This window comes from Melopsittacus undulatus, chromosome 4 (genome assembly GCF_012275295.1).
Source record: "Melopsittacus undulatus isolate bMelUnd1 chromosome 4, bMelUnd1.mat.Z, whole genome shotgun sequence".
Lineage (NCBI taxonomy): Eukaryota > Metazoa > Chordata > Aves > Psittaciformes > Psittaculidae > Melopsittacus > Melopsittacus undulatus.
The window spans coordinates 28959540-29023100 of record NC_047530.1 but is presented as its reverse complement, the minus strand read 5'-3'; the positions used below and the strand labels follow the sequence as shown (position 1 = coordinate 29023100).

At 41.3% G+C, this 63561-nt stretch overlaps 1 protein-coding gene across 1 annotated transcript; it reads right to left on the bottom strand.

The window, feature by feature from the left end:
* Positions 1 to 14748: 14748 nt before the first annotated feature.
* Positions 14749 to 62427, bottom strand: FBLN5 (fibulin 5). The gene is made up of 11 exons (XM_031049325.2): positions 61981 to 62427; positions 59782 to 59836; positions 58280 to 58331; positions 56894 to 57136; positions 30611 to 30733; positions 27786 to 27902; positions 26288 to 26407; positions 23394 to 23516; positions 22730 to 22856; positions 20070 to 20265; positions 14749 to 18053 (listed from the first exon to the last, which is right to left on the bottom strand). Exons 1-11 carry the CDS (start codon positions 61995 to 61997, stop codon positions 17892 to 17894), a joined length of 1335 nt encoding a protein of 444 aa, XP_030905185.2. The 5' UTR covers positions 61998 to 62427; the 3' UTR covers positions 14749 to 17891.
* Between the last annotated feature and the right edge of the window lie 1134 nt (positions 62428 to 63561).

The following is a 63561-nucleotide window of genomic DNA, read 5'->3' as shown; positions in this document are numbered from 1 at the left end:
CAGGGAGTTAAAGGAAAAAGCAGTTTGTAAGGCCAACTTCCTTCTTTCTCAAGGCAAGACTGCCCTCTGTAATCTGAGGGGGACTTTTCTCACATCACTGAGGCTCCTTTAATGTTTTGGGACACACCTTTCATTCTGCTTTCAGCCATTTGAAAAGTGGGGAGTTCGTTTCAGTAAGTGCAAAATGTAGCTGTGTATGGTAAGGGATATGACTAACTTGATCTAGTATGGAGGGGGAGAACATTAAATACCAAACTTAAACAGAAGTTCAGGTTAGACATAAGGGAGAAATACTTCACTGTGATGGCGGTGAGGCACTGGAACAGGTTACCCAAGGAAGTTGTGAATGCTCCATCCCCGGAAGTGTGCAAGGTCGGGTTGGACAGGGCCTGGTTGAGCAACTTGGTCTAGTGGGAGGAGTCCCTGCCTAAAGCAGGGGAGTTGGAACTAAATGATCTTACGGTTATGATTTGTTACTGTGCTGCAATTTTTTTAGCTGGGATGAGAAACAAACCTCCACCATCCCACAGATTTTTGTCCCAAGCAAATCTAGTCTGAATGGAATTGATTTACCACTGTTCTTTGCTTCCTAGACCTCTCTGTCAGCTGCAAATACTATCTTACTTCCCTGCCAGCCTTCCGGCAGCATAGAGTGCCCCAGGTTGTGCTCTAGCATTTGTAATCTTTCTGCAGCTAAACCTCGTTTGAGAAACCTGGTGATGTTCCCATACCTCACTGATGCCTGCTCTTGGCCCCTCTCCTCTGTGTCCACACCAGACTGTCACTACAGCCACTCATCCTCATTAGTTCTGGTGCTTTGCAGCTGCTCTTATCTCCTCATGCTGCCTCCACCCAGGGCACCCTCAGTACTAAGACCAGGCTAATAAGCTGGCCTGGTTTTGGGTGGCTATGCCAAACCACAGCACTGAGCTCCAGAAATGCAGGGCTGAGACACTTGAGTAGGCTCATGCAGAGCCAACAGAGAATGTATTAGTCTGGGCTATGCTTTACCACTCATATCCCCCAGCAAGGTCTTGTCTCATCTGTTTTGAGCCTCTGCACAGCACACTTTTTCACTTGCTGATGAGGTTGTTTATGCTATTGGATTACAACTTCCCAGTGTTTTTCTCAGTGAAAGAAGAGTAGCCAGAAGAGGAGACTGTAGAAAGTAGCTACAAGCAGGAGTGCATGTTATTGTCGTTGGGTCTCAAACCTTTAGGAAGTAAAATAATGACACAATAACCCCCCCATGTATAAATATAGATACAAATGTTCTTGAGTAATCCTTGTTATCTACAAAAGCTTTCAAACAGACTAAGACCTTTTTCTTCACTTTGTGCAAATACTCCAGTGAACAAAGTTTTAAGCAGGAATGCTGACAGAGGCTTAAGCTTTGCATTAAGCAAGTCCAAATTCTCCCTCACAATCATTTGCATCAGAACCCTGATCTCAGCACTTGTGCACATGTATTGAGTCATGCCAACCCCCAAGTTAAAAGATTAGCAGCTTAGAGAGGTTGAATAATGTTTGCTGAAGTCTTTCAAGCAAAAAAGTGGAAAACATCATTGCTTAGTAGTTCTTGCCTAGTTTGTAAAAGATCACATGCAATTAAGCCGTCACTTGCAAATAGCTTCCCTAGCTCTGGAATCCTTCAGAGCAAACAAGCATCTAACATTACTGCTTGTGAAATACTTTTGTTTTCAGGAACTAACATGAAGTGATGTACTTACCATCAGAACTAGAATCTAGTCTACACTGCAATAGCCAAGTGATGAGCTCAGCTGTTAGGACCTAAAAGCAGGGCGTTATCAGGACAAGTCCAGCACACAGCATACATCTTACAGCCAAATTCCATGTGTAGCTACTAAAGTAAGTTTTCTGATATAGGGGTTTTTTTTGCAAGAGAAAAAAAGGAGTTTGTAACTTAGATGTAAGTGAAACAGCAGAGTCCTTTTCAGCTGAAGTCTCTAAGTGGTTAATACACCTTCGTTATAAACAACTTCTGCAGCCAGAGGCTTTTACAACCATTAAAGTTTTTGCAGCAGTAATCTTTATCCCCTGAGGTTTTACTGGGAGAAACATGAAACTGTTTCCTCATCCTTCCTGTGCTACTCTCAGCTGGAGCCTGGCTTTTTCCATTCCCATCATAACCTTTGAGTTAAGCAGACACCTTCCCTCTTCTGCCACAGATGCTGGGTGGGGTCCACACACTTCATTATAGAAAGCTGCTGTAATTCAATCTGTGACTGTTATTTTTTGTTTTCTCCTTTTTTTGAATGCATATTTAACGTCACACTCCCCTGACATAACCACTGTAATTCTGTCCTCCATCTGGGGCTGCAGCCAGTTACCTCCTCCCAAAACACTGAGAACAACTTTGTTGCACAACATCTTTTGAAAACGTTGCTACAATGCCTAGAGGAGCAATTGTATGGAGACACTTTGTTGTCCAAATTAGACCCTCTCTTTACCTCATCTAGGTTTGATGTACTGTATTTGGAAAGATATCTGCTCTCTTGTTGCCTCGCCTTATGCTATAAGGCAGATTTTCTTTGTACAGACACACGTCATTAATACATTCTGATAATAAATCGAAGGAAGGCTCAGCCTTCATGCACTAGAACACTTTGGTTCTGTCTCTCCACAGCCAGTCCCATACCTGTGTGGGCTGCAGCAATTGCTTCTGAACTACACAGCAGTCTTCAGCCTTCAACCTGGTTAGTTTGCCAGCCCCAGACTAGCCCAAGGCAAGTTGAGGTTCCTGGGTAGACAACCACTGAGGCACAGGGGTGCTCTGCTGGACCTGGAGTGGACTTTTCAGGCCATCAGCTTCAGCCTGGGCTGACAAACAGAAGTGACTGTGGGTGCATATTTATGCAGGAGCAAACGGTTCAGCTACGTCCTCAGGCTGCATTTCTTGCTGCTGCTACTGTCTAGGAATCCAAGATGATGAATCCAGTAAACTCAAGAGACATTATAAACTTTCACGTACAGTTTACAAAGGATGAAATAGAGCCAAGACGTGCTCCTTGAAGTGTTTTCCAGTTGCATGCTTTTCTTGCCTGGCTTCATTAAGAGCCAGCTGCTCTTAATGACCAGCAAAGGTTTGTGAGGACATTGTCACACCTTCTGAAAAAAGATAATAAGATTAAATGTTATCAGCATCCTGACACCTTCAGAGATTTTCTAGAGCTTTCACACTTGCAAAATTGTGGGTAGATGTGCTATCCCTGCTTTAAAATGAGCACACCCTGGGCAAAAATCACTTGGCATATTGAATCTGTCATTTGGATCCAAACAATTCCAGTATTTTCCTGTTTGATTTGGTGCTTCAAGACAATATATTTAGTGTTTGTCTGGATACAGTTTGTGGTTTGAAAACTGCATTTTCTGGGTAAAGGATTAAAAAGAAAGGAAGAACATTACTGTCGTGGTTTAAACCAAGTCCACACACAGCTCGTTCACTCACTCCCCCCCTTTGCTCCCCCGATTCCCAGAGAGTTAGGAAGGAAAATCCAAAGAATGTAGCCCCCACGGGTTGAGATAAGCACAGTTTAATAGCCAAGGCATAACACAAATCACTACTGCCATTACTACTACAAATAATAATGATAAAGGAAATAACAAGTGAAGAGAATACAACATCTCACCAGCCACCGACCCATAACTCACCCCACCCTGCCCGACCGAGCACCGACTGATACCTCCTCCATCCCCCCAGAGCTCCAGCCCTTCCAGGTCTCTCGGTTACATCCTGGGTATGACGTGCTATGGTATGGAATACCTCTTTGGCTAGCCTGGGTCAGGTGTCCTGTCTCTCCTTCCTCCCGACCTCCCCTCCTCCCTGGCAGAGCATGAGCTCAGAAAAGGCCTTGGACAAAACCAAACATTTGAGCAGTAACTCAAAACGTATGCGCCACCAGCAACTGTTCCCAGCCCGAAAGTCAAAACAGAGCACTGCAACAGCTACCAAGAAGGAGCAAAATGACTGCTACTGCTGAACCCATGACAGTTACCTGTTGTTGATTTCAGGAAAGATTTGAAATCTGAGATATCTTTGAGGTTCTGTCTACCCCTCAGTGCTGTAGTTGAACTCAGTTCAATAACTGGATTTCAGATTGTTCCCAAACCTTCATTGCTGGGGTGGGAAGCCAAAACCCACACCCAATACCCCTCCCCCCCCCAAAAAAAAGAGCAAACACACAACCCCACCCCCAAAACCCCCAAAGAAAACAGGAAAGACCTGTTTCAGGAAAGGCTGTTGTATCACTGAAAAAGTCCCCATGGAGCACCTCTGAAGTAATACTTATTTATTATAAATAATTTCCATGGTGTCACATTAACAAACATAAAAGGTCATGAACTCCTGTATTTGAAGCAAATGTATTTGGCTGCTGGGATCTGGCAGAATTTCCTCCTGTGGGATAGATTGTTTGCACAGACCTTTATTGAAGAATAATGTTAAGAATGAATTATGAAATATTAGTGTAACCTAGTAAGAAATTATTGTATTTTACAAGTCAGAGACATAATAAATCTCACAGAATTATTTTAGTTCATCTGATTAAAAAACACATGAAAGAATGATAGTTGTGATCAGCTAGCAGTGGAAATCTGTGTGGTTTAGGCACTGCAGTTCGAAATGGGCTCAAAACACAAGTCCAAATGTAGGCACTTAAATGCACATGTGTAGTTTTGCTATGCCCCTGCCGTTTGAAGGGATTGAGGAGGGAACTGATAGGGAGCCTCAGTAGGTGGGGAAGCCAAAGGCTGAGGGGGAAGCCAGGCCACCCCTATGCACCCTCATTCACCCCCAGCCAGGAAACAGGGCAGCAGAGCAGCCCCAGCCTCAGGCATAAGACACCTCTGTGAGGATGGGGATGGGATAGGGATGGGCAGGACATCAGAGCTGTGGGGAGATGGAGACCATCACTCCTACAGTTTGTGTTTCTCTCCCCTCTCTTGCTCAGGCCAGTGAAAATCCCATAGGAGAAGCCCTTTCCCATTACCTGGGGGATGGTCCCTGGGCTGTTTGTGAAGCCCAGTCACCTCAGAAGTTGCTCTCCCACTGTGCTGGGATGGTGCCATCTCCTGGGATGCCTCTGTCTCCCCAGACATTGTTCCGATCTCATTTGCTTGTGACACTGCCCAGAAATGCGTCTTTCAATGTGGAATTGATGATGAGGGGCAGCTGTCCATATCCTCCCAGTCTCCCCAGGGCCTGGGTGCCTGCCTGCCCAAGCAACAGGCAGAGTAGGCAGCTGACCCAGGGACAAGACATGTCCAAATTCCTGCCTGGCCCCTTTCTTACCCCTACTTTGGTGGGACCACAGGACCTGGTGCTGTTGCCCTGCCCTGTGTTTTCACACCATTGTCTCTCTGGGGTCTGCTTATGGCCTCAGCTGGACTCTCTTCCAACAAAAGACACAGGCCTGCCCAAAGATGAGCAGATGTTCCTCTCCCTGGGACACAGAGGCCAGCCAGGTGTCACTGCACACAGAGCAAGGGCAAGATGCAAAAAGTCCTTCCTGAAAGGGACCAAGTCAAGAAACAGGCCCAACTTGTGAAGCACAAAAAATAGTTTCTTGCTTCCCATTGTAAACCTCTCTTTTTTCTTCCCCTGTTTTCAGATGAAAGCAAACTTCATTTACCTTGGTTAAAGGGGGTGAGAGCAGAAAGCCATCCCAGAAATCACAACACTTTAAGGCCTGCCACCCCTGTGAAAATGAGGGAGCCAGGAAGAACAGATATGCAGCCCAGTGACCTGTTGCCCATAGAAGCTGGAATGCTATTTTTCCATCTGAAATGTCTCAGTTCAAAACAAGAGAACATGCTGACCCTCTAGCTGGATCTTTGGGCATGTCCCTTGGGGAAAGGCAAGGAGGCAAAACCAGGCCAGTCTGGCATGGTGTTTAAAGCCATTTAAAAAATAGCAAAACTAGAAACAGAGGTTACTAGTCTAAATTTAACTCTTTAACCCAGCTGCAGGTTGTTTGACTCTGTTCCCTGGCAAACACACAATATACAGCACTCTCAAGGTACATGAAATAAGGCAATGCCAACCTGCTGCCTTCCCTCCCAGCCTTCTCTTTGCAGGGCTGCCAGCAGCATTGGCTGCTCCACACCAGTGCACCCAGGGTCACTGACAAGTGAATGTGCTGTGGTCACAGCCCTTGGCAATAACACTAGGGACTTTAGAGCAGGAATAAGGATGTACTCTCACGCCAAAGCAGAGCATTATGCATATTTAACTCATGTTTGGTTTTACACATAATTATCCAGAGAGGAGAGGACATGCAATGCTTCGGAGGCTGCTCTACTGAGCAGACTGAAGTGGATTACTGTTTTGGTATAACCTGATGGTACAGCTTGATTCACTTGAGCTGAATGGGTGTAGGTGTCACAAACCTGTATGTTAACAGCAAGTTTAAAAGCTGCCCACTGCAGGGTATTTATTCTCAATGGTATTTTCTTGGCAGATTATTTTCAAGAATCCTGAGTCAGTAGTAATAACTGTAGGTACAAATATTTGTTTGCAGGACACAGTAGCTTTGCCATGTTATGTACCTGTACTCCCCAAGCCAAAAAGTTTGTATATGTATGACTAGAGCTGGCCTTCCATGGTGAGCAAATATCCACTCGCCTCAAGTGTTTTCAGCTGTCATTATTGCTTTAACTCTTAGGTCCATAAGAACTAGATCATGTGGTAGCAAGGAATTCAAGGGTGAAAGGTTAATCATTGCACTGCAGCTTGGGAATTAACTTCATGTTAAAACCACATGCGTGTGTATCCAAGTGACATAATGAAAAATGTGATGGGAGATGGAAGGTGCACTCATTCAAGCAAGCAATGGTTTATTGAACTAGTTCTTCAAGATCTTAGAAAAATTAACTGAACATTTCTCAGTTAGTGCTGTGGCTGCTCCCTCACTGATGTGGCTATCCCATAATTAACAAGGATTTTCATTAGCAGGCAGACAGAGACTGTTTTTCTGTACTGGATTTTAGGGGGCCTTGGTGATCATTCTGTACTGGTATGGTGTCTGAACTGTGCAAAAGCCCAGGAAGGGAGAAATAAAACTGTTTAGAAAGAGAAAAAATGGAAATGCAAAGTGCCATTGAAGATCAGCAATAACCCACCATTCCTTATGATCAGTGCCACAGACTATGAAGCCTTGCATCAGTGTGAAAGAGCCAAGTTCATGCATGCCGTCGTAATAAGTTACTGGTATGAGAAAATATTTCCCACTTCTTGGAAAAAAACATGAAGTGTTCATTTTTTCCATCACTTACGTGGCTATGTGCAGGCTGACACTGAGGACAGTTTAACAGCATTCAGCAGCACCTGCAGGCCCAGTGAGTAACTGGTGCCACCAAAAACAGAGGGGAGAGAGGGAGGCAGGAGTTCTGATACACAGAATACAGCCCATGGGACTTCTCAAGGAAACACGATTCATAGCTCACCCTTAAGGAAGTGCAGTAGGAGGTTAAATCCCTGCAGGATGTCAGTTTTACAGCCCAGCCAAACCCCACCTCTCCAGCAGCAGTGACCTTAACCAGCTGGCTGGACAGCACTGGTAGAAGAAGTACAACCTCCACGCTTGTGGAGTTAGCTCTGGAGATACTGTTGCCTTATCCTCAGAGCTCTTGCTGAACAAGGACCCTTGGCTGGGAAGATACTGTCAGAGCAGATTGGTCTTACATTGTGAAAAGAGCCACAAAAGGGAAGGAGGGTCACACTCTCCAGTCCCATGTGCAACGCCATCTAGGACAAACATGACAGCGTATATAATAAGAACAACCTGAAAAGTGGACTGCTACCAGCTAGAGAAAGAAGAATGCAGTGGCTCAGGTCTGGAAACCTCAGATGAGGCTACTTGAGCTGTATGCCAACAGCTAAATCTGAGCAATTTCGTTTCCTAAAGTGTTTATTCTCCACCAAATTGAGTGGAAAGCCCAGACATTCGGTGGCTTCAGGCCACTTGTACCAAAGCATCCCGATGGAGACTGAAGAACCCAAAGTCCTTGATCATGGACCACAGACCTGTTTTCTCTTTTTTTTTTAGTAGTTCTAGACAGTTGCTTGCTTCTCCTGAAACTTTGCAGCCCAGTGCTCCTGCACATGGCCTCTCCTCTTCTGGTTTGCATGTGTGCTCGTTTCAGTGTCATTTTTCTGGAGTGTGTGATTCAGGAATAATACATTTGCAGTGTAGTGGAAGGAACTGACGTGTCCTCATGATACTGTAAATGAGCAGCAGTAGTTCCTTTGAGTCCAAAGCAGCTATAAAGATCTTTATCGGTTTTCTGAGTAGCTTGTAAATCATCACAAGCCCAGTGAATGGCGTATTACCTACCTCACTTCTGCAGTGAGTTATTTGAGTGATGAAATGTGAGAGAGCAACGGTGTGACTTAAGTTCATTCACTTCCCATAAAGCAAACCAGCACCAGGCTTGGCAGCCCTTGTAATTCACTGAAATAAGAACATTCCACCTTCAGCCACAGAACCAACCAACAACAGCCAAATGTCATTAGGTATGGGTCATTTAGTATGGTGCAAGTGGAAAAGCCTTTCTTGTACTAAAATCACAAACTATGTAGTGCAGGTGGGAGTGAGAACTAGCTGCTAGTTAATGATTTGTGCATGAGGAAACCAGTTCAGTCTATTTTGCATTAACACTGCAAGTTTTTTTTGCAGAGCTAAGCCAAATTCTGCCCATAGCCTCATGTTCTGTGTACAAACCCCTGCCTTCACTGATTCATGTTGTAGCTCTAAGATCCAGGGCAACTGGGAGAGTGGCACTACAATAGGCTGGGAGGAGAGCTCATAGAATCATAGAACAGTTAGGGTTGGAAAGGACCTTAAGATCATCTAGTTCCTACCCCCGTGCCATGGGCAGAGACACCTCACACTAAACCATGTCACCAAAGGCTATGTCCAACCTGGCCTTGAACACCGCCAGGGATGGAGCATTCACAGCTTCCTTGGACAACCCATTCCAGTGCCTCACCACCCTAACTTCTCTGTCTTTGCTTCCACCTTTTATAAGCCTCTCTTTTCCTTTGAATTTCCCTCAGCAGCTCCTTATCCATCCAAGGAGGTCTCCTGGCCCTCCTGCTGCACTTCCTTCTAGTTAGAATGCAGCACTCCTGAGCTTGCAGTAGGTGATCCTTGAATACCAACCAACAATCTTGGGCCCCTCTGCCCTCTAGGGCTATATCCCATGGAACCTGACTAAGCAGGTTCCTGAAGAGGCCAAAGTCTGCTCTCTTGAAGTGCAGGGCAGTGAGCTTGCTGCACGCTCTTCTCACTGTCCTGAGGATCTCAAATTCAACCATCTCATGATCGCTGCAACCAAGGCTGCCCTGAAGCATCACATTTCCAACCAGCCCTTCCCTGATGGTGAGCACGAGGGCAAGCACGGCACCTCTCCTTGTCAGCTCCTCTATTACTTGCAGAAGGAAGTTGTCTTCCACACATTTGAGGAACCTCCTGGACTGCTTGTGCCAAGTAAGAAACTGTACCGTCCCTCCAACAGATATCAGGGTGGTTGAAGTCCCCCATGAGAACAAGGGCCTGCTAGCATGAGGCTAGGATCCTCCTAGGATCCTCCAGGAATGCCTCCAAGGCTGCAGCATGCAGCTTATAAACCCACCCTACCCCAAACACATGCTTGGCAAAGCATGGCTGGTGCTTGGAGGAATGAGGCATGGGAGCCATCACCACCATTAAAAGCTCCTGGTACGGGTAAAGTAGTATTACACAAAATGTTAATGTATAAAAGCAGAAGGAAATGAAGGTAAAATATACACACACACCTCAGAGTATGGGCAAGTTTACAACAAAAACTTTCAAAAAAAATCGGCTTCCTGAGAATTCATCATATTTTGCTTGTAAGTTTTCTCTGCCACTGTATATATGTTACTAGTGTTCATGACCAATAGATGTACCAGTATCACCGATTTCCTTCAGCTTGTTTTGCAAAGAGGTTATATGATTCTGGCATGAATGTTTGTAGTGATTCTGTATGATCACCGTTAAATGAGATAACAATCAAAAGAAATGAGAATTCAATTATGATTTTGTTAGCAATGTATTTTTTATTTAAAAAAAGCTTTAAAATAGTCCCTACTGGCATATTCAATGTAAATTGCTCACAAGTTGTAAAACAATACTAGAATTAAAAGCTCTTTTTCTGCTACAAATTGGTTAAGGGAGCAGGATGAGGGACATTGAAACCATCCATTTTAAATTACAGTATTCCTCTTCCAAAAAGAATGAAGATAAATACAAAATATAACATGTTTATTAATCTGTATAGCCTGCAAGTAAGACTTAAGGAAATTACTGCTTAAGCAAAAGCAGAAGTTCTGTGGAGCATCTGTTGGGCTGGGCAGCAAGTTCTTCTCCCTGCACCTATACCGGGTGCAGAAAAAACTGTTGGTATAAGGTGGTTCTATATGTCCTGTACCTTAAATTGTACTTACAGGCTTCCGGTGTCCAGTGCATCTCATTAGGTGACAGGCTGGCCAGGGCAGTGTGATTTTATTGAAAGATGATGCTGCATTCAAACACATGAATGCTGCCCTCTTTTTTTTTATTGAAGTGACTGCTAGCACTTTTCTGTCTTTCAAAGGCCTCAGCAAAGCTAAAACATTTTGTACAGCAAGAGAGAGACTTGTTTCAGAGATCCTGCACAATGAGAGCGTTCCTTAGAACTTTTACATTATATTGGTTTGTACTTCCCTTGCCTCTGCCCCTTCTCAGGCCCATCCATCATCCAGCCCTTGTGTCTGAATCCTGGTAAGGATCAGCCATGCTTAATGTTGCAATGGGAGACAGGGATGCTGGAGGCCAAGGAGTGAATTCTTCCTTTTCCAAATGTTGTGTGGGATATCTTCATTCCAGAGCTACTTACAGGCTACAGGAGTACTTATCTTTCTAAGGAGATAACATCTTTTTTTATGTTTTTGTTTTCTAATTGATTATTTTTGTCCCTATCAATGACATCATAACCAAAGCACTGAATGTTAACTAATGAGTAAGCTCTTTTTTTAATTAACTTTCTGGTTCAACTGTACTTTTATCCTTCAGTGATTCTTTTTTTCATCTATGGGAATGACTTCACAGTGGTGTGAACCAAATGTTGTCACTTACACCACTGTGACTCACACCAAATCAGACTGGGTAATTAAGTGAGCACAACTCTGGGGAATGGCAGAGGGATAGGCTAGATCTTGCTCCAGGTAGTATGCATGTGGTCAGTCCAGTAGTTTTGAGTTTTCCATAAATGTATAAACACAGTGACAGATTTTATACACATTATGAAGTGAAACTCATGACATCATGAAAAAGTAAATGACGATATCTATCCATCAGCTGAGGACATGTCTTTATGAGTTTAGTGCTTCATCACTGATACAGGGTGCAGACTTGGACTGAGAAGTATTTCTCATCCCTGCAGGAGCCTTGGGATCTCTGTAGAGTAATTGCTGTTGCTTTGGAAGGGGCCAGTTTTTCTGTCTCCTTCCCCTACCTGAATGGCATCAGGTGTCAGAGTCTAAAGCAGTATTTTTAAATGATGAACTAGATTCAGATTCCCTTGGAGATACTGATTTGAATAACAAATCTTTGTTTGGATTTTACATAATCTACAAAATGAGGTTACTGACCAAAATGTTTCTTAAACCCAGCAATTTCTCATGAATACAAGAGAAATCTGGTGCTGGACTTCTAAATTGTGTTTGCATTTTGTGTAGGCAGCCAAGAAATGCTGTATGTTTTGAGGATTTTGTCAAAACTAACCTTTGCAGCTATGATTTCACATGTGTAACACAGAACATTTGTAGCAAGTTGCTGATGAGCAACCTCCAGGTTTAGGTCCCAGTATTGAAAAACACATGCACATGCATTACTTTGAACACTTCAGAATCTCAAGGAAGTCAACATAATCCCTTATAGGTTATAGAGAGGAACAATTTCTGTGGACATTGCATGGGCCATGACTCTGCAAAGGCTTGGGTATAGATTGATGTTTTAACAATATATGGAGCCAAGAGCCTGGGTTGGCCTTTGAAGAACAGGGATAAGGAATCATTCATGGAAGCACAACAATGAATGGCTTGAAATACCAGAGGAAAGTTTGAAGTGTCAAAGATGCCTCAGGAAATCATGAAGTACCCAAAGACAGTGTCCACAGAGAAAGAGATACTGCAATTGTAGTACTGTTTATTTACTGGAAGCAATCTTTCAGCTCTACTGTAAAAATAATATGTATCTGCTTAAATTTACACCATTGACACTGAGATTGAAGACCTAAAAAAACCTGGGCTAAATCCAGACCCAATGTAAGGTGGTAGGTGATCACTGACTTCAGCATAGTGGTGACATTGCACTGTCTGATTGGGCCAAATACTTTGCAAAGTGGGAAAACCTCATCCAAGGTGTTTAGAGCCCAAGGATGTATTGCATAAGCTTGTCCATATCAGGCTTCTTAAAAAGCCTTGAGACTATCAAGCCAGCATGATACAGATGCAATTTCAGGAGAAAAGTGATTCATCAGGAACTAGAAGAGCATCTATCGCCTTCAAAACTGGGGGGTTATGTTTGTTTTTAATCCTCTTCATGAAGTCAGGCCCTGCCAGCAGGCTGGGCAATCCCTTCAGCCATTCAGATCTAATATTTTGCTGTGAAGGTGCCTACCATCATTGCGGAGGAAGGGGGCTTCATTTCCAGTGAAATATCTGAAGACCTTGTTGTACAGATCGTGGGTGCAGAGAACCTGGCAGGGAAATAACAGACCTGCTTTGGCTATAAGAAAAGCAGCTGAGGTCAGTCAGAGCTTAGAAGAGGCACATAGCCTCCAGCTGATCTCCAAAAAGTGTGAAAATGTCTCAAAAAATTATTATAGTGCCAGAGAAGTGAAGCTCACTCAGTGTGTGTTTGCAGTGCATGAACATAATGAGATCACTTGTTCAGGACAAACTCAAAAGGGAGAATGAGTCACTTCTGGGATACAGGAGGGAATTGAAAGAGATTGGACATTTCAGGAACTTTTGTTTGCTGAAGTGTTTCCTGAAGATCCCTTTGCTACAGAACTACATTCCTCAATTCTTACATAAAGATTACTGCATCATTATTCACTTGTTGCTGTAAAAGTATATCTGGCTTGCACCAAAACTCTCCCTCTTGTGAATTTATCAGTATTAGTGGATTTACACAGGGGGGTCAGTTTGGCCAATGGAAACCACTAGAGGGATCTCAGAAGTCTGAACTAAGAGCTGGAGTAGGTGAGGTTTTCAATTCTGATACACACACATATAAACACCAGATGCACTCTGCACTGAAACAGGTAAGGAAATCCTCTGCAGGATCAGAGACATCCCCACACAAATACCTTGATCCTACATCACTGACCCATCAGCCTCAGTCTTCATGACTAGCACCTGCTTTGGGGTTGAGCTATTCAGAATCAGTTCAAAGACTTAAAACAACAAAATGTGACAGCTGCACTCATATCAGATGAGGAAATAGAATTTTCTTGTTCTGTGTTATCTTACAACTCTTTGACTTCCAAAGGCAGAGCCACACTACCACAACTAGTTTTAGCTTATGTAAATTCTCCTTGCATACACATACATGAACAGTTGTTTACACACACATAGGGAAGACTCTAAGGATACTTCTAATCTTTCTGTTAAAGAGCAGCAGAGTCATGCAAAGAGCGATGGGTTTGTCCATCCAGGATAGGGATTTATTTTAACAATCGTGCCTGTCAGGTTTGAACATACTTTATTTATTATTTATTTTAACATCTTTGTTCTATGAAATTTTAATTGGATCTAATACAGCTACATACTATGGAAGATATTCGGTAGCATATTCTGTGATTAAGCCAAATTGGAGAACTTGAATGACCGCTACGTTTGGTGATGGTGGGTGACGAGGTACTCAAAGAAGCTTCATTATTCTCAACAAAGTTGTTGTCAGAGAAGCACAAGTTGACAAGCTGTCCTGTGGGATCCAGCAAATTCCCAGGTGAAGCAATAGTTTTTTGTCTGTGTCAAAACATCTTTTACCCCTAAAAATATCTGGAATTCAAATAGACCAGATAATAGTACCCATTCAGCCTCTACAGCACTGGATCATTCATCTCTTGCCATCTTCTCTGGCACCTAACCTGACTAGCATGAATCATTTGGTTCATTTATCAGAATAGATTCTCCTTTCCAGTCACTGTGATCTGTATCAAAATGACTGAATGACTGCCATTTCTGCTTTTGTTTACATTTATTCCAATTACTGCATTGGCAATAGGTGCTGCACAAACACATAGTGAGAGGCAGTCTTTCTTCTGAGGACCTTTGTTTAAACAGACATGACAGCCAACAGGGAGGAGAGGCACAGAGCTGTCCAATCTCAGCTCATCCAGGGCATGGCTCTGCCACCCCAAGTGAGGAGCATGTAAGAGCAGAGCTGGGGGAAAGCCACACGTATTCAGACAGGGGTCAATGCCCTCATCTTGTGCCAGCCAGAATATTGTCTGTTAACTATATGTTAAAACCCTTTGTGTCAGAAAATCCTCTGCAATAGGTTAGGCTAAATAATCATCTTCTGGACCTGGAATTCGGTCTAATTTTATTGGAAGCCTGGCCTCAATGGAGGAAATGAATGTATACAGGAGGTGCAAGTTCACATTTTTAGCTTTCATGCTGTATAAACCCGACATGCTTATCCCTATTTTCTTTTCTTTTTTTTTTTTTTTTTAATTTGGTGAGAATTACTGTATTATACAAGTCTGCGATGGTCTATGGGAAACAGACCCCAGACTAGGAAATGGAGAGTTTAGATGTTATAAACTGCTAGTAATTTATTATTTTGAGATTGGCATATATTTTGGCAAAGTTAAAGTTGGCTGGAGTGATAGTGAGTGATAAAAGATGTTATGGCATTTGAGAAGTGGCTGAATTCCTTTGTTTCCAGACTTTTCACTTTTTTTTTAAGGCGCAGAATGTTTATATAGAAAGTGTAAAGTTTTATGAGTACTTGCTGGAGCCCTGCTAAAACGAAGTGTTCAAGCTTTACTCTCTTAACAAAGTGTTTTGTTATGGAATTCCTCTGGGGTCTGATGTTTCTAAATTAGGGTTAAATCAGGCTGGTATGTGGAGGCCATGGGAGAACAGCCCAGAAGTGAGAAACTGTCTGATGCCTAACAGGGTGTGCTTCATCTCCACGGGGTGATGTGATGTCAGGAAGAAGAGGACTTCTCAGCTGAGCATGAATAAACCTTAACATAGGGGCACAAAAGAGAGAAAAATGGGGCTTTTAAGTGCTGGGAAAACTTTCAGCATGTGAAGAGTTTAACATCTTAAATGTAAGAGACCCTGCCTGACCCTTGCCTCCTCTCTGGGCCACCAGAGCCTGCTTTGTTTCCCATGTCTCACTTCCATCATCTGGGACATATGAGTACTTTTGGTTAGAAACTAACATTCCTCTTTCCTGCTGGTCTCTACTTTCCCCTCCAAGACTGTGGTATATGATGAGCCATGATACACTCAAGAAACACATTCTTGTTTCTGATATTTCTGTCCACATTTCCTCTACATTTATCTCCTCCAAATTGGCTATTCACAAAACTCATTGGCTTCCTGCCCTCAGTTTGGCCTGCTAAACTTTGGAGTCCTTCTCCAGACCTTTTGTTTTTACAATAAAGGACAGCCTACATACAGAGCTGTAAGGCACAAGATCCAGGGCATTGTGGCAGCATGGAGACAACTTTAAGAAGAAATAGAAGGTGCTAAAGCACACTCAACTCAGTGTTTCATTGTTGTCAGTTACCACATCACAGCTCCCCTCAAACTGAGTACAAATAAAAAGAGCAGAGTCTCTGATAAAGCTAGGGAAACCCAGCTCCAGACTAACTCACAAAGCTTATTAGGAACAAGAGTCAGTTTTCTGACTGTGTAATGCAGTCTGTGCTGTGATAACTTTCTGAGTCTGTATTCTCCAATTTAATCCTCCACTTTAACGAAGACCTCACATAATGCTTCCACTCTGCTCCTGCCTGTTTCCATTATAATCTTCATAAACTTCTTTTACCAATTAGCATTATGCAGTTCCAGCTCCCAAAAAGGCAAAGCAAAGGTTATATTTCCTGCCATGGCAATGCTAGAGGGCAAATAAGGCAAGAAGGAAAGTAGCAAGGGGAAAAGCAGAAGAGCTTGTTTCAGAGAAATTTAAGAACCAGGCATATGAACCCTCATCCCTATTAAAATAAAAGACCAAACTGCCAGTGGCTTCAACAAGATAAGCATTATATCTCCAAACTATACAATTTTTATTTAGTTTTTTTTCAAACTCCTGAACATATATATAGATTTAGCTTAGCACTGTGAGGCCTCAGCTGGAATACTTTTCACAGTTTTGGGCACTGCACTTCAAGAAGGATGTGAACCAACTGGAGAGAATCCAGATGAGAGTAACACAAATGATCAAAGGTCCAGAATATGTGATGTATGAAGAAAGACCAAAAGAATTGGTTTTGTTTAGACTAGAGAGGAACAGTCTGAGGGGAGACATGACAACAGCCTTTAGACACGTTTAAAACTGCGGCAAAGGGGAAGATAAACTGTTCTCTGTTTCTACTGGAAGCAGGCTAAAAAGCAATGGATTTAAGTTACAACAGCAGAGATTCAGGTTAGAATTTAGGAGAAACTTTCTGTTGGTTACAGCAGTTATACCTGAGAAGACATTGCCTACAGAAACTGAAGGATCCCTTCATTGGAGGTCTGGGTACTTGTATAGTGGGGTTTGCTTTGTGGCAGAGGCATGAATGGTAAGACTGGTCCAAGTCCTTTTCAGCTTGTTCTCCCCAGTGTTAGGAATTCAGGAGGGAGACTGCACATGAACATAACAATTAATATTTTTCTGAAGCAATTTGGACCGCCTGAGTGATCTTTGAACAGGAGATTAGTTGTAACCTCAACTACAAAGTTAGTATCGCTACCTTATAACCATTACAAACTGTCTGCAACTACCAAACTCAGGAAAACAGGAAAATAAAGTTCTGGGGTTTATCCATTCTAAAGATCCTGGACACTCTTCTGGCAGTGGAGGCCTATATTAAAGAGCCTGGGTGAAAATAAGCGTAGCATCCTCAATATTGTAAAACATACCATCCAGTGATAGATTTCTATGAACTCTGTTATATATAGAAAGATTTAATACAGGAAGGAACCCAAACATGTGACATCTTGCTAGAAAGTAGAAGATTATATAGTAAAACCTGTATTTTTGAATGAATTTACAATGAGTTTTAAGTATAAAATGAAATCAAAGGAAAAACAGGAGAAACTAAGACAAATGCACGGTGAATTGAGACAGTGCCTGACTGATAATTCCAGCGATAATTGGGAATGTAAGTTAGGACTTCTGAGATCTCTAGTTTCAGTAAGTGACTTTTTGTTTCTTTTTTGTGCTTGTTTGTCTGCTTTCCATTTATAATAATAATAATAAAAAGGCAAGATTGCAAAAGCCAGCTTTTTTCTCAGTTTCTTTGGTGCTTTTTGCCAAGCAGCCTTGGAGCTACAAAGGTTCACAATCTTTGAAATAGAAGACTCATACCCTAGAAGTGTTTACAATGGAAAGAAGACTCCTTAAAATGTATGACCACATAGAGAATCATATGGGATCTGCTGACAATAGATCTTCAGATGCCTGCAGCCTGGTAGGGGCTGTGCATGAAGAGGCCTCACTCCTCAGACAGGCATAGGTCACGGGTCTGTAGAAGTACTGATTTGGTTTGGAGCTGCTATATGTACTGGCTTCTGATGAGAGTTCTGCAGAGGAAGAACCATCTCTCATATTAATGTTTTCAGAGCATGAACTCAGGGTTTAGAAGGAGTATTGTGATACGTATATCCTCAGCCGGATGACAGAGCTTCCTCTGAAGTTGATGACGGTGTTAACAGTGATCATTTCCAAGTCCAACTCAATAGTACGGGGGCCCTTCACAGGGCGAGTCATCACCAGAGTAGCACTGATTGGTCCCGTTTGCTGTGCACAAAACAAGAGAAAGCAGGTAAGATTGCTCATTATTTACTATTGCCTCACTACAGTCTTCAAGCACCCCAAATAAATGGTTTCTGTTGCATTGTTTGAAGCCACTGAAATTCAGGGGAGAGATAGCTTGACTTCAACACTTGGCTCCATCTCAGTGTTTTGTATGAAATACCACTGTCTACAGTTTGTAGAACCTTTGGGAGCCCTGAACACAAAAGGAGCTATTGAACATAGAAATTTGCTATTGCCCAAAAGGGAAAGGATGAAAACATGGATTTAGGGCATAAACATGTAGTGACATCTTTTTTTTTTTTTTTTTTTTTTTGGGTTGTGGGGAAGGGAGGAAGGTATTATTTTGTTTGATGTAAAGAACAGTATTATATTGCAGCAGTGAACAACAAGAAGGCGTTACGTTAACAGATCTCAAATAACAGATGCTCCTATGCAAACAGGATCAGGGTTTGTTATATAATTGCATATATTAACATTACAAAACCTTACCCTCTGAAGAGAGCTTTAAATATGTGAAGGCAGTTCAGAAAAATCTGTCTGTAGTAAGAGGAAGCAGACCTTTGAAATATTTGGCCAGAGCAGTGGATTATGAACATTTAAGAATCAGAGCTTCTGATGTTAAGACCAAGTGCATTTCGGTTTATTTTTGTGACAGAAATTTATGTACACAAAGAGTTACCTGTTTTATCGCTAAACTGAGCAGTTCGTGTTATCTCTGATCTGAGAAGCTCGGCAAAGCTGTGAGGAGCTGGACAGCCCCTGGTGCCTCAGCCGCCGGGAGCAGGGTCCGGGCTTTTGCCCTTGCCCCGCCTTTACCTCTTCCCAAAGCAACGAAGCAACGACTGGGCACCACCTGCTGGCTACGACCTGAGCGGAGAATTAATCTGCTGCCAGGGAAGGGGTAGCTTGTGCGAACAGAGTGGCTTAGGTGACAAATAAACGGTGGTGTGATAAATGAAGAAAACAAGCAACTTGAGCACTGGTACTGATCGCTGGAGCCTTAGCATCTGGTGGATCAACTCAGATGAATGGGAAAGGTTGGTGGCATCAGTAATGGCTTTGGAACAGGAAAGCTCTTGTGAGATGTAAATGATAATTCTGGGACCACTTGACATTCCAGTATTTTGAAACATTTTCCTTTTTTTACAGTGAGAATCAGGCTCTTGTGAGAAATTGGAATCTACCACACTACTGATTTCTGTGGGCAACGGGAACCATCAATAACTGCTGAATATTACTTAAGGTGAATACCAAAGCCAGGTTTTGCCTAGGGTTAAAAATCAACCTTTTGAATGTCACCATCCCTGGTGCCTCTGCCTCATTCTGTGCAGATGCTTCCCATCTTCCCTACATATCAGAGGTGCAGTAAACATGACTGGAGAACAGAGATGTCTTCTGAGGAAAATTCAGATTAAAGAAAAAAGTAGTTGTGTATTCCTCTAACAATAAATACATAAAATGTGTATTTTCAGTGAAAAAAAATATAACAAATGAAAGAAAAGAACCCAGAAAATCAATTGCTGAGATAAAGGCTGGGGTTTGGTGGGGTTTTTTGTTTGTTTGTTTTTTGTTTGTTTGCTTGGTGTTTTTTTACTTCGTGATTTTTATTTTTTTCCCAATTTCCAATGAAGAGTTTAATATAGCAAACAAACACCATTGACTCAGTGACAATTACTGATTGTCCATCAAGTATAAAAGGTTTGGCACATAGTTTCTCTTGAGCATGGAAGCCCTGAGCTATTCTTAGATGTGGGTTAAGCCCTGGATTTTCCTGAACCTAATGTCTCCTAAAAAAAAAGTGTGTTTGCTTTGAGTCAGTTACGTTCCTGAAAAAGCCAGCAACCACTGCAGATCAGCTCACTGCTTTGCATGTCTACATGTGAAAATGCTTCATACTCAATCTTTAAAAGATATTCATTAAAACTAAGTTCTGCTATGAGGATATTCAGCTAATGAGACGTTAACTCAGTGTTTTTTCCCAGTGAGCACCAGACTTACCCGCATGTAGAATTCCCTGCCCTCATTCCCTGATTTGATTTGGAAGATGTAATAGGCTCCAGGGTAGCGAGTTGTTGCTTGCATCTGAAAAATGTCAGAAGGCACAGACCGCCCAGACACCATATCCATCACTCTGTACAAGATGGTGAATGGCTGATCTCTGCAACCGGCGTTTTCAGCTGGACACATGCAGCGGCTAATTGTTAGAGATAGGATTGTCATCAGAGGTTACAAACTTCTGTAATATTTGATTCTTTAATGCAAATACAGCTGCTTAAATAAAAAAACAAATAATGTTGTTGACCAGCTAAAAAAGAATCAGTGAAACTTGTAATGAATTTTCTTACATTTTTCATTCCCTGTGTTGCTATTCTGACCCACCTATATCCCTGCCTTCTTTTTCTTGTCTTCTAGGCCAAAATATCTTGTAATCCTTTGTCTCCTTAGAGACAACATTCTCTTTCTTATTAATCAGCTTGTCCAGCTTCCCCTTATACCCACATGAATGTTCATCATCTGCAGCCAGGAGCTCCACAGCCCCCTTTCACCTCTCTGCAGTGCCCCTTGTTGGCTTTGATTCTTCCAGATCTTCTACTGAAAGGAGGGCAGCCAGGCAATCCCTGCTCATCCTCCTCACACACCTCAGGGTTTCATATTTGACCCTGCTCATGGCTGAAGAGTCTTAACAAGGAAGCTGTTTCATACTTCTGATAATCCTCACTGCTCTTTATGAACTTTTGTCCAGTTATATTTATTTTGAAAGGAAGATAAGGAACTGCATGGTCTTGAAGATAGGGGTACACAATGGCATGTGCTCTACGGACATTATCTACCAATTAACAGCTCAAATTCAGATCATTAGGTAAATATTGCAGATCATAGATATATCTATAACAACCCTCAAATCTCAGTTTGGGTGGATTATGATCAGATCAGAGCTTTTTACTTGATTTGGGGTTGTCTTTTTACTTTACATTCATCTACACTGAATTTCATCTGCTACTGTTATTGCACAGTCATTAAGGCTCCTTCTGCACTTCTTTTTTGACCACCACTTTTCTCTACTGTCCTCAGGTAGTCCTGCTGACTTTGCCCATCTTATGATTTATCCTTGCTTATGAATGTTTCGCAAAGTAGGTCCAGCTCAAACCCCTGCAGAACTTCACTGTGAAAGTTGACAATTTAATACTGTATTTACTTTTTCTCTTACTCTTCTGTGCCAGGGACTTCTCTCTTCCTTATGGCTGCTTAATTTACATAAGATTATGTGAGGTTCTCTGAAAACCAAGGAGACTGCCTCAGCCCATGTGCCCTAGCCACATGTTGCTGATTTCTTCAGAAAACTCTAGTAAAGTTGTGAGGCAGGATGTCACTTTATATAGGCCATGATGGGAATTTACTGAAATAGAGTTGTGTCTTTTTGCTTATTTTTTCTATTACCTCCACTACTGAAACCAGTTTAAGACAGTTCATCTGGCATGACCACCATAAAAAGACTCCTGGCATTACAAACACCCAATTCCTTCCACAGAAAACACAGATGCAAGGAATTCACATGGCTTTTATACTGACCACTTCTAGACAGATGCCACAAATTAAACACTGTCACATCTAGGCACCAACCAAGGCCACCAAATAGAAAGTTCAGAGATCAAAAATTCTAATCAATCTGATCTATGAGGACTCTGTAGTTGGGCTCTGGGGAATTTAGATCATCAGATTGCAGAATATAGAAAGTTTTTTAGTTGGCAGGGACCTTAACGATCACCTAGTTCCAACCGCCCTGCCACAGGCAGGAATACCTTCCACTAGACCAGGTTACTTAAGACCCCGTCCAACCTGGCAACCTATATACAGAGATTTCAGATGTTTAAAAATCCAGTTCAGATCATAGAATCATAGAATCATAGAATCATAGAATAGTCAGGGTTGGAAAGGACCTTAAGATCATCTACTTCCAACCCCCAAACACTATGGGTGAAATACTATGGGCGAAATACTATGGTCTGCAATATACAGACATCTGTCTGGAGCTGAAATATTTTGAGCCCCAGAAAAACATTTACAAAAATGTAAAAGAAACATACAATTTTTAGAAATGTGGGGTTTATTTTTCTTGCTCTAATAATTCCAAATTTAGACAGTAACAGTGCTAACAGCCTACCCAGACATACTAGATTTCTGCACAAGGCAAATCAGTCTGTGGACTTTTCAGCATCTCTGACCTTTAAGCACTAGGAAACTACCTGTATTCTGCTATAACTGTCATCTAATGTTTTAAGTTATTTCCCAGACATAAAATAGTTCATATTTACAGGAAATATTCATACTAATAAACAGGCTGAATTTGAGCATATATGAAGTCAGTAATATAAGTAAATGTCTCTTATTACATTACAAACCTTGCTGTTTTCTCTACTCCCTGGTAAGTATTATTCCAGTCTAACTTCCCACACATCTGAGTATCATATCATATCCCACCTGGTGATCTGGTAAGGAACTGCAATTTCTTATATTTACAAAGCTTACCAATGGTAAATGCAGCAACAGCGTGTATGCATAGCTTTCTAGACACATTTCATGGCTGTGTTATGAAAATGCAGCCTGTTTTGTTCACTCTAGAGAGAATTTGCTTTTGTGGCTGTGGGTATGTTACTCACTTCTCATTAATCTGGATATAAGGATCCTCACATCGTACTGGGTCTAAACATTTATATTCTCCTGGGATATTGAAACATGTTTGCTGTGGAGTGCAGGTGAAATTTCTGATTTCACATTCATTGATATCTAAAACACCAGAAACAAGAGAAAGGGTAGATCAGCAAAATACGCACAAGACACAACTCTTACAAGCCAGTTTCCATCTTAAGAGGTTGCCCCAAAATTCCTAACACTCTTGCACCATGAGAAGTGGCCTTTTGTTAACTGGCTCCTGTTTTAAGATCAGTTTTTACTCCATTCATTTCTGCTGTTGGAGTGCTCCCATATGCTGACAGCTGCAAAAATAGGAAGGAAATCGGCTGCTCAAGCCCTCTGACCTTAGAGAATGGGAAAACTAAAGAGAGACGTGCAGCAGAGAGGAATGCATCTGAGGGCTTTGCCATGTAGCTGTTTCCTAGTCAGTAAAGTCTTACACCAACACACCAATTCACCTCAGTGGGACTATTCACGTGATGACATTCTTAACAGAATTACATAATTGGCCCCTACGAGTATTTCACTGTGCAGTGCCAAGACAAAGCATCTCAATTCTTGAAAACCTTTCCAGACACAGGACTATTTCCTGGTCCCCTTGGGTTTTAATCAGTGCAGGAATGTTCTTACCTTGGCAGCTTCTGTTATCATCAAGCAAGTTATAGCCCGAAGGACAGACACAGTAGTAAGAACCAGGCCCATTCACACATTCATGCTGGCAGAGGAACTCTGAGAAGCTGCATTCATCCATGTCTGCAGTGGTAAAACAAGATTTAGTGTCTTTGGCTTTATAGTCAAAGGAGCAGTACCACAGGCAGGTGGCCATCCAGACTAGGTGCCCATCACCCCAGCTGGAGCTTGGCACTCTCCAGCTCCCTAGAGCTTTGGAGCAGCCTAGCAAAACACTATACGACAAGTTCATGGTTAAACACTTTTTTCCTCAGGAAATCAAAACTGCTGCTGACCACAATGCAGTTTATTTATTCATTTTTGTTTTCTAATACCTGTCAGCAGTTGGCCAAGTTTTCAGTTCTGTTTTACGTCAGAGATAGAGCCACTCCAACAACAAAGCTGCAACTGTAATTTAAAAGGAGAGACTTGGCAATGGTTTTCTTTGCTTTCTTTCCCCCTCTTTTTTTTTTGGAGAGCAAACTTCCCTTTCCCAGGGCCACATGGGTCCCAGCAGAAGTCCTGCAGCCAGCCCTGGCTGTTTTATGTTTCTTAGCCTCTAGCCAGTTACTTCCAAGGCATTCCAGCAAGCCTACAGAGCTCATCATAGCCAGATCTACTGGAAGGCCCAGCCATCTCCCAGATATGCAGGAAGCTAAGCAGTCTATCAATTCTTTGACTGAAAGCCGAAATTGTGCTCTTTTCCCCTTGCACTCATTAATTGATCAGTCATTTTAGTCTGCAGAATTGTGCTTAAGTGAGAAATAGGGACTTCAGAGCTGCACATGGAGGCATGGCTGACTGAAGGGAAAACACATGCAAAGGCACTAGACTGAGGGAGGCTGCAGTTAATCATTTCCTTATTTCCCTGTTCAGGGGAAGAAAGAAACAAAGGCCGAAGCCCCAGCCAGGAACTCCCAAGTTCTTATTCCCAGATCTAACATGTTGACTCTCCCAGGCAAATCACTTTTACTCTTCAGACTGAATTTCGCTTTCTTCTAAATTGGGCTCAGTCCATTTATCCACTTTCAGTGTTTTGTGCAGATGGATTGGAAAGTATTTGAAGACCAAATGTATTAAAGTGGCTTTATGGCTGTAGCCACATTATCAAAAGGCAGATGAAAGGAATTCTACACCTACATAGTCCTGTTATTTTGTGACTTGGCCCAGTGAGTTTGCTGATAAAAACCCACCTTCCTAACAGAACATGGACTGAGGGCTGACTCCATAAAGGGACCGAGAGATCACCCACCCCCTCCAGGTGTCCAAGCACATACCTCCAGCACATCGACTTCATATAACCTGGGCTCAGCTGGAGGTGCTGGAGGGACTTAAAGCCCCAAGGGTCCTACATTTCTGCCACTGAGCCCACACAGGGCAGACACACCTTTACTGTCCCTAAACACTTCTGGCATTCTGCTGACAACCTGCAGAGGACAAGATGGTAGGCATTTCAGAGCACATCTAATGCACATGCAAGACCCCTGTGACTAGAAAATACCGCCAGTGTTGGGAAAGCCAGGTTGAAATCTCTACCCCTTCAACTGGGGCAGGGACACTTCCCACCTTCAAGTTAACCTAGCTGCTGTGGAGTAATCCAGCAGCTGTTGAAGTACATCTGGATCCAAGATCCAAGATGCCCCATAGGAGTGTCCTCCTAACCAGCCATTCCCTTCATGAGCATCAGCAATGTCTAGTGATTGCTTGTGAAGTGAAAGAAGCTCATCCAGAAAAAATCTGACAAGCATTTTCTTGCACAGAGCTATCAAGAAAAGGTTTTCTGCTCTAAATCTGGGTGGTGGAAAGTCCCTTTTGCTGTCTTAAGTTTCCAACATGAATGAGACTCAAGCGCCACCTCTTCTGTTAGCATTTTGCACTGGCAGTGTTTATGTGCCATTGTATTGATCTTCACTTGTTCAGGCCCCTGTTAGCCCAGGAGCACATAAAAAGATGCAGGAGTCTAACTTAGAAGGAGAAACTCCATTAGAATACAGAAAACTTAAGTTAGGTGTTGCAGCTTTAAATGTTAAATTTAGAAGACCCTGTAGAGATTTAACTCTTGGTTCTTGCCCTTATAATAAGGATGCTTGCAGAGAAAAAACACTTTAGAAACACTAATCTACACACATACTGCATATTACATGTCCTTCTCTCTCAGAAATGGCACATTACATCTGTTTACTGTAAATTAAAAAAACAAGTATTTTCCTTCCAAAGAAATATTGGCTGAATTCTCTAATTTTATCAGGCTGTGGGAACATGAAGTGAAGAAATAAGTTTTGCTTTCAATTAAAATAAAGCAATAAAAACAAAAACGAGGGAGAAAAAGTACAGTGACATGAGCAGTTTCTTCTGCTATGGGATGAACAGATAAGCAATAGCTGTACTGAGAAAATATATACTGTTTCTGAAGTGTAGCCAGAGGCATAAAGGACTTCTGAGGGAGGTTTCAGGCAGAAGTGTGCAGTCATGAGAGCAAGAGGAATACAATAGACAAATGGAAAAGCGGTTTATACAAAGCATTTAATCATGGAAGAGTGTTCTAAGACTATCCCTTCACTTGCTCTAACAAATTTTCCTGTTCAGCATTACAAAGCATTTTCTTATGTCTTGCTGTTATCTTGGAGCTTTTTAATATGCAGCTTATTTCTTTAAAACCTTTTACAGCCCTCTTTTCTTGTGCTTTTCTGGGTATTTGATGTGTGCTTTAACTAGAAAGAAGATTGTAAAAGTTGCAGCAGTCCTTGTGCTAACCATGGACCAAGGTGAAAAAGCATGTACAAAACAGTACACTGGAAAATGAAAACTTCACAGAACTAAAGAAAACAAAACAATAAATAACTAGAGATAGTTACCACTGCAGTTAACTCCATCAGCTTCCAGTTCATAGCCAGGTTCACAGCGGCAAAGAAAAGAGCCATAGGTATTGACGCAGGTCTGAGTGCAAGGGTTTTCACTTGTACATTCGTTCACATCTATGGAAAACCAACACCCAATGTATCACTGACTTCACCCCAAACTCTGTTTTTAACTCATTACTGTAAAACTTTCAAAGAGATTAGCTGTACAGTCAAAAGGATTTGTTCTGAAAAAATACAGCCAAGTCAGCATTGTTTATTAGGATTCAGGCTGATGCCTGGAAATAGCATGCTGGAAACACAACACATGTGGAAATGAGGCATTCTGGGAATGTCTCCAATAAAAAAAACCAAAACATGGAAGATGCAGATGAAACATTTATTACAAATGCTTCTGCCTTTATCCTGCAATTTTAAAGCCATTGAACTGATTTGTCATAACAGACCTGAGAAAAAATGCAGCAGGATATTCCTGAGGAAGATAATGCAATAAGGAACATTCCTCAAGGAAACCTAGGACTAACACAAAACCTTTTTTTTTTTCTCATTTTAGGACATGAGCAGTTCCTCATTAGCAGTTCATTATTAGCAGAGATCATTTCCCATAACATGTGGGAAGATGCCCTTGCTTAGCTACAGACAGGCTTTATGAAGAATTTGTGTTGACTTCCAGAGAAGAGAAATGAAACTGGTGAAGGCTTATGAGGAGTGGCTGAGAGAACTGGGGTTGTTTAATCTGGTGACGAGAAGGGAGGGCCTTACTACTCTACAACTATCTGACAGGAAGAAGGAGCTAATCTCCCAAATAATGACACGTAACAGCCTCAAGCTGCATCAGGGGAAATTTACGTTGGGTGCTAAGGAAAATTTCTTCACCAAAAGGGTGGTCAGGCATTGGAACAGGCTGCCCAGCCTCCAGCAGATGGTGGAATCACCACCCGTGGAAGTGTTTGAAACCCGTGTAGATGAGGCCCTCAGTGACATGGTTTAGTGGTCAGTCCTGGGATAGAGGCTGGATGTGATGATCTTAAAATGTCTTTTCCAACCTAGTTCATACTATGATTCTGTGATAAATTCTATGACTTCGGTTGAGGTAGCATATCACAGCAGAAGGTGGTCCAATGCTCATGACCCAAGTCTGGAACTTGGGAGACTCAGATCTAATTTACTGATCTGACAGAGTTTTCCTGTCTCAGGTGGGTCACATAGCCTCAGATTTTAGATATGAAATCAGTATTTAAACTCTTGGTAATTTCAGTGAATCAAGTAACTCTAGATTTTAGGGGGTTTGGGTCTCTGTGCGTATTTCTCTCCATATACCAGTCATGTTGTGCCTGTACCCCTCTGAGTTACTGTGAAACTGCAGAAATATCTCAGGCTGACAAACATTAATGTTTTAAAAACAGTGCTAGGAAGGTTACTTGTATTCTAAAACATAAGCAAGTTTTAAGGGAGCTGCTGGGTTGGGACCAAAGATTTCAGTCATTCACTGTACCTTGGCATGATCTTCCATCATCATTAAGGGTAAAGCCTGGGTTGCATGTGCAGGAGTAGGAACCAGGTACATTGGCACACAGCTGCTGGCAGTAGCCGTAGCGACATTCATCTATATCTATAGATGGGAAAAATGAAAAATAGAGTTGCCTGCATTTTCACATGCAGGTACAAAGCAGCAAACACACCAAGTCAACAGTACCAATAACACAGACATAACCCAGCATACTGGTTAGGGATATAACAGCCAAACTTTCAGATGTTCAGACCCAGAGTCAGTTAAAGTATGTCTCAACCCAGAAGAATGTAGTAATGTGTTTTTATCCACAGTTGACATCTATCGGTATGTCCCATGAACTGAATGTCATTATTGTAATCATCGTCTTAATGTGATACCACACAGAAGCCAAGAATCAGTTCCCTTAAGCAGGCACCCCAAAGCATACCTGGTAGCTGGCATAGGCCATCAGCACAAGCACAGCCAACATTGTAGCAAAGTTTTGTCAGAAGCAAGATAGATAGAAATAATTTTTTACCTATACAAATACCAAAGCTACTCACTAGAAAAGCAGTATTCTTTAAGGATTTTTTTTCCGAATAGTCACATTCATATTTTATATTCATTTTTAACAGACAAATCACAGCCTCTAAAATGTAAACAGTACATTTAATGCCAAAATAGCAGTTTGGCCTGAATTGCAGCATTAGCGATAAATGGAACTAAAAAGCACAAGAAAATGGTGTAAGATATGTGTGATGGCAAATGCTAGAAGAATTTAGCCCCTGGACTAAGAATTGGAATGAAACACCTGAAGTAGCTGACCTTTCCAAAATTTTACGTTTCCTTTAGCATCAATTGGCTTTTGATTTATGGAGATTTTTTTAATGGTTACTCTCAAAGCTCTGAAGTCAAGTTTGTGCAGTAGAAAAACAAGTGTATTATCTCTGGTCAGACAGCAAGATAACCTAAAGTCCAGGGTCAGGTATGGTATGTAGACCAGCAGAAGCTTGGCCTAAATCCTGAAAAAAGTAACATGGGGTTTTAAGTAAATTAATATCTCATTTCATGAATACAATACATTACAATAAATACATACTTTGGCTTTTGCAGGACTGTTATCTCAAGAGTGCTACATTTTGAGGATAAGGACTTCTATATGGCTGCTTTTGTGCGTGGGTTGTGTGGATACTGCTGTAGATACAGGGATAATTACAACTGACAGAAGTGTAGTTTTTTGTAACTGTGGTTTACTAACAGTGCACCAAAAAAGCCTGTCTCAAAAACCTCAGATTACAGTAAATGGTCTCCTGCTGCTTTACACCAGCCAAAGTCACTTCTCCAAAGGCATGGAAAATTGAGAATTTTCTGACACTTAGGGAAAAACATAGCAACTGTAAACACAATTTGCTTTTAGCTCTTTGCATTGTCTTGTAATAATCTCACATAACTGTTTAAAATGGGCAGCACAGGGGTATTATTGCTTATTTTAAATAACATAAGCAGGTACCCGAATCAGTTCAGCAATACAGCCATTTCAGTTCTCTGGTATATCCGTCAAGCAGTAAAGTACTTTAGATCCATGTCTAAATCCCAAATTGCTGGACATGACCCTTTTGTTTGGGCTGTAACTGAGAGAACCAAATGGGTAACAAAACCGGTGATGCAAAGCAGAATCCTGCTCCCTGCCCTCTCTCATCTCCACCCCATCACATACACCTGCATAACTCCTGGAACAAGTCTTTCTTTCCCAAGAGAAGAAGAATTATCAGAGATTAAGAAGCAAGGGACTTGGAGATTTCATATCCCAGGAGAACTACAACACAGTGACTCCCCAAAGTGGCTATGGCTGCACAGACCCTGGCTGGGATGAGGCTCGGCTCTGTCCCAGCCAGATTAGCTACACAGCAGCTGTTTGCAGTAGTTGGGAAAGCAGCTGTGAGTCAGTCCTTCACTGGAATTGGTACTTGAGAGGGGAAAGCTGGAAAATAACTGGAGAGGATCCAGGGGTGAATGGGCAGGGAAAGCCCGTTCTCCTTCCAGCAGAGGCGTTGTGGCAGGACAGTCTAGCTCTGCAGAGCTGGCAGGCAAACAGCCTGTGCCATGGGGAAAGGTACATTAATGAGCAAACATTACCAAAAAATATTGTATCCTATCTCCTAGATCCTCTATGTGTACCTCAAATTGACGTCTACTTCATTAACACATTGGCACATCAAGTGAGGGGAATGGGCTGGAGGAAAGGGGAGCTGGAAGGTTTTCCTGTGCTGTTGTTGAGGGATGGCTTTTTTTTAACAGGTCTGAGCTAAAAGTACGAAGAGGACATTGCTGCAAGGAAAATAATAAAATGGAAATAAAACTGGTTGGAAGCTGCCAGAACAGCACCCAGCTCAGAGGTATTTCTCACCCGAAAGTAAAAGATTTGGTTGGTTGAATCTAGGGATTTACTGGTCTTTTTCTTGGTATTAGATATCGATTCCTATGGGTCCACATTGTCACAATGTGGAAAAGACAGGTCTGTTGGAGAATAAATCTTTTTGTGTACATGCTTGTGATGGATCTTATATGAAAGGAAATCCTTCAGACTGGGAATATGAAAATCCCACATGTTACATGGATGCTAATCATATGGTATTTACATCTACATTTTTGTTCCACAAGGGAGCCTCTGCCAAGCATACCATTGGCACTTACAAAGATGAAAGACAGTTTCCACGTAGCTGAAGGTTTAACCATATACTTGACAAAGATGCTCAGTGCCATTATTCCAGCTATTCATAGGTACATAAGCACAGATGCTCAAATAGCATATCACATGAGGTTTTTACCTAAACACTGGCCTTCTAACAGCCAGTAGCCTTCAGTGCAGGAACAGGTATAGCCCCCCTCAGTATTTATGCAGATCTGGGTGGGGTTACATTGATGAGAATCTGAAGCGCATTCATCCACATCTGCAACACAGAAATACAGTAAGAACATGTTAGAAATGGCAACAGCAAAAGACTGTGCACACTGTAAAAGGGCTTGCACTCACAATGTGTACACTGGCTCCATGTGAGGAACGAAAGTGTGGTGGAGCAGAAAGAATGACCATGACCTGAAGTAAAACTCATAGTAATAAATATCTGAGAGAGGTGAGAACTTAGAGTGCTCACCAAATCTCTCCCTATTGCAGATGACTCAGTGTTTCTCAGAGCTCCTCAAGAGAGGGATCACATTACCTTGAGCTTTTTATTACTTCCACACCGAACTTTGTCACTGAACTGAGATTTCCATGCTACATGGCAGTGTTCAGCCCTAGGGAAAGGCTACTAAAAGGGCTATATAACCGCACTGTAGAGATAGAGATGAATGGGAATTCGAGATATGTACAAACGCAACTCAGACATATAAAAACAATTATTTCCTGCCCTTACCAGTGCAGATTATCTCATTGTAATTTTTCTGACAGAAGGTTCAACCAAAATCAACCTTCACCTGAGAAAAAAAAAAAGCTCACTTCCTTGGAATCAATTTCCTGACAATAAAACTCTTTTTAATTTTCTTTTAACCATCTTTAATATTTGTAACTTATTTGGGTTTTATTACAATGCCTCAGGGTGGTTTGTTGTGGGCTTTTGGGTTTTTTTCTTTCCTTTTCTTTTTTCTTTTGCAGAGGAGGTGAATAGCATTCCTACATTTATATAAGCCAGGACCCTGGAACCTAACTGATTAAAAATGCCTTTCAGAGTCAGAAGTTCAATTTGAATCCCTCCTTGCTTGGTCTCTTCCCTGATGTTTCTGGCATCAGGTTTGCCTCTAGATGTCAGAAATGGAAATATCAAAAGATAAATTGTCTCATTTTTTCAGCCAACTCAGATTTCTATGTTTTCTTTATTGATACCCAAACTATTTTTTATTCCAGCATACTGTGCTCTGGCCTTTGCTGAAGTACTGTGCTGCTCCCTTGACCATCCCATCACCACACACCACCACTCCCTGCCATTCTTATTAACCCAGACTTTGCTGAATCACGACTGAAAGTATCTCACAAACGTGCTGGGCTGGAGTAGGGAGCAGAGGGCAGGAATTGCCTCTCAGTATCTGCCCTGAGGCACCTAACACAGCCAGGCAGCTCTAAGTCCCCAGCAGTCTTAAAATAGCTGAGCCAATCCACCACAGCAGCATATCTAACATGTTCAGATACATAAATAAATACATATATATCATATATACGGAGAGAGTTCTTATCTTGCCAAGATCTGTACCAGAACAATTTATGGTGAGTCAAAGCTGGTAAGATAACAAGACTGTGACAATTAGAGGTAATTAACTCTGTCAGAAATCGGTTCCCATGTATTTATTGGCCAGACGAAGCTTGACAGAACAGTGGGGGAAGTGGAAAAGGGGTAAGATAACAAGTCTAGACTATGTAGTTATATAGATACGCTGCTCAGTTCAGCTATTGCTTCTGTAATTGGGCTAAGAATTCTGGATCCTCCCTTCACACAGCATGTAACGTAATTGATAGTATTTGAACACAGATTTTATCTAACCATAAATTTAATAAAATGACATTATTTTCCCCTAAGTGAAAAACCTTTCTATTTGTCAAGTTTGCTTATTGTTTTAGGAGTTGGACCTTGGGATCTGGCCAATTCTGCTGTTTCTAACCTACCCCAAACTTAAAAAGGAGGTTTTAATTTTCCATGCTCCCTGCTTCCAATAGTATTAACAGATGAAGCATAGTGGAGACAGAATGAAGGTCAGGATCTTACCACCACATATGGTAGCAATGATGTTTGAAGACTATAGATCCTCTACTGCTCTGTGGTGTACCTTTCTTGCAGGGGTACAACATGCATCCTTCATCAAAAGTCATGGCTGGCTATGGGATCAGCTTTGTTCCTGAGCCATCTTTGTAGCAGTTGCATGAGCAGCAGTAAAATCACTCCAGAAAAGTAAAACATAGATCATCTTTCCTTTGCTATCTGCCAATCAGATTTCTCTGCTTACTCCCAGTCTTCAGCTTCTGTAGTGGTATTGGAAACATACTTCCATTAGAATGCAAAATTTTTTACAACAGGGCTACCTGAAGGGTTTCTGCTGTCCCTAGAAAACCTGATCAACCTGAAGTTCCCTATATAAAACACCTTAACTCCCCACAATTTACAGTGAACAATACTTTGCTGACTTCATTAATAAAGCTCAATGCAACCACCAGGTACAAACAGCTTTACTGGTAGTATCAAATCTTTTTGTTTGGGCCTGAGTACACACACCAAGTTCTATATTACCAGTCTCTTTCTCTTAGATTGCCCCTTACCATGATGTCCCATCAAACTCTGACAGACTCAGCCAATGCAACCAAAAATATGTTGGTACAATAGTTGGTTAACCATTAGGTATCATCCTGAAGGATATCAGAACTGGGAGACAGAGGGAAACATTGCCCAGCTCATTTACACAGTGCAGCATACAGTAAATCTGGTGTAGCTGATAGAATCAAAACTAGACATTTGACAGAGAAAGGAAAAAACCAAAAACCAGATTATTTCCACTGGGGAGAAAACTAGTTATAAAACTTAGAGAGATTGCCTATAATGGATTCACTATACTTAAGTGCCAGCATAGAAACTATATCAAAACACTCTCAGGCATTTTTGGTTGAGTGGAAAATTGCAGGTAGAAACAACCTGACAGCTAGTCAATAATATGTAAATAATTTCTTACTGTGATTGTACAGCTTATTTCTGTCCCATTTGAACACAAATCTTAGGTGTGATCATGCTCTGGTAATATCCCTTCAAAGTTCATCTGTACTGCCTTTGCCCTTGTGATGGGGGATCACACACAATGCTAGTGTAAGACTGTGATGCTAATTATACATGATACTAGAAAGTCATCAGTTTTGTATGTTCAAAGCAGATAAGACAAATTCAGGTAATAAAAAAAAAGTTAAGGAGTACTCAATACAAGGATTAGAACACATGGCAAAGCAGTCCCCGAGATGCAGTTTTCTGAAGCCTGGAAGAGTGTCTCTGATCCAGCACAGCTGGAGTTGGAGTCTTCACCATAGAAAGAAATAACACAATGAGATGTCAGCCCCAAAGTAAAGTCTAACTAGCTGGAGAGTAGAATAGTTACTAAAGCAAAGCAAGCTAGCAAGAAAACATAGAAACCTCACTGCCCCCTGTTCAGGGTGTAAATAGACTGTGATATTTGGTGATTTTAACATCAGTACCATGAAAGCATCAGGTGATGTCACCCATCACTGATGAGTTCATTATAGTGAACCTGCTTTTAGTACCTTTTATAGCCAAGATCCTTAGAAAACATTACCTGCATCCCAAGAGCAAGTCTAGATTTTGCTAACAGCTAGCTTTATGGAATACCTCTTCTGTGATTTTGGCTAGTTTACTCAGTATGTGGCTACAAGGAGAATTGCCATGAGGTCAACTAGTAGATGTGTCCTCAGTGAAAACAGACTGAAGGATCTGCTAGTGACTAAGCAGGACAAAGAACCAGCACAGTAGCAGTGACCACAGTGTATTTTATGTGGGAACTCATACATGCTCTTCATCTTCCACCTCCCTGCTTCCTATCTGAAAAATGAGGATAACAGAATCATAGAATCATAGAATAGTTAGGGTTGGAAAGGACCTCAAGATCATCTAGTTCCAACCCCCCTGCCATGGGCAGGGACAGCTCAAACTAAACCATATCACCCAAGGCTCTATCCAACCTGGTCTTGAACACTGCCAGGGGTGGAGCATTTACAGCCTCCTTGGGCAACCCATTCCAGTGCCTCACCACCCTTACAGTAAAGAATTTCTTCCTTATATCCAATCTAAACTTCCCCTGTTTAAGTTTCAACCCGTTACCCCTTGTCCTATCACTACAGTCCCTAATGAAGAGTCAATACAGGCATTCTCTATAGCCCCCTCTTCAGATACTGGAAGGCTGCTATGAGGTCTCCACGCAGCCTTCTCTTCTCCAGGCTGAACAGCCCCAACTTTCTCAGCCTGTCTTCATATGGGAGGTGCTCCAGTCCCCTGATCATCCTCGTGGCCCTCCTCTAGACTTGTTCCAATAGTTACATGTGCTTTTTATGTTGAGGACACCAGAACTGCACACAATATTCCAAGTGAGGTCTCACAAGAGCAGAGTAGAGGGGTAGATCACCTCCTTTGACCTGCTGGTCATGCTCCCCTTGATGCAGCCCAGAATACGGTTGGCTTTCTGGGCTGTAAGCTCACACTGAAGCTGGCTCATGTTCATTTTCTCATCGACCAACACCCCCAAGTCCTTCTCCTCAGGACTGCTCTGAATCTCTTCTCTGCCCAACCTGTAGCTGTGCCTGGGATTGCTCCCACCCAGGTGTAGGACCTTGCACTTGGCATGGTTAAACTTCATGAGGTTGGCATCAGCCCACCTCACAAGCGTGTCAAGGTCCCTCTGGATGGCATTCCTTCCCTCCAGCATATCAGCCGAACCACACAGCTTGGTGTCATTGGCAAACTTGCTGAAGGCTCACTCAATCCCACTGTCCATGTCACTGACAAAGATGTTGAACAAGACCGGTCCCAACACCGATCCCTGAGGGACACCACTCATTACTGGTCTCCAGCTGGACATTGAGCCGTTGACCACAACTCTTTGCATGCAGCCATCCAACCAGTTCTCTGTTTGTAGTCAAGCCTACCTCACTGTTTAGCATCTGAAACTATTCATGGCAGGGCCTGTCCTCTTCTATATACACAGAGTTCACAATTAGTCCATTTTTATTTGAAGCCTTCCAATCCTCATACAAATCAAACTGTACTACAAAACCCTGCAATGTTCCATTTGCTGGTAAATATCAGTGTCCCTGGATTTTAACAAGGAAATTCAAGGCTGAAGAATTAAAGGACTAGCCTGAAATCACTCAACAATACAGAAGCAAGAACGGGTCACAGCTATTTCTGTCTTGTAGTCTTTCCTGTAGCTCCTATTATATGATCACTTAAAAATGTGTCTTTTTCAGGAGTTTTGTGCAGCCTCTACACTGGCTATTGAGATCTAAATTAAAGATTAACAATCATTCTGAAAGCATTATGTTCTACTAGGAGACCTCAGCGACATCAAAGGCTCCTTCAGCTAAACTCTATGCTACTCCCAATGCTAATGGTTTACCCTAATGGTGCATCAAATCTTAGTTTCCCGAGGTTACTGAACAGAAAGAGAATTATTGACACTATCAGTGGCAAATTGAAATGCTATCTAGCTACGACACTTACCTCTATAGACAGAACTGGGACTGTTGCTGTGAAATTACATATGAAACTAAGAGAATGTTTAAGGTCATCATATCTAATCATTTTGCGTGAGTCCAAATTTTCCCAAGTGACACTGAGTGACTCCTTAGAGGTTCCTGACTTTGAAAGTGCTGCTGTTCAGCACTTAAACCACACTAGAGAACCAAGGCAGGGCAGGATGGATCACTGTTCAAAATTTCTCTTGTCAAAGAGTCCATGGCCAGTACTGGCCCTGGATATCTTGGCTCTCAATTATGCTGTGTGCTGTCAAATCAGTAGTCATCTACATTCGGTCATCCATCCTTACAGTTGCTGTGTTCACATTACTGCTCCCACAGCTTTCCAAGGGCAGAAGTTCAGGCAGAAGTCCAGTCTGAAATTAAAATCTTACCTGAAGTGGGAACAATTCTCTTTGTTACTTCTCAAAGGAATGCTGAGAGCAACCACACAGCCCATCAAGACCTCTGCTCTCTGCCTCCTAAGAAATGCCACCTAGAATAAATGCAGAGCCTCATGTTTGAAATAATGAGTTTTAAAGATCGTTGGCTTACTGGCTGAATGAGAGAATAGGTAGGTGGTATATCCATATACATCTGTCAGGAAGCCCTTGCTGCAAGAGCCTGAGCCTGAATACACCAAAATTAACCACATCCCTCTCTTAGTTCAGTGCATCTGCCTTAAAAATTTATGGCTGTGGTGGTTTGGTGTAGCAACCCTGGGGTGTGATCTGTTTACTTGACATTTCGATAGAGGTGAGGTGGCTGGGGCAATGAGGTTTCATCTGGGGATTGGAAGGGTGGAGAAAGTGGGATTTTTATGTTTCTGGCTGACTGGCTGCCTTTTGTAGGATGTGATGTGCTGATGCGTTGTTTTTATTGGTAAAGATTGTATTTTTAATGGATGGCAGCATGCCTGGTGACTGGATAGATATCATTTACAATGTCAAAACAAATAAATGAACTAATTGTTTCTAGCATGCAAATTACTGGCTCTGTAAAAGCTAGTAGTAATCTTCATGGACTCTTTAGAATTTAGCCACATCATGAAACAATGAATGAAATTTTAAATTCATTTAATGAATTACTTAATTTAATTTATTAATTTATTTAATTAATTTATTTAATTTATAATAATAATTGAAAAAAATTAAGAGCCATGCATACATAAAAATGGGGGAGCATGTTAATATAGTTGGAAAGAAAACCTAGATGCCAAACTGCAGCACAACAGCATGCCTCACCAGGGAGGCTAATTCCTACCAGAAGACTTAGTGATAATTTACACTGACTCAAGTCCACAAAGACAGCAGAACTGAGGTCACTCTCATCTGTATCAATAGCATTGCAAGAAAACACAGCATAAAAAGAAAAATAATCCACTGAATCAAGACCAGACATGTTCAATAATGCTCAAAAGAAAGAGGCTAAAATGAGGAGACCAGAAATCTCAGGAGAGAATCATAAATGTGGAACCATGCTGTGTCTACAGGATCCTGAGGATCTTGTTTTAGTCTCCTTTTTTCCACATTTGTCATAAAATGCAGAGGATCACAAGCTGGTAGAGGCAAGAAGTGAAAAGCGAACACAACTCTTATATGAAAGCAATTTTCTAAGCATGGTGGGTGCATTTGAAAGTGCATTTCAAGGCAGACAAATGCAAGGTCTGATATCAAAAGTAAAAAATGTTGGTCATTAAAATAACTCTGGAGACATTAAATATAATCACTTGAACATAGACTTTTCCTGACACAGCATTGCTGAAAGGACAAACATAAATGTGAGAACATCGAGTAGGCACCAGAAGTTGTTCTTACCACTCTATATTGCATTAGTAAAACAATCACTGAAATACATTCCTGGTGTCAATGCTTCAAAAAGCAATACTGCAAAGAGATCAGAAAATCTGCAAAGAGTAATTCCAAGACACAGAAGTTTGTCTCAAAGTGACAATGCTCCATTTAATAATCTATCTAAGAAAAAGTTCAAGGTATATTTGCCTGTGATCCATAAATATCTTTACAAAAACAAAGGTTTCAGCTGGAGATGGTCACTAAAGCTAACAAAAGACAATGAGATGAAATTCAGAGTTTAGAAGACAAATTCAGACAAATTCAAAATTAAAATAAGGCACAAACTCTAACAGTACTACTGATCAAGCATCTGAAAAGCAAGTAATAAAGCCCATAGTAGATGTTCCCCTATTTTAGGGCCTTATATCTGAATGGCATTTCTTCTTTGAAATACGCTCCAGCAAAAAACTGTGTGCTTGAAACACAGTTGCTGGGCTTGGTTCTATGGCCTGTGTGTCATAAAAAATAGGGGTTATAGGGTCAAAGTGATGCCTTGAAGACATTGGAAGATGTCTCTTGGCCAGTGAAACTACTGAAAATGGGGATCGGAATTTGCAAATTTCTGCCAAATGCTTTCTCTTTTGTAAAGATATAAATGTACGTATGTGCAATTTTTCACTTTTTTGTTTGTACTTTTATCAATAGATTTGATTTTTAGTGAAAGATATTGTACCTCTAATGTTTGCTGTAACTGCAGAAATATGTGGAAAATTTAGAATATGTTGCTAATTTTGTTATGCTAGAATATGTTCAGTCATCAGCCTAAAGATGTTGGGCATGCCAACCACCTTTCTTTCAGGACACACAGAATGATTGCGTTTTCATAAAGCATGAAGCAAGATAAAGAAGAAGAATCCAAGTTTTTCTAGAATCTTCAAGAATCCAAGATCCACAGACAAAGAGCCCAGAAAGGACTAAACTGTTGGTTGAGAGAAGTGATGATTGGCAAGCTAAGTGACTTTAAGAGGTGGAAAGCCATGGAAGAAAGCCAGCAGACAAGAGGAGAAGCAGCAGAGGTGCTTAGGAACTGGAAGGAGATGGCCAGTGGAAGGCGAGTTTCAAATACTGTAAGCAAAGACACTCTTTACCTTTCTTGTGCTTAGAAAAACAGGACTTTATGCATAAACAGGACTTTATGAATTAAAGAACACAGAAGGAAACAAAGGCCTTAAGATCAGTTCAGAGACAATATCAGAGTCCTTTAGGAAGATACTTTCTTGACAAAAAGCTACTTTCAAAAGAAAACCAAAAGTTAAATAAATACAGTGATGAGTAAATACAGTGATGAGTTTCATTTTGGTATTTATGGTTATATACCACATGACAGAGTAAACACATGTGGAAAAATTAGCAAATAAGCTCCATCTTAAGGAGGTGATTCGCACCTGCCACTTCAGGAACAAGGGAGACTGTTGCCTTCTGAAGTTCATCCACTGGTGTTGAAAGCTGTGGGATATGCGACTATGCTTATTCTTTCACAAGTGTGGTCCATGCTTAGGGGTGCTGTGACCATTCCACTCCTTCCATAACAGCTCCTTTTCCTGCTGGCTGGGAAGGTGCTAACACTCCTAGAAGAGGGCTGTCATGGAAAGATGTGGAGTTATCATCTCTGAGCTAGAACCAAATTCTTGGAGACTTTGGTGATTAGAAGACAAACTTTGCTTGGACTCGGTATCCAAGGGGAAAGCCAATGTGGACAGCAGATTTCCAAGACGATATGATTTTGGCAATGTACACTGTTTCGCAGATGGGCTGTTACATTTTGTTCTTTTTGGAACATATTTAGTATGCATGACTTCCTTTCTTAAGTAATGAATTCTGATAATCATGCCACAAATTTCTGTGGGTCACAGTAGCAGGTACGGCTGCATTTCCTTCTTTGGATCAACCATTGACAAAAGTGGGTATGTTTTTGCCATCATGATTATTTGAGAGCAATTAGCGCCACAGGGTTCAACACAGTAAGGTTGAAGATTAATTTGATAGTTGTGACAGCACAAGTCTTGCAGATCAAAAGAAGTTTGCCATGGAAAGTCTTCTTCCCCTTCTGCTAGATGGTGGGGGTGATTTGGGGGCCCTACTTCTCTATTTTAACCTGACTGTATTTTAGTCCTGCTGTTGTATCTTCACAACCCCAGGAGCTCACCCCACTCGCAAGTTGCAAAGTTCTTGCAGAGAGGCTCAAGGCTGCAAGCGTTGCTCCAAAATCTGCTCAAACAGTGAAGCTCGTTCAGTCATTTATATCCCTCAAGGCTTCACTTTACAATTATACAAAGATTGGACGTCTATTTTTTATGGGAATAATTGCAGGCCAGGACTAAACATCCGAGCTCAGTAACATGGTATCAGTTCCAAGATTACTTGGAACAGAGAACTTTCTCCAAACTTCTCCCCCACTCCTTATTTGGACACTGAGAAATAATTTCCTCAGTAGTAGATTTTTACTCAGTGAAATCACATGTTTTCTCAAAACTTTTTTTTCTCAAGATAATTACATTTGATAAGAAAAGGGGAGAAATAACAATGCCACATTCCTAAAGTGCAGATTGAAGCCAAATTCAAACTACTGCTGTGTGGGGTCAGTGTTTTTTTCCAAGAACAACTGACCCTGCTGAGCTTGGACACAATCCAAGACCAACTCCCTAAACACCTGTTTAATTGCATATTTCAGTGTCTGAGGACTGGCTGTTGATTGCTGAATCCATTTTGTATCTGCATCCCTTATACATTATATTAGTGGTTGATAGCTAGATAAGGATTAAAGTGTTTTTTCACACAGATGGTCACCCTGAAAGTGGATACTAAATAGTGTGAGGCATCAGTCTGTAATCCTGCTCCTTCTGCCTGGTATGAATATTGCTCAACATGTGTCACAGGTTCTAGATCTCCTGCCAGCTATCTGAGCTGTTCCTTAGCTAGCACACTTTGGATATTACTCAAAGATAATGATAAACAACAGCTAAATTGTGAAAGGACTTTACTCTTTCAGCACAGTGCTAGTCCTGCTTTTTTGATGGAGATTTATAGGACAGCCATGCAGGTAAGTGCGCAGTAAGGGAACAAAAGGGGCAGCAGCCTCTTCCTCTTCTGCTCAGAACAGACCTGTGGATGGTTTGTACACCTGGCATCATCTGCATGACCACAGCTCCTCATTCCTACCAATTCCCATGCCTCCCTGTTGGTACAAGATCACATGTGGCTGTGGGCTGTGCAGGCTGTTCCTGGTGTCCCATGAAAGCTTTTGCACAAATGTACAGTCTGGTTGTTAATTCTGATATCAGAAAGACGACAAACTACTGATTTCAGTTAAAGGCTTTGCTTAAACATGGAAACTCCATGGACTGGAGCATAACTGTACACTCTGGATTCATGATTTGCTGTTGCACAACTTATGAAATCCATGGTCAGTGCATGTGATTTGGGAATCTCAGTTATTTCCCCACCTCACTTATATTATTCCAAGTAGCTGTGGTATAGCAGAACAAGAGTGACCCAAGTACCCTGGTGGAGTAGGGTAGAGATGTGTTAGAATCCTACTGATGACACTGAATCTGATGAATTAAAAGGTACCAAGCAGTTGCTGCTCAGCATGGTTTCATCTGCATCAACAGCAAATATGGAGAATTACTGTTGTATTACCCTTTTCTCTAGATTATTGGTTCTGTGGGGTCATATGCTACACTGAGATCTTCTGGTAGGGTGGTGAGAGCAGCCAGTGAGCACTGAGAATACTCCCAGACGCTGGGAGGTTATGTAAGCCACACTTTCTATTGCAGTGTAAATTAAAAAGATGTGCAATCAGAGCCAGGAAATGCACACTAAGAAATTAAAACATACTTCTAGCAAAAGGTCCTTACAGCCCTCCCTCTGCTTCATGATATGAAACAGTCTCTAGAGAAGTCTCTAGAGAAGGTATATAAAATTTCACAGTAGAAACTATTAAAAGTAGAACTATTAACATTGAAAACATGATTTTTCTATGGCTGAATTGTATATTTTCTTTGCAATTCTATGGGCTACGTTAAAAAGACTCTGTAAGAAGTAATATATTAAAATATTGCCATTTAAATCACTATTTATAAAGCTTTTAAACATGTCTGTGAAATCCTATTGGCTTCTTCTCCAGCAAATTCTTTTAAAGTCTTTTCTGTTAGGGTACAGAGCATGAGGGAAGTAAAAGAAGAGAACTGCTATTCCCACTTTCGCTCCCCAGGGAGCTTTGAGAAATCACTAGCACAAATAGTCCAGCCAGCTGGTTTAGCCAATTGGTGGTCAGTTTACATTTCCTCTAATAAGTGAACTTCTTGACCGTACATTTTAACTGAGTCATTAAGAGCTCCTTTTCCAAGTGTTTTGGCAGGCTAACAAGGTCTGAGACTCTGAATAGACCACAATAACTAGTAAAGAGAAGAACAGCACTACTTTTAATGCAACAGAAGAAATCAATCCAAGTGGATCCAGAAATTAAAGCCACAATGAAAATAAAGGGATGCAAATATCCACCTGCAGGATATAATAGAAACTTTTATTGGAAGGGCTGCTTCTTCCATTAAAATGCCACTTTGGATGTACAACATAACAAAAGCTTTAACCATTGCTCAAGCACATTGTGCAAACAAATGTGGGAGTGAAGTACTAGAGACCTGAAAATACAAGAGACATCCTAGGTGTGCCATATGTACATACCCCTAGAGAGGATTCATTGCAGATGCTCTAGTCATTGTCACAGGATACCTTGAAATCTGTAATACACATGAAAGAGAAAGGACTCCATGCACGAATATAAAAAAAGGGAACTCGATTATGGGGAACTGGAATAGCAATATGTGTTTCACCATTAATCACTCTCTCACAAAGCTTCAGCAATCATCCGCAGCATCTCATTCAGGAATATACTGAATTTCAAAGCTTGGCTAGAGCATGCAAGAAGGCTGCAGGTCAAAGGTGCTGTGGCTGTATACTGCCTCATGTCACTTGAACTGCATGAGTCAAACATACATGCAATGGAGGCTACAGTGCTTTGTCTTCCTCCAGGAATCTAAGACCTTAATCCATGAACCCAGCTGATATAGAACCAGGGAAAAGACCCTGGCAGCACCAACATGCAAGGCATGCCTGGCCAATGGGGCAGTTTTCTATTTGCTTTAGGGGTTATGTAGAGTTGACCAGTTATACAGGACTGAACACATTCATCACTGATCTGCCCGGGTGCAGCCACAAGTTCTTTACTCTGTGTGATTTAGAAGTCCTTAGGAAGGGAGAACTTCAGATCTCTGCCCATGGCTGCAATCCTTGCCAGCTGCTCTAGGAGCTGTCGTGATTGAATACGAAGACAGTGTTATGCTTGGCACTAAAAGCACTGGGGAGCTTATCAGGGGAGAGAATTGTTTTTCATATTTCATCTGAGTTTCAAATCAGTCCATGTGTCAACATACTTTAGAACAATCTCAAAAGCACCACAAAGCCAATGTAATTCTTGTATAAATGTTAGGGCCTTTTGGGCTTTTTTGTAAGCAAAGAATGGGTAGTGGACAAGAGCCAGTGGAGAAGAAAAATCTTTGAGAATTACACTCTGCAAATACTGGCTTTCAGGCTCAGACAGCTGTGTCCTCATTACTGTTAATAGCAAAGAGCTATGCATGTTGGGCAACATTCCCCTTTGAGTGTATACATAGCAAGCCATCTATTTATTTATTTCTGTGGTGGTGATCATTGGAAAATGCTTATAATTGCTGCTCAAATAACTGGCTTTAACTCAGATTTGGCGTTCACTGAGCCACATTTGCTTGCAATGTTCCAAAAATTGCCGCCGGCCAACTGGGTTGCAAATCTTCTTGAATAAATGAAAACTGTGTGGATATGGGAGGTTTATTTTATTCCAATTGGCATGTGATGTGGATGTCTACTGGCAATTCTCCTGTTCTTCTTACTCTCATTTCATGTCTCCCTGAAAAAAGAGGTGTTTAATCTCAAAGGGCTTCCCCCCCACTCTGCTTTCAACCACATTCAGTTACCTTTTATGCATAAATTAAGACAGAAACTTTCAAGATTTTTGAACTCCTGAGATAACAAGCCCTCAGAGCAGATATGCTGAGCCTTTTGGGACAGAAAGTTGTATTTTGTTTAGCCTTGAGAACTACCAGTTTTGAGCAGGACCATGGCAGGTTCAGGATGGTTATGAAACTCCCAGGCAGGACAAGGTACTTTCAGCTTCATAAAGCAAATTTCTAATACAAGTTGCCTAACTTCTGGGCAGGACATCTGGCTCCTGCCCATCAATCAATAAATTAATTGAGATAACGGCAGATCTTCTTCCCCTGTACTGATCCTGGTGTAAAACACATGTGTTGATCTGGATGGTCTTGACTGAACCTGCACTCTGTGAAACTCAAGATTCACTTCACTGCAAAGCTGGGAATAAAAATCCTTCACTTCTGATCATTGCTTCTACTTCACTATATCAGCTTCCATCCAAAGATCTTACACTACAAAATCAATGCTAACCCTCAAAATCTCTGTGACAAAGAGAATACAACTTTCATTTTATGTGAGTCTAAATAAATTAAATAAATTAAAAGATAAATTAAAGGCTAGAACCAGTGTCAGACACAGGCTCCTGCACTTTAGGGACTGAAGTCTCAGTACCATTGCACAAGGCATGTTGGAGCTGATATCTGGAAGTCATCTGGCCCAAGCCTCTGCTCGAAGCAGGGCTATTCAGTCAGATTGGTCAGGGCCTTCTCCAGCTGAGGTCTGAGCTTCTCCAAGGATACAGCCTTTAGCCACAAACTTTATGAACCTCTGTTCCAATGTTTAGAGATTAAAACTTAAACAGGGGAAGTTTAGATTGAGTATAAGGAAGAAATTCTTTACTGTGAGGGTGGTGAGGCTCTGGCACAGGTTCCCCAAGGAAGTTGTGAATGCTCTATCTCTGGCTGTGTTCAAGGCCAGGTTGGACAGAGCTTTTGGTGACATGGTTTAGTGGGAGGTGTCCCTGCCCACGGCAGGGGGGTTGGAACTGGATGATCTCAAGGCCCTTTCCAACCCTAACTGTTCTATGATTCTATGATTCTATGTTTGACCACATTCACAGTGGTAGCATTTTTCCTTATATCTAACAACAATTTCTCACATTGCAACTTTAGTTCATTCCTGTTCACATGCACTTCTGAGAAGAATCTGGCTTTTACTTCTCTGCATATTCAGACAGCTGAAGACAGAAAGCAATACAATTCCCTCACCAGCCTTACCTTCTTAAGACAGAGAAAATCTGCTTCTCTCAACCTGCTCTTGTGTGTTGTGCACTCCCACCCTGTAACCACCATAGTAATCCTGTCCTGGATACCCCTCAGGATGCCCATATTTTTCTATACCAGGGAGCCAGTATGACTGTGAGAATTGAGTGCCCATGAAAGCAACAGGAATCTGAGAATCTGCTACATACTGAGCTTCCTCCTGGAGGTAGCTAAGAGAAAATATTTAGAACACTTGCACATAGATATTAATTGTAAACCTTGTATCAGTGCAGTTCATCACAGTGGCAATATTTTGTGAATCTCTGCTTAATTTACTAGAGATGGGAGAACTATTTCACAGCATGATGTAGAAACACAGCTAGAACCAGGACTGTCCTACTCACACATACAGGTCTGCATGTTTTTGTCCCCAAAGCTTCAAGTTAAGTCTAACTTCTTTGCACCAGAATTCAGGAATTGCTGACTAGTACTAAAGGCTGAACATGTCGCCAGTCATGCCACCGATGTCACAGGCAGTCCCAGCACCTCTCACAGTATCCATGAAAGCTCAGAAAGACACATGCTCACATTGAGCATTCCTAAGACAAATGGTTCAATTCCAAGTCGCATGGCCTAAAAAAAATATCTGTTTAGGTAATTAAAAAAAAAATCATAGAGAAATAAACAAAAAAGGCGATGTTCCCAACCAGCAGGAACATTTCACGTCTGTGGTTATTCCTGGAGCAAACTCCTGCTCTTACTGTCCAGAAAGCACATCCCAGGGAATTTTCCATCATGTGGGCCTGCTATAGTGAAAAACTAAATTACATTTTTCCTTTATCATAGTACTTTCTTTTATTAGCCTCTATTACTAGGGCTCTGGTCATATTCAGGCATGCAAGAGAGCAGGCATAGTTTAGAAAGCACAATCTCCAGCACAGAAGCATGCCTTGCAAATCCTTAGCATGATTAGCATTTTACCATTTGTAGTCTTTCTAATCATCTCTAATCACATACTGCAGAAAATGATAGATTCTGCATTTCCTGTCCTCCCCAGGTCAGAGGGAATGAACCACAGATGGATCATGTGTTTCCGAGACGGTTTCATGTCCTGAGTTTCTAGATGTCAGCTTGGCATTTGGGTGGAGAAGAACATGATGGTATTTTGTATCTTGTAGCAGAAAACATCCCTTATCAGCTTCAGAATGCGCATAGCCTGTTGGGCCATTAATGGATATAGTGCAAACTGCCAGCTGCAGATTGCATTTAGAGGTATCCTCCAGTCTTTGTAGGACACATCTATGCCGAAGGTCTCTGGGCTTAAATCTACACTCAGGTTGCAAAATTGCCTGTGGAATATGAAGATAAAATTGTCACTTTTTTCAGTGAAGACCATAGGCAGTGTTGGAAGTCTTATTTGAAACCCTGTACAAAAGTCTTACTCTCTTCTGCCACTTTTCAACTATGTCTACTGAAACCCCTTGAAAATGTCAATGAACCAAACGTCATGTTGCAAACCAAAAAAAAAAAAAGGATAAAATTACTGATTTCACTGAGAATTTTGTCACAAAATTCGATGTACTACCTGAATAACATATTACAGGTTTTACAAAAGTGTATCTTCAGATAGCACTGATTTAGTGGGGAAGAACAGCTCCTTTCTTAAGCTGGCATAGGCTGCATGACTTTGGGATGACTGCATGAAATCAAATGATAGCTGTCAGTGCACAGTCCTAGACTATTCCATCAGCCTGCTATTTCAGCAGCTCCACTTTTGATTAAAATAATTTCAATCTGCTTCTGAATTAAAGCTCCAGATGCAGTGCTTAATGCTTTGCTGGCAACAAGTGTTGTATATATTGCTACAGTCTACCATTGAAATATATGAGTATGATCCAAGGCTGCTCCAGCCTATGCCTAGTTTGGGATTCCCCACAGGGGTTACAATAGCTGAAAATTAGAAGCATGCTATAGCTTTCAGACCATATGTCCTCCCCCTGGGCCAATTCCTGCTCCAGGAGCAAGGAGTGGTAGTCTGGCAAACTGACTCTGCACTACTCTGAGATTCCTCTTTCAGAAAGGTGCTGTCTGGCTACCCATTTAAGCTATATCAGCTTTGCATTGCTCCACCATAGTGACAATAACTGTTATTTAATGGGTGGCAGCTCTTAACCATGTTATGAACTTTTCTCTGCAGCTTTAGGTAAAGCAAACAGTTTTCTTTTGCTCCTCTGTGCACAGTGGAAGCTGGAAATACATCAAAGGACTTGAAACTACAGTAGCTTAAAGATCTTGATAACATTTATCTCACCCCCAACTTGTGCAAGGCTCTTTCTTGTTAACAATTGTTTTAGACAGTTTTTAAATGCTCTTGCTGATATATTTTCTACTATTCCTCCACTGCAACATGCCTACTGTATTCTTTCAAAACCTGATGCACTGCACTGTGGGCTTTACTGTTCAGTTGGGCTGGTGATGTGTAAATCCCGTTCATCTTCTGGTAGCTTTATTTTCTTTGAAAAATTCTCTCATCTCATTGAAATACTAAAATGGGAAGCCAGTCTATTAGCAGATGAATGTGCCAGAGCATGGTAAACACCACACAACATCAGGCAGCTCTTCTGTATCTGCGTGGCAGCTCCATCATGGGTCTAGCGTCTCAGGGACAAGACAAAGGAGCAATGCCAGCACATTACCTCTGCCTATAGAGTCTGGCAAAACATACGAGACCATCTGGCTGATTTATATTGGCAAAGCAGCCAATTCATATTTTCTATATATTTTGGCTTAGCATCTTGATTGTGACATATAGCCATGGCAAATTTCAAGCTGGAACCAAGTGAAAAGAAACAAAGCTGACCCAAAAAATATAAGGGAGAGGCCAAGAAAAACGGTGATTTTAAAGTCATTGAGAACACTGCCATCTCTAGGCACTGCTGAGTGCTGCAAATACATGCAAATAACAGGCCGAAGCAGAGTGCTGGGGCTATGAAGGGTATTGAAAATAGATAAGCCTTTCAGGTAAAGAGAAACACTCTATCTAACTCTATATAACTCTATCTATCTAACACATACTGAACTCTGCGTGTTATGCAACCAGGAGGCAGAGAAGGTGTCATTCATAAAACCAGAGTCCCTGAGGGTCCCAGGAGAAAGCTACACATGGACTGTCATCCACAACAGAAACAGACATCCATAGAAAAATGAGAGAAACCACAGAGCTAGTATGTTGGAGAAGGGCGCTCATGAAGTCAGTCAATCTTCCAGCACCATTAAGTGACTTAATTTTCTTTCAAGCCCTGTAATTGTCTAGTTGGCAGGACTGCCTTGCATGACAGCTATCCCATAAAGGAAAGCTCATGAAATCCGCTCCAGAACAGACAGAGCTAATAGGTACACATAGTGGCTTTAACTGATCTGGCACTGCTGAAATCCCTGGAAGTAAGACATAATAAAGGCAAGGCAGCCACAAAGCCCCACATGTCAAACTGCTGTTAGCAGTGAGTCTAAGGCATCATTCTGAGATTAACAGCAGGGGTGAGAGTCCTGTCCTGGCTAGCACATGCCCGCAGATATGGCAAGCTGGGCATGATTACTGCTCCTCTGAAGTGAGTCAGATATAACCTCCTGCCAACTAGCTCTTGGTCTGAAGTCTGTGCATTATCTGGCTCAGAGCCCAGCACCCAATAACCTCCAATTCAGAGACCAAGCTTAACTGAGGCCATTAAACCAACCAAAACCAAGAGTATCAATTAATCCTCTTTCCCTTGCATACCCTTTCCCTCTGCAGTCTACAAAACACAAGGGAGATGGGATTCCTGGCTTCTTGCCACCTTGTATACCAAAGGTCACACAACTGCATGAAAGAGGGAAAACTGAAACACATCATGAAATACAGAGATCACAGTCCAGAGAGATGTTAACCTTCCTTTGTCTGGAGGCGGCCCACACATCTAGTAAGACATGAATGTTGTCTTTTCTTTGATTATGCCCTATCTCTGCATACAAACCAGTTGTGCTTTGTAACATGACACAGTCTCTTTCAGTTGTTCCCCTCCATATGCCACTCTGCTTCCCTCCTGGCTCCCAGCCTCAATACAGAAGAAACCAGAAAACTTTTAATCACCACTAATAAGCAGGTGAAGACATTTCCAGACAGAATGAGTTTAGCTCAAGCTAAAGCTGAAAGTATAATCAAATATTCCCCAGGTGGCCATAGATTTTAATTATAAGGTGATCTTCTGACCAGGTGCCTATTTGTCCCTCACAATGTCTAGGAAATTCTTATCAGGGTATCAGGAGACGAGCAGGAGGAAAACATGGTAACAATATCCCTGACCATAAGCTACTTAATGCTCAGTGGCTTAGGCTCAAGACAGATTAATTTAAACCTAGTAAATTCACTGCAAGAACTTCTGCTTTCAGATCCTAAAATCTTCACTAAAATCAATGGGGTCCATAATGAGAGGTCTAAGAGATTTTGATATCCAATTGACTATATAGCTATCTACCCAGGGTGACTGTTGTTTAGTCAAGTTCAGTTGTGGCTATACTCCTGTTCATTTTATTTTCCCATTTCACGTCATCATACATAAATACAGTCAGCCAGTGATGCTTGAAAGGCACTGAGATGCAGAATGATGGACTTGAACTTACACTTTGCTATACCCAGGAGCCTGCTAGTTTTCATTTCAGTACAGATATGCCAGTTTTCTTAATAACATGCCAGCCTTCTTGGCTTGTATGTTGTATTTCTTGGTTCGATTTTACTCATGCCTTTGTAAGCAGTAGAAACTTTACAAATAAGTGAAGCATTGCCTGTGCTTTAACCACCAGACTGTACTCCTCCCACAGTGCACTTAGCAAGGAATAAAAGAAGGAATAAACCAGGCCACAGAAGGCTCAGTTTACCTTGCTACAGACAGATACATACAGCAACCTTTCCTATCAAGCCAACTCTCCCTCCACAAATGGATTCACTTCAGTGGAAAGCAGCATTTCCACCCTCATTCTGCTTGGTAAATTCTGCTAGGGGAGGATATGTTTATCCATGGTCAAATTTCTGTAGAAATGACCCTACTGATGGACTCTACTGTAGAGACTGAACCTTGCCTTTCCTCAGGCCTGGCCCATCCTCTGTGCTGTGCAATGGTTTCCTGAGGGAGTAAGGAACTCTGAATATTTTCAGATGTACGGTTTTACCCATTAATATTTTATGGTCAGTTAATGATTACATTTATGAAGGCTTGTGAATAGATAAGGCCATCAGATCAGAAGCACTGAGGCTGGACCCAGGAGAGTTATGTTTGTCTGGAGCTTTACAATGTGGGGTTATTCAATGGGACATGGCTATGTTAAATACGCCTGTACTCTCTGACGATAACTATCCTTCTTCCATTAGTCCCCTGGTATATGGTCTTCTCTCTTGATGTACATAGTTTGTATTTTTCATGTATTTCTTTTACCTGACTTGTCTAGTCTCATTACATTAGATAACTAAGGGTCAACCATCCTGAACTGTGCTAAAACAGGAAATGAGCACAGTATAAGTAGATGGTTACTCAAAACCTTTAGGATCAAATAATCATTTAAAGCTTTTGTAACACAAGTATTCCTGAAGTAGATGGGAGATACAAAATTCTTTGTATCCCTCTCCTCTGATCTATGGAGAAACATAGAAAAAAGTGCCCAGTAATTTCCAATCAGTTTAGTGCACTAGGAAAGTAAATATGTTCCACATGCCTCACTTTGAGCTTCACTGTTGTAGGCTTATTAAACTGGGCCCTTTTTCTCCTGTTTATATATTTTTACATGATTCTTGTCAGGGATTTATCTCAGCACCTATAACCTACTCATGAAATTACACATGGTACAATCCCGAAAATGAATTACGATTTCAGTTTACACAGAAAGACCTGAAGAACCAAAATGCCCAGGCACATTTATGTATTACAAAGTCAAGAGCTGACTGCAAAATCCTCCAACCCAAGCCTTAGCCACCAACTACAGCTTCTTCTTGAAATGCTTCAGAAGCAACTTTCCTGTTGCTATGGCAGCATGAGGTCTGAATTTATATTTCCCCGTACAAAACCTGAAAGGAAAACCATCTTATAAATAAAGGCTACATATCATGGCCCTTAATTTAAATGGGAGTTGTTATCCATTACATATCCTTTCAGGACACTGCACTCAACCCCTTTCAGAACCTATTCTCATGCAATCTTTCTTTTTTTGTTTTTCCTAGTTAATTTGGACATGATGGCAGTGCTGCCCTAACATGGACCGTGCATAGCCTTCAGGAGCTGATCCTCCAGAACAGCAGAAGAGATTGTATCAGAGACCAAAAGAACACAGACCTGAACCAAATGGGTTTTAAAAAGCCAATGGCAGGAATGGATTACATTTGCTTCTCCCTCCAGGGCATAATCTCCCTGCTGCATTTCCCTCTTTTTCTTTCATCTGTTTCTATATGCCCAGAGAAGTCACTAGAAAAGTCACTGTTAGGAGGCAACCTGACTTAGTAGATAAGCCATCGGAGGTACTATTCATTAGGGACTGTAGTGATAGGACAAGGGGTAACGGGTTGAAACTTAAACAGCAGAGGTTTAGATTGGATATAAGGAAGAAATTCTTTACTGTAAGAGTGGTGAGGCACTGGAATGGGTTGCCCAAGGAGGCTGTAAATGCTCCACCCCTGGCGGTGTTCAAGGCCAGGTTGGATGAAGCCTTGAGTGATATGGTTTAGTGTGAGGTGTCCCTGTCCATGGAAGGGGGGTTGGAACTAGATGATCTTGAGATCCTTTCCAACCCTAACTATTCTATGATTCTATGATACTATAAGGAATTCTATGTTCTACCCCCAGCACAGCCATGGGCCTGCCACAAGACCTGGGCACCTCCTTTCAGTTTCCTGAATCTTCATTTCCCTCCCCTCTCCCAAGACACACACACATCTGGTTCTTTCGTTTTGCTTGAAAACTCATCTAGGCATAGGCTGTTCTTAATGAGGTTGTGCACAGGGCAGGTCAGTATAATTGCATGCTTGGATGTGGGTTTTAGGTATGCTTGCAATATAAATGATAATGATCTAAAACCCATCTGTGCAAAGGTAATGTTTTGAAGGAAGGAGTTTTGCTCCATGAATGTAGGAATGGGGACCTGTAGGTGGGGAGTGTAGGAGGTCCTGGCAGTCTTTGGGAAGTGAGGAAAGCTGAAGCAATGACTGCTCCACAAATGAGGCCTTGAAGAACAATTCTCTCTTGGAAAAGCATCTTTCCATTTCCCTCTGGTTTCATGCTTCTTCCTTTTAGCTTTTGTTTTTTAAAAAATTATGCCTTTTTTTTCTTTCTTGTTTTCTTTTCTTTTTGTAATTAACTCCTCTGGCCTCCTCCCTTCCTTCTGTCTCTAGGTCATCCTCATCTTGCCTTATGCTTGCATCTTTCCTAACATCCATTTCCCTGCAGTAGTCCGAGAGAAGACTGCAGCCTGCTTTCTCCAGTCCCTCCATTCAACTCTCTTGGATGCGTCCCCACCTCCATCAACTCCCCACATTGTGCATGTGCATTAATAGGAGAGAAAGTGAAAATAGGAGCCCACCCATTACAGTTCTTTCCACAATGCCCAGAAGGATCTGTGTTTGAGGCATGTTTTAAAAATCATTGTAAAACAGGAAACAGCAAGGTGGAGTGAAGGGAAATTGGAAAGAGCTCTCAGCTTATGAATGTATAATGCAAGAACATGGGCCCTCGCTCCAGTTTGATCCTGCCAACAGTTACTAGACTGAGTTCCTTGAACAAAAAGTCATTATTATGACTAACCATTCTGTATTTATAGAGACGCAGCAACAGAAAACAAACAGTTCAAGCAGTGCTCTTGTGCTAGATGTTCTTTGCCTTTTCCTGTATATGGTCTTTTATTCCAGTGTTAATTGTGTTATAAATCATTACCAGCCTGTGCTGTTGAAAACACAACACATTTATACATACAAAATACAAAACATTCAGCAACTCGAGAGGTAAAAATGCCTTTTAGCAGGAATTAAACCCACAGAAGATTTAAAAAGTAATTATTAAAATATTCCTCTAGCAACAAATGACTACAGCTACTTCTGCACCACGCAGAAGACACTGGAATGGGCAAAGCTCTCACTGACAGGTGTCACTTGTGCCAGGAAAGGTTCTGTTTTCACATGGGACAAGATCTGGAGATAAAGGAGTGGTGAACATGATGGCGAACCTTCCAGGGAAGAAAGGATGAGGCAAAAAAGCTTAAAAGGGAGAAGAATGGCTTAAATGTCTTTTTTTTTTTTTTTTTTTTTTTCAGTGTTGGAAATATCAGCCCAAGAGGGGGAATGCTATGTGAACCACCAGGGATGCACATTCCTCTAAGAGCCAGGGAATGCAGAGCCTTTGCAGGCAGGCCAGATGCCAGGCTGGGACAGAGCAACCCTCTCACAGGCTTCCTACCTCTAAAAAAGGGGGGATAAAAACAAAACAAAAAAGAGAAACAAAACTCACACACACACACACACACAACAACGGAAAAGAGCCTGTTAAATCTCACAGCTTCCAGATTAACTTTTAATTCTGTTTCACTTTGGAAGTCTCTTGAACAATCTCAGCTCTTCAGAGCTGAGGCTGCAAATCTCTTAGGGATGGTTCCTGTCTTTAATAAGCTGTTTTGACTGGAATGCAAAGAAAAAGTAAAGATTTCTGTTGGCCTCGCAATAGAAGATGTAGCCCAGACCTATAATCCCATATCTGACTAGACAAAAATGTGTGCTCTGTTAAAAACTGGAGATTTCTCAGAAACATTGGCATTAGAATCGCTTTGGTTCCCCTGAAGTCAATAGCAGAAAGTCTCATCATCTCTGATGGAAATACCTGTGACTGATTTTATTTGGAAAGAAGGTGCTGGAAGGCAGGTGCCAGAACACCACGTAACAAACCTGTAAGTTATATAGTGGCTCAGCTACCAGGCAAAATAGCTTTCAGTTTACTCTTTTCAACCATTCCACCACAAATTAACTCTCAAAGTGCTTTATATCCTAAGAGCTTTTGAATTCTGACAAGCAGGAAGCACAGAGCAGCTGAAGTATCATTAACATGAGAAATGCTTATAATCAGCTTATAATAGGATAGACCTATTATTCATGTGATTCAGACTTTCTTGAATGACATGGGCAAAAGTTTGGTTACTCCTGAGGATCCTGTCAAGGTTCCCTGCTGTCTTATCTCCAGGACTTCAAGAACAAAAGAGCACAATACGCTGTTAACTGCACCAGACATTCTGGAAACAGGGGATCAGGCCTTTCTACCACCACTGCAGTGAGATACCTTCCTTCATGTTCACACTTTCCATCCTAGTGCACACAGATACAAAAATAAATCCTGCACCAACACACGTCTCTTGAGGATTTCACTGAATGAAAGTTAAATCTAACCTCAGCAGAGACCCCTTCCCTCTGACAGGTCTTGTTTTCTTTAAGTTTCATTTTTCTTCCTTTAACACAAATATGATCCATCATCTGCCCAAATTCAAACCTGATGCAGGCTTTCTAAAACTGCTCCCAGCTAGCTGCAGCACTCAAACAGCAGCCTGTCTTTTCCCATCTATTCTCGTTAATGTCTATTCACCAGGCTTTCTCTCACAATTAAATTCCCATATTTGAAAGTTAAAGTGACAGAAGTGAACAGCCCTGACTGAAGAAAGCGTTAGACATCACATTTCTGCCAGCATGAATAGGAACATACATTCCTTTGCAGGCTGGCAGGTCCACTGTCAAAGTTCCCCAAATCCACCTGTTTTGATTAGCACGGCTTGCATGGGACATGCCAGAGACAACAGAGGGTTTTCATTTCCACTTTGATTTCAGCACTTCTCTTCCACTAACTGACCCATTTCCTGCTTCATCTACATCAAAATTAGCAAAATGAAAACACTCCCAGAAATGTACAAAGCAGTAGGTATATGAGTGAGATTGATCAATTTGCTAAGATGAGAAGGACTACTTCAATTTTCAAATGACTGAATGGTATATATGCTTATCTTAACAGCAAACCTACCAGTTATCACAAGACTTCAAAACTCCTCATAAAAAATCCCCACACAGATTGGTTTGGGGTTTTTTGCTTGTTTTGTTTTAGGTTATTTGTTGGTTTTTTGTTCCAGTAGGTATTACTATTACAGCCCGCAGCAGGTTAGAAAATACTTTTTTCCCACCTTGAAATGTAATGAAGGCAATGATTCAAATACAGAAAAATGTGCCCTGAATTTTGTGAATTTAAATCTAGACTCTTACAGCTCCCAAGAAGCATCATGGTCTCCTCACTAGAAGCAAACAAAGTACATCATCTGAAACCAAGTCCTGCCAGAAATTTCAGACAATAGGGCAGAATCAGCCCAAAAGACAAGTCAGTTTTAGCTCTTGTGTTGTTCTGCAGCACCATTCAATAAAGAAGTGTTCTGAGTTAAATGCAGTTCTTAGTCTAAAGACAGGCAACATTCTGTATTGAAAGCTCGTATCTTCTCTGTTTTGGGTTATTTTTATTGTCAAAAACCAGTCCTGTTTCAAAACAGATTTTAATAAAAACCTGCAGACAATTACCTACACGAGGTAACAGATAAAAAACTTTTACCATTAGGACAACTGAGACACAGAAATAAGTGGTGGTTGTGGTTATGGGTACACTTTGTGGTAGACCTGTGGGCTATACCTCTAGCACTTACCCTGAGCAGCCACCGGTGATCATTGATCCTGAGCTCTTGATTTCGGATTTGGCACCGAATTAAATATTTTGGCCAGTGGAATTTATTTTGTTTGGTTAAGAAAATTTTGTTTGTTCCTTCATAACATGACATTATCAAATGAAGCAAACCAAAGGGATATAATCTAAATCTTCATTAAATTTGAGTAACACAGAAGAAGCTTATATTTAAGTTAAACACAGTATAAAATGGAGTAAGTGGAATCAGAATCCAGCAAAAGATGCAAAAGTAGAAAAACTACCAACACAAGAAATTTTTCATAGACTTATTTTGTTTTTTTATTTGAGAATGGGGAACATGAATGTGCTAAGAAAAGTCAGTGCTCTGCTGGGGCAGTGATCCTTTCCCCTTGTGTTGTTTGATGCAGTGCCTCCAACAGGGAGTTCCAGTCTCAGCTGAAGTCTATAGTCATTAAGGCAATGGTAGTGCTAACAGTTGTGTACCACCTTCTAGATAAGAAACATATGTGCTCCAAGGGGCTTATAGTGTCAGCAAAGAACACAAAGTGTGAGAGGAAACCACTCTTATTTATACCATTTAAAGGAGGAAGACTGAAGTCCAGACATCTGAACTATCACATATGGCCAACAACTACATCAAGGTTCTCTCAGTCCCTACCTAACACTTTAAATGGACAGCTACCTTCTCTCTCAAGGACAGAATCATAAGAATAAAAGGCATGCCTTTGATGCACTGTCAAATCCCCTGCCATCAATTGGTGGTTTATCTCATAAAAACATTACTTCTCTCATGAAAGTGGGTTTCCTGATTAAATAATAAGACTGATTAAATAATAAAATATTATCTTGGCTTGCATCAAGTAATGACTATATGAAATGTACAGCTCACATCCTTTAAAAAAGTGTAACTGAACATCAAAACACTGGGCTTGAGTGATTCAACTACTAAAGGACAATTGTTTCTGCAATGTCAGACAAGCTTTAATATAAGTTAAAGTATAGAACAAAGGTTTCCACTACTTACCAGCACACTGATTGTTTTCATCCAACTGGTAACCAAATCGACAGATCAGAGGTCTTGTAACAGTAGGGTAGTTAGGAACAGGGCCTGGTGCTGGGGGCGGTGGATAAATATTTGAATAAGGGTTCAGATATGGTGATCGATACACTGGGTTTGTTCGGGGTACACATAAATAGCCACCATTCTGGTTGACACACACCATATCTCCTCTGCAGGCCTCAGGAATAGTTCGACATTCATCAATATCTGGAATGAAAATGCAAAAATGAAATGAGTGATTGCTTCTCCATAGGAGCTATCAAAAAATAGTTAACATTTTTCTCAAGACTTTGCCAAAAAAATCTGATACTCTTTTTGAATGGAAAAGCTAATCCTTCCTTGTGGAGCCCCACTTTGAAGTCAGATCATACTAAGCCAGGGAACATCCCATATATGCAACATGCCCTATATTCTACTCGCTTTGCTTCACTAGCAGAGGGGAGAAGGAGAGAGGAAAGCTTGCTTTGTTATTCTGTATATGTTCAGTTTAAGCACTGATTTACACAATACTACAGCATGCTACAGCCTGTTCCTGCTAAAGGATCTGTCCAAACCACAACATGCAGATCAGGATTTCAAACACTGGTGGTTTGGTTTGCCCAGCTGTGAAAATTGGATTCTGATTTGGAACTCCTGAGCTCCCTCCCACAGAAGTTAGGGATGTTCAGATCTGGCGACATGGTTCAGACCTCCTTCTTGCTATAACTGAGATCACTGCTGAATTAAATTTAGAAAGATAGAAATGGTTTAGCCAAACTGAGCATTTGCCTGGTTCTTGGGGCACAGAAGCAGTAGGCTGCTATGACAGGGCAAGCAGTCTTTTTTGTTTTTTTCCTTATTGCTTGAGTGACTTTAAGGCATGCAGAAGATGCTGCCCTAGAAACTGAATGCCATTGATAAAAAGATGCTATAGGTCAAAGTGTGTGTTTCCCTATATTGCCTCAACGATTTACTTGGAGTTTCAATGCTGAGAAGTGGTAGACTCTCTGAGCCGCCAAGTGGAGGCTTCCAACGAAGCCATTAAATACTGAGTTTGAAGGAGAAAGAGGAGAATGAACGACCCTTGTCACTGGGCAACTAGAGTGAGCTCTCATCAGAATGCAGCACTGTTATTTGAGAATCACTGACAGCTGATTAGTATCTCAACAATGTTGCTATATACTTGTGCTATGTAAACACATACATATTTTTATATATACGTATATTTATATATGCAGATACACAAACACACATATTTGTCACACAGCAAGAACTTTCAACTAAAATGTACTAGCAGCAGCACAATGTAAACTCAGTAAATTCAGGATTTCTGAACTCCGTTTAAATGTATTGATTTAATTAAAGTCCTACCTAAGCATTGCCCAGAGGCACGATCCAGGTCAAACCCATTAGTGCATTGTTGCTAAAATAAGAAAGCAAAGGACACTCAGTGACTGTAAAATGAGAGAGTTTCAGAATCAAATGCTCATCTAGATTATTACATTTAGCACAATTGTCCAGCACTTTACAGTACACCAAAATGAAATCCCTTCCCCAAAGGACAACCAGCAAGGCATGAACCTGAGGTCTCAGAACATATGCCAGACCCTTAACAGTTACAACAAAATAATAAAATAAAACTAAGGTTTTTCATTTACACCAAGCTTTTTGATTTTGAGAAGATAAATCTTTAGATGACATATTCTACACCTAGAACATACACTACACCTAGGTTAGCAGGAAAAGTTAAGATACTTTTTAACACAACTATTTTCTTTTGGACAGTACGTGATGATTCAGAAGCAGTGAAACTGCTGTAGAACTGGTTTCAACAACTTTCTAGAACTTTGTTCTAGAAAAGAATCCAATACTGTCAAAACGACCAGTTTCAGTGTCTTCAGAAAGAAGTCACTGATACAATTTTGGTTTCAAGTTACTTTCTGCTTAGACTTCAAAAATCAATTTATGGTACAGGATGTTTTTATAAAAATCACAATGGAAACAACTTTTTTCAAATTATAAAAACAAACCCTTAAAGACATCTCAAAAATTCTCCAGGGGCATGAAAAGCATTTCCCATACAGACATATTCACAAAAGCATCCATAAGCATGCCATGTGCAGGAAATTTTCAATGTAATAGAAAAAAAAAAAACAACTACATTTCAGAGACTTTTGGCAAAGGTATTTAGAAACACAGCTCTTGACACTGAGTATATCTGGATTATCAACTAGGAATCCAAACTTAACATGCCTTTGGGAACTGTTTTTCCTGATTTAAAGTCCAAATGGAACACAAGAACACAAAGAACTAATGCTTCTGCTATTTCAGGAACTGGACTGCTTTACTTCCATCCACCCGCAAAAGCCCTGCCTCTTGAACAAAAATGGTATCAGGCATAAATTAAAATGAAAACTAGGATACAGTCATTCAGGATCACAGTCCAAAAGTAAACAGTCTTAAAACAATATCCTGCTATACACAGAAAATGCCTATTTATATGAAAAAGGTTTCCAAGAGTGGATATTCCCACCACAGAATTGAGCAGTCCCTGGTCTCATGGGATGGCTTTTCTCATTTCCTTTTCCAGAAGCATTCAGGTAACAGGCAGAATCAGGTTTTCAGTGAGTTCCAGGTTTCTACAGGGATATCTTGCTGAGCTGGCAATGTTGAGTCAACAAGCTCAGTCCATGTTCAACTCCAGAATATCGCTGGCTCCAAGTTCTCCCCTCTAAACCCTTAGACCACACAGCTTCCTTTTCATGTAAACCCCAGACCACAAAGCTTCCTATGCACCTGCTAGCCAGTTAAGTCTCATGTCATACAGCATTTCAGTACAAAACAGTACATAGATCTCTGTGTATACCTCTCACCTGTGCTTTTCCAGGTCTTGAAAGGCAGATGGCCAGTGTGAAAGCAGTCAGTATCCTGTAATGTGCATAGAAAATATGTTGAAAACCTTCTAATATCCAGGCTCATTATATAGAATTAAATACACATAGACAAATTAATTTCTAGTGACATTTCAGTATATTCCACAGCATTTTTCTAACATAAATTTGGCCTCAAGAAAGGAGTAATACAACTGTGGGCCACACTCAGATCTCAGTTACTAATATACTATGGGTTTGTGCAACTAGGATTAAAATTAGATTGTACATGCCTATTAACTAACCTATATTTTTATGACACCCCATGCAGCAACTGTTTAATGAACAAGTGTGCAATATTCAGTAAGCATCTTTGCCCCTCTTTGACACCTTTCTTTTGAAAATATGGAAGCTTTTCTTGCACATTATGCACATTGTACAGATGGGTAAACCAGAGCACAGGCCCTGCCTAAGCTCACAGTGCAACGCGTTGGCAAGACTGCAGACATGTCATGCAGGAGGTCCTGAATCCAAGCCAGTTGCTCTAACCGCTAAACCGCATTTCATCCCCAGGAGACTATATCTGAGATTAATCCATTTTCTTAGGGCCAGATTCTGTCCCTTTACTCAATCTTGAGCAATACATTGCTCTGTAAGCAGACAGACTGTGCCAGGTCATCAGCTACTAGAAGTTGCTATCTTCAGTGAAGCCTTCCACATTTATATCATCTTAGCATGTAGTGGGACCTACTGGGTCTCTTCACTGCAACTGAAAGAAGAGGATCCCTTTTTAACAGAGCTCTGAGGCAATTTTTGGAACTCCTTACCCAGAGCATAAAAATTCTGGTCAACTAAGCTCTCACCCCCAAGTATTTACCAGGAGACTGAAACCCATGAAAGGATAATAAGAAATTATTTTGTCTATGTACTATGGATTTCAGTGTTTTGCCACTGCCTCATACAAAATTTCTTTTCAATACAATTAGACCCACATCTTGCTTATCTTGGATTCTATTTCTGAATGGCAATTGTATACGATACGTTCCCACAAAACCAGCACAGGAAGCAAGGGATATTTTAGGTAGCCTTCTGCTACCCAAGCCAGCTGCCAACTTTCTCTCTTAGAGCTGTCTCTGATTTCCAGTGCAAACTGAGCTCTTGAACAAGACCTATAAATGCATCAGACAAAACCACACGCAAGCAGTGACCGACACATTTGAACAAATTTGTTTTAAATGAGAAGACAGGCACAAGCTCTGAAAATTAAACATAAACCCTAAAATGGTTGTCCGTAGTGCTACAAAGACAGATTGTGCTTGCTGGCAGCTTCTGAGTGACAAGAAAAGGCAAATTCTGCACAGACGTTTCCTTGGAGTCAGATGGAAAGCATTCAAAGTACAATGTTACCCATTTAGGATTGCACTTCATTTACTGATTCCTCAAATCTTTTTGAAGAGATTTTAAAGCATGCACCATTACAAAGACTGTGTACTCACTTTGCATATAGCAAGAACAGCACTAAAAGGAAATAAAACAGGTTTTAGCTGAATGTTAACACCTAGCAACTGGGCTACACTCTACATTATTACAGAGCAGTGCACACTAACAAAATCCCCTATAAAACTTGTCAGACAAGACTTATACATTTCTAGACAGTCTTAGTTTCCATTGTTACAAGGTAATAGATTATTTTCTCTTGGTGGGGGGTGACCTTACTGCCTCATATGTGTTCTGCCTCCAACCATAATCTCAATTTGCTCATTACTTTAGATCTCAAATCCCCTCAAGAATTATTAAGACACATGCACAGCACAACCTATCAACACTACATGCAGCTGCTCACAGTAGCTTGCCCAGCAGGCAAAATATTTTAAACTAGTAATTAAGTTCTGCAATAGTAACTAATTAGCTTCAAGTCAATCACTGTAGCCAGTGGGATCATTTGCTGCCACAATTCAGCACTCCCGCGGATGCCGGGGTTCCTAAAGCGCAGGGTATAAGCACAAATTACGAAGAAACTTGTCAGAGACAGCCCAGATTTAATAACAGACAGATTGTCTTTCGCCACCTCTGACCACTGAGGTCCCGTCTCTTTGCGAACGGCTTTAGCAAGTGGATTGGCATACTGAATCCCTGCCACAGTTATTTTCCACAAGTAGGTTTCCCTTCAGTAAGTAAAGCAGTTGCACGCATACCACTTACCTTTTTAATCCTTGCATGTCCAAAACCGTTAGGGAAAGGTGGAAAAAAAACAGAGTCTGTGCTGATGAATAACTAAAAACTTTTTCCAAACATTACCCTCTGCTAGCACTTCAGTTCGTCAGTCATTTATAGTCCAAAGAATGAAACAGCAAGTAATGGAGAAGGTCAGGAGCCGTCTGTACCTCCTCAGACACTGGAGAGAATACAGAGAAAGCACCTGGTTTTGCTTAGTTCTCTTCTGTAATTCAGCATTAAACCAATTGGAGGAGGAATGTTAAAAATGAACACTTCATTTTCTAAGTATGTTAAACAATGCAAATGGGGGCCTCAGCCTGGGACAGCTGGTTTAGATTACAAAGCTCACCAACTGGCTAGACTCCTCACAACAACCTCGAGGAGCCTGCCAGGATAAAACACTAACAGCTTGAAGGAAAGCCTCTCCCGCTGCAAACTTCACAGTTAAATGTGCCTCAGAGCAGAGAGCACCGTTATTGGACAGAAACCCTTATCAAGGGACTGGATAAGGGAAGGGATTGTTTTCCTTGCTTTGAGAACAAAAAAAAAAAAAAAGCCAGGCTTTTTGGAGGCCCTCTAGCTTGTGTCTCGCACAATGAATATGCAACACTCGCTGCTTCGTGCCAATGGCATACTGATGAAAGGTCTGACCCTCTGGGAGGTGAATAACTTGAATTCAGGACACTTGCAGCTACAGGAACTATATTGCTCAGGGATTATCTGAAAACAGGAATAAACAAATTAAAAGTTCAAAGGAAAACAAATGGTTTGTCTGCAAACACTGACCCCATGCTTAAGGGAGCAGCTTGTAGAGTGAAGTATTTCTCAGGAAAGACAAATCTTGCAGATCTCCAGTTAAAACTGCAGAAGATGGAAATAAAGTACTTTTTCAGGTGTTCTGCAGTATTGCCACAAGCAGACCTTTAACATGTCAAACAGAACATTTATGAGATGTGAGAGGTAAGCAATCAGATGCTGCAAGGCCTATGCTAGATCCAAAGATGAACACTGAAACTGAATACACGCACAGACATTAGATGACTACTTCAAAGTTCTGTTGAGTTTTCCATTTGAGGAAATCCTTTATTCCTAACAAATGTGAGATGCACAATAGGACAAAAATCTGTCATCCCTCTCTATAGCAGATTCAGAAACAGAGTTGTTACAACAGATATTCATAAAACTGGCCTCTAAGCATGGATACCCAGGTTAAGATATAAAGACTGAGATGCTCCAGGGCTGCTGAGTCATATTGGTGCTAATGGGAAGTGCAACAGCTCTGTACCTCATTAACTGCCTGCAACTGTCCAAATTACTTTTCCAAAATGACAGCATCAGACAGTGCCATTTCTGAAAGTCTGCCTCTCAGTGGCTTCCTTGCATCACCTGTGTTGCATGGGATATTAAACACCCTCCTAGAATTATTCAAAGAGAACCAATACATTTGCAGATGAATAAAAATCAAATTTAAACGGACTTTCCCAGAGCTTAACAAAAACTCACACAAGGCACTTCTGAAGAAGGTCACTGGGCATGTTGTGAGAGGGCAGTTTTGTCATGGGTCAG

Coding starts and splice junctions, on each gene's coding strand:
- FBLN5 (XM_031049325.2), bottom strand. Junction 57,137..58,279: donor TGCCTCTGGGCAATGCTTAG/GTAGGACTTTAA, acceptor TTTTCATTCCAG/ATATTGATGAATGTCGAACT. Junction 18,054..20,069: donor GCAGGGAATTCTACATGCGG/GTAAGTCTGGTG, acceptor TTTTGTGCACAG/CAAACGGGACCAATCAGTGC.